At 44.9% G+C, this 72,089-nt stretch overlaps 1 long non-coding RNA gene and 1 pseudogene across 1 annotated transcript; one reads left to right on the top strand and one right to left on the bottom strand.

The window, feature by feature from the left end:
- The first annotated feature begins 27,800 nt into the window (after window positions 1-27,800).
- On the top strand, window positions 27,801-29,321 carry LOC123076257 (uncharacterized; annotated as a pseudogene).
- Window positions 29,322-29,982: 661 nt separating this feature from the next.
- Window positions 29,983-36,619, bottom strand: LOC123078316 (uncharacterized). Its single transcript, XR_006437331.1, has 2 exons — window positions 30,859-36,619; window positions 29,983-30,329 (listed from the first exon to the last, which is right to left on the bottom strand). It is a non-coding gene; the product is annotated as an uncharacterized lncRNA (long non-coding RNA).
- Between the last annotated feature and the right edge of the window lie 35,470 nt (window positions 36,620-72,089).

Here is a 72,089-nt window from a genome sequence, read left to right as displayed (position 1 = left end):
TCTGGATTGGTACGGTATGGTGCACGGTTGGGTAGCGATGCACCGGGAATTAAGTCAATTTGCTGCTCAATCCCTCGAATAGGTGGTAATCCCGGTGGCACGTCTTGTGGGAAGACGTCAGCGAACTCCTGCAAAATGTGAGTGACAGCAGGGGGCAAAGAGGAAGGCACGTCCTCGAATGAAAATAATGCCTCTTTGCACACAAAAGCATAGCAAACAGATTTGCTGAAATCTAGCTCATCAATATCAGATTTTGTGGCAAGTAAACATGCACTTTTCAATTTAATTTCAGAAACAACACTAGATGGTTTATTATTAGGTTTCATTTGTTGCTCAAATTCATTTGCCACAATCTGATTTTCACTCTTATTTTTCTCCTGTTTTGCTTTATTAGCTCTATTAATGTCATCTTTCAAAATGGAATCAAGAGTCATAGGAAGCAAAGTAATATTTTTATCCTTATGAACAAGAGTATACTGATTGTTTCTACCATGGTGTACAGAATTTTTATCAAATTGCCATGGTCTACCTAGTAATAAGGAACATGCTTGCATGGGTACCACATCACAATCAACATAATCAACATATGTAGAGATACTAAAATGCACACGAACAGTACGTGTTACCTTAACCTTGCCGCTGTTGTTGAACCATTGGATGTAGTAAGGATGTGGATGTGGTCTTGTGGTGAGAGATAGCTTCTCCACCATCTCCATGCTAGCCAAGTTGATACAGCTCCCTCCATCTATGATGACGCGAACAGAACGTTCCTTCACAACTCCCTTTGTATGGAACAAATTATGCCTCTGATTTTGCTCTGCTTGTGTGACCTGCACACTCAAAACACGTTGAGCAACTAAACATTCATACCTGTCAGCGTCTTCAGGAGCCATGTATTGCGTCTCATTTTCAGAATCATCTCCACCATGTTCTTCACGGGTAATAAGAGCCAAAGTCTCCTCATCATAGTCACTAGCGGACTCATACCCACCATCCTCAGTAGCAATCATTACACGCTGAGATTTGCATTCTCTCGCAAAATGTCCTCTTCCCTTACAACGACGACAAATAATATCACTTGTGTGCCCTGTCGATGCCATGGAAGAAGAAGAGCTCTACGCAGGCCCGGCAGGTGTGCTCTTGGCAGAGAGTGGTGGTTGTGCCTGCTTTCTTGTATCACGGCTGGAGGTGGCACCTGATGGAGGTGATGGTGAAGTGGAAGTAGAAGATGCACGCGGTGTCCATGATGAAGGTCGACCTGCAGAAAAGTTAGTTCGCGCCAATGGCTGTCGATCCTGCACTTCACGTTCAGCTTTACAAGCAAGATGGAATAAACAAGTGATATTATTATAATCCTTATACTCTAGAATGGTCTGAATCTCTTTATTTAATCCACCCATAAAACGTGCAAGCATAGCTTCATTCTCCTCAACAATACCACATCTAATCATGCCAGTTTGTAATTCCTGATAATATTCTTCTACAGAATTTTTCCCTTGTCTTAAACGCTGCAATTTTTGAAGTAATTCACGTTGATAATATGGTGGAACCCAACGAGTACGCATAGCAGTTTTCAAAGCAGCCCAAGTAGCTGGAACAGGATATAATCTACAATGTTCAGACCACCAAACACATGCAAAGCTAGTGAAAGCACAAACAGCAGCAGGAACACGTCTGTCCTCAGGATATTGTAAACATGTAAATCGTTGTTCAGTTTCTAACTCCCAAGTAAGATATATATCAGGAACATATCTACCCTCAAATGGTGGAATGTTCAATTTCAGTTTAGGGAGATGGTCATGATCTCGTACCTGAGGTGGTGGTGCCGGCCTACCGTTGCGAATATATACCTGAGGTCGACCTGCTGGTGGTGGTGCTGGTGGCTGCACGTAGTTCTGATTTTGATCAACCTCATCCTCATAATCGCCCGCATAATCGTCATCCTCCTCAGCCGCCGCAGGAGCAGGAGCCAAAGAAGCATCAACAGTAGGTGCAGCAGCACCCGAATTTTGACCAGTCTCAATTGGAACGCGCTGTGCCCGTCCCACTTGATTTGGAAGGCGGCGTTGGAGATGTGGTTGTTGTTGTTGTAGAGGTGCGACATGTGCAGCCGGTGGTGGTTGAGGAAGACGCTTGAGTAATTCAGTAGACTTGTTATCCAGCTTTGTCTCGAACGACTTCTCCACGGCATCTATCTTCTCCATAGCCTCTTCAAATCTGTTTAGCACATCTCCCACCTGGCCACTCATCATTTGCTGAAATTTATCATGCAACTCCTTGTTCGTCATGTTCTCCCAATCAGTCTCATCAGCTTGTGAACCTGCCATGGTTAGCAGCAATAAAAACACAAAAGAATATGATCCTGCAGACTACTAGAAGTGGTGGTGATGGTGGTGTGTCACAAAACCTTCAAGCGAATCTCAAATTCTTACCAGTTCTTACCCAGCAGCAGGTGGTGATCGGCAACCGTTGTAGTCAAAAACTCTCAAAGCTTGGATATAGCGATTACCAGGGAGAGTCAAACGCACGATGTAGACTTATGTGGAGCTGGGAAGGCTTATAATATGGTAGCAAAATGGTAAGCAATAATCAATTCAGAGATGCAAAGTTGAATAAACGCTCAACGACGGTACTGTGCTGGTCCTAGGCTAGACCGTGCTAGAGACGCGAGCCTAGAACACTAACAAAATCACGGCGCTGCACGTAAACAAGGGAAAAGCACACTCTGGAAAAAAAAATTCGCTCTTTTTTTTTTGCGCTCTCTTTTTTTTTGGCGCTCCTTTTTTTTTGCGAAAAATCACTATAATGGCGAGTGTCTCAAAACTCTTCCCAGGTCAAACTGACAGGATGGGCACAAAATTTTTTGACTATTTTTTTTTCGGAAATCAGGGCAGCGACGACGAAAATGTGCGACAAAAAATCACTATGATGGGGAGTGTCTCAAAACACTACCCGGGGCCTAAAAATAGGATAGGGAAAAAATATTTTTGGTTGCCGATTTTTTTTTCTTTTTCCGAGACCTACTCAGGCAAGGAAACACGAAACGGAAAATATATGGATCTCTAAAACCAACCGAATATGAAAAGAACTCGAATTGGTGGTGGATATATGGCGGTAGGATATGGCAGCGGTGGTGGTATATGGTAGCGGTAGTGGTATATGGATACGGATCGGTGGTGGTATATGGATACGGATTGGTGGTGGTATATGGATACGGATTGGTGGTGGTATATAGATACGGATTCAGAGCGGTGGCGGATAAGCAATGGTGGTAGATGGCAAGGCGATGATGATGGTGCGGCGGCGGCGTGACAACTTATGACCAGAACTCGAAACTCTAAAAGACTAGACTCTAAGACCAGCAACTTGACACGACGATGCAACCGCAAATTCAACAAAGCAAAAACCCTAAAAAGATTATGCAAAGGCTCAGATTGGTTCGGATATGATGAACTAACCCTACTTTTTTTGTGGCTTTTTCGTGGACTGTAGGTATGAAGAACAGACTCGATCTAAACTACGAAAAACTGTAAAATCTCACCGAGCAACCTGGAAATCTGATACCACTTGATAGAGGCAAAGGTGTCCCGTCTTTCGATGAGATGATGAATATCGCTTTGATGGAAGTCGACTTTGATGATCCGACTACGAACGTGCGAGGACGTCGCGCCTTAGCAATCGCTAAACCAACTCCGAGAGGTTATCGACCACGCCGGAGCACGATCAACCTGACCACGAGGGTCTGTTTCCTGCGAGCTAACGAAGAACAAGCAAGAAACTGAGATTGCAATCTGGATATTGCGAATATAAGATGAAAGCTTTATTGATCAAGGTGGAGTTCTGTGACGCCTTTGTCTGGTCGCTGAACACAAACGAAGTACGCGAAGTTGCAGCTATGGCGAACTTTTAATCTAAACAAAACCCAAAGTCTAAACGACGCCCTAAGGGTTGTATATATGGAGGAAGAGGGGGGAATTTCGTGGCCCTTGAGGAAGGGGTCCGAAACCAACCCTATCTCTTGTTTCCCCACACATACGGACTCTAAAAACAGCCTATACTTATGTATTTCGAAATTACATGGGCCTGGCCCAATAATAAGGTGACGCAGCACCTAGAATAGCCTCTGGACGAAAGTTATGAAGTAGCATCTTGTATATTTCGTCCAAGGCTTCATGCACGCATTATGGTGGCTTCAACGTCCTGAAATCATCACTTGTAACTCCGTTCTTGTTCCCCATGCGCATGCCATCATCTCCATGCTTGTTCTTGCTCCAATGTTCATCCTTCTCCAAGCTAGGCCCTTCATTTGTAAGCAAAACAAATGTATCCAATTTAGGCAGCATCATATTCTCATGAACATTAGAATCATTACCAAGAAACGAAAGTACCTGGTAATTTAATTGGCGTGCGCGAGCTCTAGTAATTGGTCCAGTATGTATAGCAGCAGGGCCTGTGGGTGTAACAATGGTATTGTTGTCCTCATCAGGAAGCGACGCAAAAGTAAGGCTATGGGGTTATCAATGCAATGCAAGGTGGGAGATACAATGGTGTCGTCGATTTTACCGTCCATGTTGAAGTGAGCGGAGGTGTCGTCGAAGTTGTTCCATTCCAAGTTAGCCTAAACACCCAAGGAAACGGAGAAACTACACTCAACTTCTCAAAGACCAAAACGTGTCAAAATTTCGTCGGAGTTGGAAAGGAGTAGTCGGTGGTTGTTGCGGAAAGTGGTGGAGGTATTGGAGTGCGTATGCAGAGGTGGAATGTGTATCGGAGTGTGTATGCGGAGATGGAGGTGGAGAGGTGGTGGTGGCCGAACTGAACTTATTTAGTTTTGTCAGGAAACGTCGGACGTCCGGTGGATGGCGGACGACCCGTGGTCGGACGTCCGGTGCCTGGGTGATTTTCGGGCACGGCATGAACAGCTAGGGTTCGAGGTGGAAGAGGCAAAATTGGTCAAATCCGAGCGATTTTGTGGATGAAAAAGGTAGAGACGAAGGGGGAAAGCTAGATCCACTCGAGGCAAAGCAAATCCATGGATCAAATCCAACAAAATTTCATCACACCAACAAATCACAAAAAAAATTGGGGCTATTTTTGTGGGGATTTTCGAAATTGGGGAAGAACACAACAAAATCAAGCTATAAAAGAAGGTGTAGGGGCTCCAAATCCGTGATCAACGTGGCTCTTGATACCAAGATGATGTAGGGTAGAACCCTAGTGGCCCGATCTTTCACGATTGGAGGGGATCCTACGAAGAACACGAAGAACACGAGGGGACACGAGGGAAAACGAGAGAGAAATCACTTAACCAACAAGAGTAGGTCACACATATGCTAGATTCTCGAAACACAAGGAGATACACAATCCGAATCCAACAAAGGACGATACATAGGTAACCGGTTCTTCTCCATGAGGAGGTCTTGAGGTCTTCCTGTTAGGGGTCTTGAATCCAAGTTGATCTTCTCCGAAGAGGCCACGTCTCTCTTGGAGGAGCAGATCCGGATGGATGAGCGAGGCTCTATCTCACATATGAGCTATCACAACGCTAACCCTAACTAGGAGGAGGAGGACGAGTTCTATTTATAGTCTTAGTGCAAATGGGGGCGAAGTGAAGGGGTACATGGGCCTCAGGCCCGTAACTGTACGCAGACAGGTACCAGACGCCCGCTCGGGACCGGTCGTCCGGTGGCTCGTGGGCGTTCGGACGTCCGGTGGTCGCCAGACTTCCGCCATTTCCGTTCTGTGAAGGTGGCGCCGGACGTCCGGTGGCTTCGGACTTCCGCTAGTTTTGGCTCGGGTGTGGTGGCGCCGGATGTCCGGTCCTGGTCGGTCGTCCGTTTGCTGGGAGGTGTGGCCGGTCGTCCGGTCCTGGCCGGACGTCCGCTCGCTGTAGCTTGCGTTGGCTTGGACTTGGGTAGGTTGGGCTTCAGGTGACAGACGTCCGGTCCCGATCGGTCGTCCGGTGGCTGTAGCTTCCATGGAAGCTCTTCTTCTTGTCCTTCGAACTTGGTGTCCTCGCCGTCTTGTCCGTTGGATGTAGATGTTCCGTGGCTTTCCTCCAAGTACCTGATCACACATAGTGTTTCCGCTTGAGGTAGCAGTCATGTCTCATGTATAGAAAGTGGTAGTTCGGAAAGGAGCGAGTTCACCTTATCTTCGATAGCCTTTGCTCGTGCTCTTGTCATTGGTCCAAGTGGTGTCGTGGGAGATGTAGGTAGGACCATGGGGATGACCTTGGGATGCTCCGCATCACTAAGCGAGCACCCGAGCTCCCAAAAACTTTGACGGAAGGAAACCGTCCTCCATTAACTTAAAGTGGAGGACGTGCCCTTTCGACAAGCTATGGGCACGAGCAAAAGTCCTCCAGCCTCGACAAAAGTACATGAAGTGAGGGGCGGGGAAATCCACATCCACCCGTATGCTGCCATTCCTGCAGCCTCAATGCTCGCGGTTGTTCGAGCTCCATCACCCTTGCAAATGGAGTAGGGAGGCGGAGGCGGTCGTGCGGAGGCTTATTGATGTGGAGCATCCCTCGTTCATCCCCATGGACGTTCCATCACCATCGCAAGCACGAAGAGTACCAATGACAAGAGTCTGCGGACGCGTCATCGAAATCGAGGTAACTCTTTCCTCTTCGAACTTCATTCGGATTCACATGAGAGTTGGGTTCTGGCTCAAATGGATACATTGTGCATTCTTAGGTACCAAGGAGAAGACCGTGAGGAGGCATGGCGGGATCACTAAGTCCACATGGAGCCCCAAGGAGAAGAAGGAACTCCCAAACGTGGAACACCGGAGGCCTCAGACCATCCCGGGTGCCCGGCCTCCTATGCCCCGGGTGCCCGGACCCCCAGCCACAAAGGGCGCGACCCCTCTGTCCACCCCGGGTGCCCGCACCCCGACCACCGAGTGCCCGGCCCCCCTCCCAGGCGCCACCCCGGGTGCCCGGACCACTTTACTCCGGGTGCCCGGACTCCACCGAAAGTGCCTATGTGCATCTTGGGCTAAATGACCCTTGTACCCTCGTTTTCCTCTTAGTTCGTCCCTAGACTATAAGTACTCTTCCCCTAGCTCATTAGAGAGGATATCAAAGTATATGTGAGATATTCAGAGAGCTTTTCTCATCTTCCTCCTCTTGGAGATCATGACCTCCTAATGGAGAAGATCGTCTTGTGGATATCAAGGCCTCCTCTTGGAGAAGGATCCCCATCATAGGATCATCAAGACCTCTTTCCTCATAGGATTGGGATGAACTAGTTACCTCTTGTATCTTCTTGTGTTGGATTTGGACCTTTGTCTCTCTTTGTGTGATTGGATCAAGTCAATTTGAGTGTTCCTCTTGTTTTCCCCCTTTGTGTTTTTCTTGTTCTTGGGGATTTCCCCTCCAATTAGTGAAAGATCTCCATCTAGGGTTCCGCCCTACACTATCTTTGTATCACGAGCCATGGTTTCTCACGAAATTGGAGCCCCCCTTCTTGTTCTCTAGCCTAATTTTGTTGTGTTCTTCCCCAATTTCAAAAATTCCCCACCGAAAATAGCCCCAATTTTTTTTGTGATTTGTTAGTTCGATGATGTTTTGTTGGATTTGATCCATGGATTTGCTTGGTTTCAAGTGGATTTAGCCTTCCCATGCATCTCCACCTTTCCCACCACGAAATCCACCAATTTCTTCCATTTTCCCGCAAATTTCCTCCCAAATCTGTGACCCCCAGGCACCCGGACTTCAAACCCCGAGCACTCGGACCTCAAACCCTGGGCACCCGGACCCCCCGGGCAAGTTCCGCCCGACCCCTCTGACCACCCCGGGTACCCGCACCCCTTACAACCGGGCACCCGGACCCCTGGGCCACTTTTTCTGCCCAACCCCGCTGACCACCCCGGGTGCCCGCACCTCCGACCCCCGGGCACCCGCACCACCCAGAATCAGCCCACCAACAAAAACTGTTTCGGCCATAACTTTCACTCCCGAAGTCTGATTTTGACGTTCTTTAGCTCGTTGAGTAGCTATTGACATCCCCCATCCATCTCGATAGGTTCCAACATCATTTGACTCCATCAAAATTTTGGCATTTTCACATCTTATCCTAGGCCATCCACCATATCACCCGCAAAACCATCATAGCTTTTTGCAACCTAACCCATTTTGCTCCATTTAGCATTTGTGATTTCTTGAGTTGTGACTTGAGTCTCCTAAGGTGTTTCGGCTACTTAGGGATGGTTGCTTCGTCATCAACCACCACCACCACTTCCGCATTGCTAACTCCGGAACCACCAACGCATTCCGCTACCACCATTTTACATTTTCCTTTGAGATTTTGAGTTTGCGGTTTTTCCGTTTCCTAGGGTGTTTCGGCTAACTAGGAATGGTTCGACATGGACAACACCACCACTCAACTTCGACAAGGATTTGACATCGACCACCTTCATCAATTTGACACCCTAACCGTAAGCAAGAACGGTAACCTCTATATCATCTTGGTATCATGGTATCCCATCATTGTATATTCCCCTTGCCATTACATTGTTAACCCTTTAGCCCATTTTGCATCACTTGCCTATCGAGACTAGCCATTGAGTGTTGTCGACAACGTTACTTGTGCACATTAGTGATCATCAATCTACACCTTCCATTGCGTACATACCATATCATATTGGTATCATCTTTGTATCATAGTACCATCCCATGTGTCACAAGATTGTTCCCGCATATACACAGTAGCTATCTTGGTTTGTGCATTTCGCATAAGTAGCCATACAAAAAAGAGAATAAGCTTTTAAGCAAAAAGAGAGTAAAGAAGCTTGTAAGCAAGAGCCATAGCATCGCCACATTGCATACCATACTACCATATTGATCATCTTGGATCATCGTAAGCGAAACACCGGAACATCTTACATATATAGCATACTTGGGATAGAAAGTTGATACATTTTGCATCTTATAGGTTGTGCACAAGTGTCGTATCCGCCTATTGAGCAATCGTGCTAGCGTCTCTCTAGAGTTGTGCAACATGGGCGTTTTCCGTGGATTCCACATTTTGTCCTCATTCCTTGGTTGCACGACCCCATTTATCTATCCGTGTGTGTGTTTCCGTGTACCACCCATTGCTGTTGGTCTACTTGTTTCACTTGCGAATTTGTGAATCTTTTCCAACATTATTGACTCTTGCTAACATTTTGCATCAAATTTTTGTGCCACTATCCTCACCGAGTTCCACCAAAAGCTTTACTTGTGTAGATGTGAGAATTGACAAGATCCGGTACCAATTGTGCTATTTCCTTGTTACATTATTGAGTGATCATTGATCCATCTTCAACATTGGATAAGGTAAATTGGTCTAGTTCTTTCCTTTCTTCCACTCACATTTGCTCGAGTCTTGTGATGGATAGGCAAGACATTTCATCTCCGGTCTTCCATGACAACGACGGCGCGAACAACTACATCACCAAAACGTCCATCTTCGGACTACAATGAGCAATGCAAGGCATTGAGCGGCTCGCCATCGACATTCACCAAAACAAAGCAAGGAAAAGGGACTACTTCGAAACAAAGTTGGACGAACACATGGATCAAGTACGAGACATGGTGGCCAACTAGAACTCTTCTTCCCCTTCGTCATCTTCAAGGCAGCGACGCTCAAGTAGCCAATCTTCGGAACGCCATCGAGCTCAAGCACTACAACACCGTCAAGATGAAGATGCTCGCGATGCGTACACCTACAAGTCCCAAAAAGCTCTACATCAAGCTACGTCCAAACTTCATGAGCACAAGAGAAGACCGCGAGACGAGCACCAACAAGACGGAGCTACAACTACTACCACCACTTCAGCATCTTCGCCAAGTGTTATCCAGGCATCTTCGCCTTTGGACGTACGACATCTTCGCCTACTTCCCATGAGTTCGCCTACATCGACATCTTCAACAACAAGGCGACTACCTACGAGCGATTCCATCATCGGAAGCCCCTCAAGGAAGATGGCCGAGCATGTGAAATTCCCTTCGGTCATGGAGACGAGCTACGAGGTGCCACATCATATGGGCCTCCTACAACAAGATGGCGACAAGACAGTCGAGCAAGGGCCATCCCCTTCGACCACGGCGACAAGCACAAACCTCTTCTACAACATGACAACGGTGCCCAAATGGGACTCATACTCTGAGTCAAGCTACGAGATCGCTCATGAGACTTTCTCTTTGGTCTCGGAGGAGAGTGATGACATATGCTAACATATTGAGAGTGAGAGTGCCTTCACCACTAGCCCCATATATGACGAGTTGCCCCAATTCCCATGTGAGGAGAGCCACCACCACCACTTGAGTGATTTGAGTGACTCCACCATATGTAACACTGAGTGCACCTACCTTGAGGGAGTGAGTGAGCCACCACCACATAGAGAGAGTGAGTGATATGACCATATGTAAAACAACAATGCCTGCTGCTTATACGGCGGCTGACGCTTTGTAGTTGAAGAAGACAAGGATGATACGGCCGCTGTGACAGTTCATGTCGACGGTGTACATGTTGCAAGGGTTTTGCTTAAGTCTTGGCCGAAGTACCAAGGAGTGCTTTCATATTTGCATGCATCGGGCAATCAAACAGGTGGCTTGCATGCCAATGGGTCCAGCCAACAATCAATTAGATGCTACCATGTTTTGTACCACGTACATGTGCATGAGTTTGTTTCAGATTTAAAAGGAATACATCACGTTGGTTATTTCTTTGGGAGACTACGGCCACCGGACCAATTAAGCATTGGTCCCAGCAAGAAATTTCTCACGTTGAACTGATGGTGTTTAAAGGAATCAGGATGGGGGCCACCAGCTAGCAAAACCAAATTAACTAGCGTTCAAGTAGGAGATATAAACTTTATTTTTAGCAGGTCTTTTTGGTGCACGCCGAGATGTAAAAGGCAATTTAGTTTAAACCAAATAAGATTCCAGAATTCTTGGGAAAGCTCGTGTGCGTTAATTCTTGTTAGTTGGGTCAGCTATACTAATAGTACTAGTATAAATAGGCATAGTACAGCCTTGTAAAAGGTCAGGTTATTTTTTTATGAAATAGACACGATGTATTTTTCAGGGTAGACACCCGTATCAAGTTTTGGAGGGATCTTTAGAAAACCTCTGTGTTGCGATTTCTCTTCGTGGAAATTGTTTTGCGCGTGAGTACCTTTGTCGAGATTGGTTTTCTCGTGCTGGGCCGCCAGGTTCAAACCCTCTACTTCGTGTACATCGCGTGCGCGGGCGAGAGGTTGTAAGGGCATATTTATCCCTAAGATGTTTTGGTGATTGATGACAATGCTTTTGCGGACTAATCATGTGCATTGAGTGTTTTCAGAGATTCATCCTTTTGGCATGAGACGATTCCCTCGCCTCGGAGCTTGAAGCGAAGACGGTGTAGTCCTTTCGAATTAGTTTGGTGGACTAGTTTCATAGGGTTCACCGTACTATCAAGAGGGGGTCCGCTTTGGAAAGGCTAGGGCGGAATCATCACGTACACTTCCTTTGCCCCCCTCCGAGCCTTTCCGCTTCATTGATGGGCTCGTTCCCCTTCTCAGTGTGCCCTCTCTGATCCCAGCGGTAGTACCGCGGGCCGGAGCGGTAGTACCGCTTGGGTGCTACCAGCGGTAGTACCGCTCTAGAGTGGTAGTACCGCTCCAGAGCGGTAGTACTGCTGGTAGCCCCCAGCCGTAGTACCGCTGCGGTCTTGTGCTAGTAGCGCCTTGATTCGAGGGGTCTTTTTTCGTGTCGGGTTTTACGGTACTAGCCGCGGAAGTGGGGGCCGTAGTACCGCTCGTATGCGGTAGTACCGCCCTGACCACCACGGTAGTACCGCTCTAGGCCCAGCGGCAGTACCGTGAGGGGGAGCAGTAGTACCACTGGCCAAGCGGTAGTACCGCTCTCTGCGGGGCTGGTGTGGGGGGTAACGGTTGGATTGTTCCCCCCACTATATAAGGAGGTCTTCTTCCCCAAAGTTGACCTACCTCTTCCCCAAAAGCTCCATTATTCCTCCAAGCTCCATTTTCGCCCGATCTCTCTCCCTAGCCAATCAAACTTGTTGATTTGCTCGGGATTGGTTGAGAAGGCCCCGATCTACACTTCCACCAAGAGAAATTTGATTCCCCCCACTAATCCCGAGCGGATCTTGTTACTCTTGGGTGTTTGAGCACCCTAGACGGTTGAGGTCACCGCGGAGCCATAGTCCATTGTGGTGAAGCTTCATGGTGTCGTTGGGAGCCTCCAATTAAGTTGTGGAGATTGCCCCAACCTTGTTTGTAAAGGTTCGGTCGCCGCCTTCAAGGGCACCAATAGTGGAATCACGGCATCTCGCATTGTGTGAGGGCGTGAGGAGAATACGGTGGCCCTAGTGGCTTCTTGGGGAGCGTTGTGCCTCCACACCGCTCTAACGGAGACGTACTTCCCCTCAAAAGGAAGGAACTTCGGTAACACATCCTCGTCCCCACCGGCTCCACTCTTGGTTATCTCTTACCTTTACTTGTGCGTGCTTATATTGTGTTGTATCCCTTCCTTGCGTGTGTGCTAGTTGTTGTTGCATCATATAGGTTGCCCACCTAGTTGCATATCTAGACAACCTACTTTGATGCAAAGTTTAAATTGGTAAAGAAAAGCTAAAAAAATTTAGTTGCCTATTCACCCCCTCTAGTCAACTATATCGATCCTTTCAGAGGTTGCTACTACTGAAGTTGGAGTGTCGTGAAAGGTCGGGCTGCAACAACGGATCAGATCTCGCCACGAGGTTCGGTCCATATCAGGTGGTATCAGAGCATCGGGTTGTTCACGACACTATTGAGAAGATGGCGAGCACATTGTTATTCAGTAAGTTAAGCTATGGATTTCAGTTGGAGGAGGAAGGCCGTTGGACTGGGCTTTTTCACACCCGTGTGGTGGTGAGAGAGAGATCATGTGCCATGACCATCGATCACATGAATTTGATCAAAGCCGCAAGCATCGAGATGGTGGAGAAGTTGGATCTACCGATGGCACCACGGGCACGACCGTACTTGTCTCGTTGGGGTCATGAAGAGCTCACTGTGACGCACCAAACCAAGGTACCATTTTTGTTGGGAAATTTTTTTTGCGAGGTTTTATGCGACGTGATTCTGACACCTATGATTTCATGTCACTTGTTATTGGGCGATCCATGATATAAAGAGCATGATGTTACGTATGACTGCAAAACACATAGATATACTGTCAAGAAGGGTAAGAAGTGCAGCCTCATGCCAATGGGTGAGGATCATTTTATTTCTTGGAGGAAAGAACATCTTGAGAAGATAAAAGAGCAGGAAGAAGAAGAGAAGAAGGTCGAAGTTGCTGAAATTTTTGCGGTTGTTATTCAATCAAGTGAGGAAGAGGTCAACTCAAAATCGGGGACGGTTTTGCTTCAAGGGGGAGAGGATGATATGACCATATGTAAAACAACAATGCCTGCTGCTTATACGGCCGCTGACGCTGTTGTAGTTGAAGACAAGGATGATACGGCCGCTGTGACAGTTCATGTCGACGATGTACATGTTGCAAGGGTTTTGCTTAAGTCTTGGCCGAAGTACCAAGGAGTGCTTTCATATTTGCATGCATCGGGCAATCAAACAGGTGGCTTGCATGCCAATGGGTCCAGCCAAAAATCAATTAGATGCTACCATGTTTTGTACCACGTACATGTGCATGAGTTTGTTTCAGATTTAAAAGGAATACATCACGTTGGTTATTTCTTTGGGAGACTACAGCCACCGGACCAATTAAGCATCGGTCCCAGCAAGCAATTTCTCACGTTCAACTGATGGTGTTTAAAGGAATCAGGATGGGGGCCACCAGCTAGCAAAACCAAATTAACTAGCGTTCAAGTAGGAGATATAAACTTTATTTTTAGCAGGTCTTTTTGGTGCACGCCGAGATGTAAAAGGCAATTTAGTTTAAACCAAATAAGATTCCATAATTCTTGGGAAAGCTCGTGTGCGTTAATCCTTGTTAGTTGGGTGAGCTATACTAATAGTACTAGTATAAATAGGCATAGTACGGCCTTGTAAAAGGTCAGGTTATTTTTTATGAAATAGACACGATGTATTTTTCAGGGTAGACACCTGTATCAAGTTTTGGAGGGATCTTTAGAAAACCTCTGTGTTGCGATTTCTCTTCGTGGAAATAGTTTTACGCGTGAGTACCTTTGTCGAGATTGGTTTTCTCGTGCTGGGCCGCAAGGTTCAAACCCTCTACTTCATGTACATCGCATGCGCGGGCGAGAGGTTGCTACTACTGAAGTTGGAGTGTCGTGAAAGGTCGGGCTGCAACAACGGATCAGATCTCGCCACGAGGTTCGGTCTATATCAGGTGGTATCAGAGCATCGGGTTGTTCACAACACTATTGAGAAGATGGCGAGCGCATCGTTATTCAGTAAGTTAAGCTATGGATTTCAGTTGGAGGAGGAATGATAGAGGCAAAGGTGTCCCGTCTTTCGATGAGATGATGGATATCGCTTTGGTGGAAGTCGACTTTGACGATCCGTCTACGAACGTGCGAGGACGTCGCGCCTTAGCAATCGCTAAACCAACTCCGAGAGGTTATCGACCACGCCGGAGCACGATCAACCTGACCACGAGGGTCTGTTTCCTGCGAGCAAACGAAGAACAAGCAAGAAACTGAGATTGCAATCTGGATATTGCGAATATAAGATGAAAGCTTTATTGATCAAGGTGGAGTTCTGTGACGCCTTTGTCTGGTCGCTGAACACAAACGAAGTACGCGAAGTTGCAGCTATGGCGAACTTTTAATCTAAACAAAACCCAAAGTCTAAACGACGCCCTAAGGGCTGTATATATGGAGGAAGAGGGGGGAATTTCGTGGCCCTTGAGGAAGGGGTCCGAAACCAACCCTATCTCTTGTTTCCCCACACATACGGACTCTAAAAACAGCCTATACTTATGTATTTCGAAATTACATGGGCCTGGCCCAATAATAAGGTGACGCAGCACCTAGAATAGCCTCTGGACGAAAGTTATGAAGTAGCATCTTGTATATTTCGTCCAAGGCTTCATGCACGCATTATGGTGGCTTCAACGTCCTGAAATCATCACTTGTAACTCTGTTCTTGTTCCCCATGCGCATGCCATCATCTCCATGCTTGTTCTTGCTCCAATGTTCATCCTTCTCAAAGCTAGGCCCTTCATTTGTAAGTAAAACAAATGTATCCAATTTAGGCAGCATCATATTCTCATGAACATTAGAATCATTACCAAGAAACGAAAGTACCTGGTAATTTAATTGGCGTGCGCGAGCTCTAGTAATTGGTCCAATATGTATAGCAGCAGGGGCTGTGGGTGTAACAATGGTATTGATGGCCTCATCATCCTCCCCTTCTTGAAATGAAGTCGTCCTCGACGGAAGCTCATCTTCCTCACCCAAATAAGGCTTCAAATCTGCAATGTTAAAAGTGGGACTAACCCCAAAATCTGCAGGCAGCTCAAGTTTATATGCATTATCATTTCTTTTCTCTAACACCTTAAAAGGACCATCAGCACGTGGCATTAGCTTTGATTTGCGCAAATTAGGAAATCTATCCTTACGCAAATGTAACCAAACAAGATCTCCAGGTGCAAACACAACATGTTTTCTACCCTTATCTCCAGCAAGTTTATATTTAGCATTCATACGCTCAATGTTTTCCTTAGTTAACTCATGCATTTTTAAGATCAATTCAGCACGTTGTTTAGCATCAAAATTAACCTTCTCCGAAGATGGAAGAGGCAACAAATCAATAGGTGCACGAGGTAGGAAACCATACACAATTTCAAAAGGGCACATCTTAGTAGTAGAATGCAATGAACAATTATAAGCAAACTCAATATGAGGCAAGCATTCTTCCCACATTTTCTTATTATTCTTCAAAACAGCCCTAAGCATAGTAGACAATGTTCTATTGACTACTTCAGTTTGTCCATCAGTTTGGGGGTGACAAGTAGTACTAAAAAGCAGTTTAGTCCCCAACTTAGCCCATAAACATCTCCAAAAGTGGCTAAGAAATTTAGTATCACGATCTGAAACAATAGTATTTGGCACACCATGCAAGCGAATAATTTCACGAAAGAACAAATCAGCAACATTAATAGCATCATCATTTTTATGACATGGTATAAAGTGAGCCATTTTCGAGAATCTATCCACGACAACAAATATGCTATCCCTCCCCTTCTTTGTTCGAGGTAAACCTAAAAGAAAGTCCATAGATATATCCTCCCAAGGAACACTAGGTACAGGCAAAGGCATATATAAACCATGAGGATTGAGTCGTGACTTAGCTTTTTGACATGTAGGGCAGCGAGCAACAAAACGCTCAACATCCCGTCTCATCTTTGGCCAAAAGAAATGTGTAGCAAGTACGTCCTCCGTCTTCTTCACGCCAAAGTGTCCCATTAATCCTCCTCCATGCGCCTCCTGCAACAACAAAAGACGAAGAGAGCTAGCTGGAATGCATAGCTTGTTAGCACGGAACACAAATCCATCATTAACGACAAACTTGTTCCAGGTTCTTCCTTCTTTACAAATCTGCAATACATCTTTAAAATCAGCATCATGCACATATTGATCTTTGATGGTCTCCAAACCAAATATTTTGAAGTCAAGTTGTGAAAGCATAGTATAGCGACGAGACAATGCATCAGCAATAACATTTTCTTTACCCTTCTTGTGTTTAATGACATAAGGGAAAGTTTCAATGAATTCAACCCATTTAGCATGTCTACGATTCAGTTTAGCTTGACTTTTAATATGTTTCAAAGATTCATGATCAGAATGTATAACAAATTCTTTGGGCCATAAATAATGTTGCCATGTTTCTAAAGTCCGAACAAGAGCATATAGTTCTTTATCATAAGTAGAATAATTCAGACTAGGCCCACTCAATTTTTCAGAAAAGTATGCAACAGGTTTGCCATCTTGTAATAACACACCTCCTAATCCAATGCCACTAGCATCACATTCAAGCTCAAAAGTCTTATCAAAATCAGGAAGTTGGAGTAAAGGAGCATGTGTCAACTTATCTTTCAATACCGTGAAGGCTTCTTCCTGTGCGGTACCCCAAACAAAAGGCACATCCTTCTTTGTAAGCTCGTTGAGAGGTGCAGCAATGGTGCTAAAATCTCTCACAAAACGCCTATAGAAACCAGCGAGTCCAAGAAAACTCCGCACTTGTGTGACCGTTTTGGGCTGCGGCCAACTCTCAATAGCTTCAATCTTGGCTTTATCAACTTCAATTCCCTGGGGAGTAACAACATAGCCAAGAAAAGATACTCGGTCGGTGCAAAAGGTGCACTTCCCAAGGTTACCAAACAAACGTGCATCACGTAGAGCAATAAAAACAACACGTAAATGTTCCAAATGTTCTTCCAAAGATTTGCTATAAATCAGTATATCATCAAAATAGACCACCACAAATCGTCCAATGAAAGCACGTAAAACTTCGTTCATTAGTCTCATGAAAGTACTAGGTGCATTAGTTAACCCAAAAGGCATGACTAACCACTCATATAAACCAAACTTAGTTTTAAATGCAGTTTTCCATTCATCTCCCAATTTCATACGAATTTGATGGTATCCACTACGCAAATCAACTTTGGAGAATATTGTAGAGCCACTCAATTCATCAAGCATATCATCGAGCCTAGGAATAGGATGACGATAACGAATAGTAATATTATTAATGCCTCTACAATCAACACACATACGCGACGTACCATCCTTTTTAGGCACGAGTATAATAGGAACAGCACAAGGACTAAGAGATTCGCGTATATAACCTTTGTCGAGCAGCTCCTGTACTTGACGCATAATCTCCTTCGTCTCCTCTGGATTGGTACGGTATGGTGCACGGTTGGGTAGCGATGCACCGGGAATTAAGTCAATTTGATGCTCAATCCCTCGAATAGGTGGTAATCCCGGTGGCACGTCTTGTGGGAAGACGTCAGCGAACTCCTGCAAAATGTGAGTGACAGCAGGGGCAAAGAGGAAGGCACGTCCTCGAATGAAAATAATGCCTCTTTGCACACAAAAGCATAGCAAACAGATTTGCTGAAATCTAGTTCATCAATATCAGATTTTGTGGCAAGTAAACATGCACTTTTCAATTTAATTTCAGAAACAACACTAGATGGTTTATTATTAGGTTTCATTTGTTGCTCAAATTCCTTTGCCACAATCTGATTTTCACTCTTATTTTTCTCCTGTTTTGCTTTATTAGCTCTATTAATGTCATCTTTCAAAATGGAATCAGGAGTCATAGGAAGCAAAGTAATATTTTTATCCTTATGAACAAGAGTATACTGATTGTTTCTACCATGGTGTACAGAATTTTTATCAAATTGCCATGGTCTACCTAGTAATAAGGAACATGCTTGCATGGGTACCACATCACAATCAACATAATCAGCATATGTAGAGATACTAAAATGCCCACGAACAGTACGTGTTACCTTAACCTTGCCGCTGTTGTTGAACCATTGGATGTAGTAAGGATGTGGATGTGGTCTTGTGGTGAGAGATAGCTTCTCCACCATCTCCATGCTAGCCAAATTGTTACAGCTACCTCCATCTATGATGACGCGAACAGAACGTTCCTTCACAACTCCCTTTGTATGGAACAAATTATGCCTCTGATTTTGCTCTGCTTGTGTGACCTGCACACTCAAAACACGTTGAGCAACTAAACATTCATACCTGTCAGCGTCTTCAGGAGCCATGTATTGCGTCTCATTTTCAGAATCATCTCCACCATGTTCTTCACGTGTAATAAGAGCCAAAGTCTCCTCATCATAGTCACTAGCGGACTCATACCCACCATCCTCAGTAGCAATCATGACACGCTGAGATTTGCATTCTCTCGCAAAATGTCCTCTTCCCTTACAACGACGACAAATAATATCACTTGTGTGCCCTGTCGATGCCATGGAAGAAGAAGAGCTCTGCGCAGGCCCGGCAGGTGTGCTCTTGGCAGAGAGTGGTGGTTGTGCCTGCTTTCTTGTATCACGGCTGGAGGTGGCACCTGATGGAGGGGATGGTGAAGTGGAAGTAGAAGATGCACGCGGTGTCCATGATGAAGGTCGACCTGCAGAAAAGTTAGTTTGCGCCAATGGCTGTCGATCCTGCACTTCACGTTCAGCTTTACAAGCAAGATGGAATAAATGAGTGATATTATTATAATCCTTATACTCTAGAATGGTCTGAATCTCTTTATTTAATCCACCCATAAAACGTGCAAGCATAGCTTCATTCTCCTCAACAATACCACATCTAATCATGCCAGTTTGTAATTCCTGATAATATTCTTCTACAGAATTTTTCCCTTGTCTTAAACGCTGCAATTTTTGAAGTAATTCACATTGATAATATGGTGGAACCCAACGAGTACGCATAGCAGTTTTCAAAGCAGCCCAAGTAGCTGGAACAGGATATAATCTACAATGTTCAGACCACCAAACACATGCAAAACTAGTGAAAGCACAAACAGCAGCAGGAACACGTCTCTCCTCAGGATATTGTAAACATGTAAATCGTTGTTCAGTTTCTAACTCCCAAGTAAGATATATATCAGGAACATATCTACCCTCAAATGGTGGAATATTCAATTTCAGTTTAGGGAGATGGTCATGATCTCGTACCTGAGGTGGTGGTGCCGGCCTACCGTTGCGAATATATACCTGAGGTCGACCTGCTGGTGGTGGTGCTGGTGGCTGCACGTAGTTCTGATTTTGATCAACCTCATCCTCATAATCGCCCGCATAATTGTCATCCTCCTCAGCCGCCGCAGGAGCAGGAGCCAAAGAAGCATCAACAGTAGGTGCAGCAGCACCCGAATTTTGACCAATCTCAATTGGAACGCGCTGTGCCCGTCCCACTTGATTTGGAAGGCGGCGTTGGAGATGTGGTTGTTGTTGTTGTAGAGGTGCGACATGTGCAGCCGGTGGTGGTTGGGGAAGACGCTTGAGTAATTTAGTAAACTTGTTATCCAGCTTTGTCTCGAACGACTTCTCCACGGCATCTATCTTCTCCATAGCCTCTTCAAATCTGTTTAGCACATCTCCCACCTGGCCACTCATCATTTGCTGAAATTTATCATGCAACTCCTTGTTCGTCATGTTCTCCCAATCAGTCTCATCGGCGTGTGAACCTGCCATGGTTAGCAGCAATAGAAACACAAAAGAATATGATCCTGCAGACTACTAGAAGTGGTGGTGATGGTGGTGTGTCACAAAACCTTCAAGCGAATCTCAAATTCTTACCAGTTCTTACCCAGCAGCAGGTGGTGATCGGCAACCGTTGTAGTCTAAAACTCTCAAAGCTTGGATATAGCGATTACCAGGGAGAGTCAAACGCACGATGTAGACTTATGTGGAGCTGGGAAGGCTTATAATATGGTAGCAAAATGGTAAGCAATAATCAATTCAGAGATGCAAAGTTGAATAAACGCTCAACGACGGTACTGTGCTGGTCCTAGGCTAGACCGTGCTAGAGACGCGAGCCGAGAACACTAACAAAATCACGGCGCTGCACGTAAACAAGGGAAAAGCACACTCTGGAAGTTTTTTTTCCGCTCTATTTTTTTTTTGCGAAAAATCACTATAATGGCGAGTGTCTCAAAACTCTTCCCAGGTCAAACTGACAGGACGGGCACAAAATTTTTTGACTATTTTTTTTTCGGAAATCAGGGCAGCGTCGACGAAAAAGTGCGACAAAAAATCACTATGATGGCGAGTGTCTCAAAACACTACCCGGGGCCTAAAAATAGGATAGGGAAAAAATATTTTTGGTTGCCGAAATTATATGGATCTCTAAAACCAACCGAATATGAAAAGAACTCGGATTGGTGGTGGATATATGGCGGTATATGGATACAGATCGGTGGTGGTATATAGATACGGATTCAGAGCGGTGGCGGCGTGACAACTTATGACCAGAACTCGAAACTCTAAAAGACTAGACTCTAAGACCAGCAACTTGACACGACGATGCAACCGCAAATTCAACAAAGCAAAAACCCTAAAAAGATTATGCAAAGGCTCAGATTGGTTCGGATATGATGAACTAACCCTAATTTTTTTTGTGGCTTTTTCGTGGACTGTAGGTATGAAGAACAGACTCGATCTAAACTACGAAAAACTGTAAAATCTCACCGAGCAACCTGGAAATCTGATACCACTTGATAGAGGCAAAGGTGTCCCGTCTTTCGATGAGATGATGGATATCGCTTTGGTGGAAGTCGACTTTGACGATCCGACTACGAACGTGCGAGGACGTCGCGCCTTAGCAATCGCTAAACCAACTCCGAGAGGTTATCGACCACGCCGGAGCACGATCAACCTGACCACGAGGGTCTGTTTCCTGCGAGCAAACGAAGAACAAGCAAGAAACTGAGATTGCAATCTGGATATTGCGAATATAAGATGAAAGCTTTATTGATCAAGGTGGAGTTCTGTGACGCCTTTGTCTCGTCGCTGAACACAAACGAAGTACGCGAAGTTGCAGCTATGGCGAACTTTTAATCTAAACAAAACCCAAAGTCTAAACGACGCCCTAAGGGCTGTATATATGGAGGAAGAGGGGGGAATTTCGTGGCCCTTGAGGAAGGGGTCCGAAACCAACCCTATCTCTTGTTTCCCCACACATACGGACTCTAAAAACAGCCTATACTTATGTATTTCGAAATTACATGGGCCTGGCCCAATAATAAGGTGACGCAGCACCTAGAATAGCCTCTGGACGAAAGTTATGAAGTAGCATCTTGTATATTTCGTCCAAGGCTTCATGCACGCATTATGGTGGCTTCAACGTCCTGAAATCATCACTTGTAACTCCGTTCTTGTTCCCCATGCGCATGCCATCATCTCCGTCCTTGTTCTTGCTCCAATGTTCATCCTTCTCAAAGCTAGGCCCTTCATTTGTAAGCAAAACAAATGTATCCAATTTAGGCAGCATCATATTCTCATGAACATTAGAATCATTACCAAGAAACGAAAGTACCTGGTAATTTAATTGGCGTGCGCGAGCTCTAGTAATTGGTCCAGTATGTATAGCAGTCGGGGCTGTGGGTGTAACAATGGTATTGATGTCCTCATCAAGGAAGGCCGTTGGACTGGGCTTTTTCACACCCGTGTGGTGGTGAGAGGGAGATCATGTGCCATGACCATCGATCACATGAATTTGATCAACGCCGCAAGCATCGAGATGGTGGAGAAGTTGGATCTACCGATGGTACCATGGGCACGATCGTACTTGTTTCGTTGGGGTCATGAATAGCTCACTGTGACGCACCAAACCAAGGTACCGTTTTTGTTGGGAAATTTTTTTGCGAGGTTTTATGCGACGTGATTCCGACACCTATGATTTCATGTCACTTGTTATTGGGCGATCCATGGTATAAAGAGCATGATGTTACGTATGACTGCAAAACACATAGATATATTGTCAAGAAGGGTAAGAAGTGCAGCCTCATGCCAATGGGTGAGGAGCATTTTATTTCTTGGAGGAAAGAACATCTTGAGAAGATAAAAGAGCAGGAAGAAGAAGAGAAGAAGGTTGAAGTTGCTGAAATTTTTGCGGTTGTTATTCAATCAAGTGAGGAAGAGGTCAACTCAAAACCGGGGACGGTTTTGCTTCAAGGGGGAGAGGATGATATGACCATATGTAAAACAACAATGCCTGCTGCTTATACGGCCGCTGACGCTATTGTAGTTGAAGAAGACAAGGATGATACGGCCGCTGTGACAGTTCATGTCGACGGTGTACATGTTGCAAGGGTTTTGCTTAAGTTTTGGCCGAAGTACCAAGGAGTGCTTTCATATTTGCATGCATCGGGCAATCAAACAGGTGGCTTGCATGCCAATGGGTCTAGCCAACAATCAATTAGATGCTACCATGTTTTGTACCACGTACATGTGCATGAGTTTGTTTCAGATTTAAAAGGAATACATCACGTTGGTTATTTCTTTGGGAGACTACGGCCACCGGACCAATTAAGCATTGGTCCCAGCATGAAATTTCTCACGTTCAACCGATGGTGTTTAAAGGAATCAGGATGGGGGCCACCAGCTAGCAAAACCAAATTAACTAGCGTTCAAGTAGGAGATATAAACTTTATTTTTAGCAAGTCTTTTTGGTGCACGCCGAGATGTAAAAGGCAATTTAGTTTAAACCAAATAAGATTCCAGAATTCTTGGGAAAGCTCGTGTGCGTTAATCGTTGTTAGTTGGGTCGGCTATACAAATAGTACTAGTATAAATAGGCATAGTACGGCCTTGTAAAAGGTCAGGTTATTTTTTTTATGAAATAGACACGATGTATTTTTCTGGGTAGACACCCGTATCAAGTTATGGAGGGATCTTTAGAAACCTCTGTGTTGCGATTTCTCTTCGTGGAAATTGTTTTGCGCGTGAGTACCTTTGTTGAGATTGGTTTTCTCGTGCTAGGCTGCAAGGTTCAAACCCTCTACTTCATGTACATCGTGTGCGCGGGCGAGAGGTTGCTACTACTGAAGTTGGAGTGTCGTGAAAGGTCGGGCTGCAACAATGGATCAGATCTCGCCACGAGGTTCGGTCTATATCAGGTGGTATCAGAGCATTGGGTTGTTCACGACACTATTGAGAAGATGGCGAGCGCATCGTTATTCAGTAAGTTAAGCTATGGATTTCAGTTGGAGGAGGAAGGCCGTTGGACTGGGCTTTTTCACACCCGTGTGGTGGTGAGAGAGAGATCATGTGCCATGACCATCGATCACATGAATTTGATCGACGCCGCAAGCATCGAGTTGGTGGAGAAGTTGGATCTACCGATGGCACCACGGGCACGATCGTACTTGTTTCGTTGGGGTCATGAAGAGCTCACTGTGACGCACCAAACCAAGGTACCGTTTTTGTTGGGAAATTTTTTTTGCGAGGTTTTATGCGACGTGATTCCGACACCTATGATTTCATGTCACTTGTTATTGGGCGATCCATGGTATAAAGAGCATGATGTTACGTATGACTGCAAAACACATAGATATACTGTCAAGAAGGGTAAGAAGTGCAGCCTCGTGCCAATGGGTGAGGAGCATTTTATTTCTTGGAGGAAAGAACATCTTGAGAAGATAAAAGTGCAGGAAGAAGAAGTGAAGAAGGTCGAAGTTGCTGAAATTTTTGCGGTTGTTATTCAATCAAGTGAGGAAGAGGTCAACTCAAAACTGGGGACGGTTTTGCTTCAAGGGCGAGAGGATGATATGACCATATGTAAAACAACAATGCCTACTGCTTATACGCCCGCTGACGCTGTTGTAGTTGAAGAAGACAACGATGATACGGCCGATGTGACAGTTCATGTCGACGGTGTACATGTTGCAAGGGTTTTGCTTAAGTCTTGGCCGAAGTACCAAGGAGTGCTTTCATATTTGCATGCATCGGGCAATCAAACAGGTGGCTTGCATGCCAATGGGTCCAGCCAAAAATCAATTAGATGCTACCATGTTTTGTACCACGTACATGTGCATGAGTTTGTTTCAGATTTAAAAGGAATACATCACGTTGGTTATTTCTTTGGGAGACTACGGCCACCGGACCAATTAAGCATTGGTTCCAGCATGAAATTTCTCACGTTGAACCGATGGTGTTTAAAGGAATCACGATGGGGGCCACCAGCTAGCGAAACCAAATTAACTAGCATTCAAGTAGGAGATATAAACTTTATTTTTAGCAGGTCTTTTTGGTGCACGCTGAGATGTAAAAGGCAATTTAGTTTAAACCAAATAAGATTCCAGAATTCTTGGGAAAGCTCGTGTCCGTTAATCCTTGTTAGTTGGGTCGGCTATACAAATAGTACTAGTATAAATAGGCATAGTACGGCCTTGTAAAAGGTCAGGTTATTTTTTTTATGAAATAGAGACGATGTATTTTTCAGGGTAGACACCCGTATCAAGTTTTGGAGGGATCTTTAGAAACCTCTGTGTTGCGATTTCTCTTCGTGGAAATTGTTTTGCGCGTGAGTACCTTTGTTGAGATTGGTTTTCTCGTGCTGGGCCGCAAGGTTCAAACCCTCTACTTCGTGTACATCGCGTGCGCGGGCGAGAGGTTGCTACTACTGAAGTTGGAGTGTCGTGAAAGGTCGGGCTGCAACAAAGGATCGGATCTCGCCATTCGGTCTATATCAGTGAGGTAGTTGATAGGGCATGTGAGGCCATTTCGATTTCGAACAACTTAACCTCCACCTCTATTGTGTATTCTCATTTGGTTCTAGGTCCCATATATGATGACGCGCCGATCCTCAACAATTTTGTCCTTCCTTTGGACATGACGATGGCCATGGTGGACTATGATGCACCCCCACATGGTTCCATCAAGATGAAGATGACCACCATTTGGTCTTTGCCACCTCACCTACACCACATGAGTGGATTGAGAAAGGTAAAATAGGTGAAGGTGATGCTCTAGTCCCACTAGTGGACATTCTTGACATTGATTGCTTGCATGATGTTGATCCACCTATTACCATGCTTCATGCTAGTGCGACTTCCTCATGTCATGACTTACCAATTTATGATGAATATGACGATGAGCATGTTGAGTTGCCTAGTTGTGATGCTCCTCTCCATATGATATCATGTGAAAATAATATTGGTCACATTATGTTTGACAATCCATTAAACTTGTCATATGCCATGAGTGAGATCTCCCATATTGCATCATTCCAATCTCAACATAGTAAGTATGCGTGCCCCATTAAAATAAATCCCATTTGCACTTATGGCATAGATGATGAGATCATGGTTATTGGTATGTGTTTCTCCTGTGATGATATTGATATGCTACCTTTGCAAGATTTGTGCAATTCATCTCATATGCCATGCCATGAAAATTATTGTGTATCGCTTGATTCCATTCCTTGTGTGCATCATATGCATACCATTCATAACAATGCTCTAGATATTACTAGTGATGCATTACGCAATTTGAGTCTCCATTATGCTATACATAATAACAAACCTTTCATGATGGATGACATGTTTCTATATCACGCATCTCATTTATTTGAGCATTGGATATTTCGTGCTAACCAACATATGCACGTACTATCTATCTATACCTATACTAATTATAGACTCCCAAGAAATTACCATATTAATTAGAAAATACGAACCATTAATCTGGTGGGGTCGTGTTATTACGGTGTAGATCAACCATATTTTTTTGAGGTATAGATCAACCATTTTTTGAGTGGTAGATCAACCATATAAATCAATTACAAAGCCCAACTGCATGCTATCACGATTGCACAATATAGCTACTCCACGTATATAGCCCTCAAAATTGATGGGCAAGAGAAAATCTTTCTTTTCCAAGTGAATCCTTGGATTTGGCAGAGACTAAGAAAGTACTAATCGACAAAATTGTGTGAAAATCTTTCTTTCCAAGTGAATACTTGGATTTGGCAGAGACTAAGAAAGTACTAATCGACAAAATTGTGTTTGGTTACAATTCAAATTCTTTTATGTTCCTTCCTCGCCCAGTTTTTAGAGAGATTATTTTTTTCGTTGGTTCAATCAAATTGTTAGGCTATGCACTTCATATTGCTTACAATTTGCATGTCGACCAATATCTAATCTTTCTTTCCAACTGAAGCCTTCGATTTGGCAGAGACTAAGAAAGTAGTGATCTTCAAAATTGTATTTTTCACAGGTCAACTTCTTCCGCTTTCCTTTGAAACAATGGCATACGATATGCTGCATGATATTAGCAATCAGAAGGATTCCTGGAAAGTCAAGGTCAGAATAATTAGGCTATGGGATGCCATTAACCTCAACAGCAATGAACTTATTAGCCTTGACATGATACTACTTGATGAAAAGGTTAGTTTAATGATGTAAGTTTATGATTTTCCAGCATAAATACACTATTGTGAGTTGTAATAGTTACTATAATATTGATGGATCTTCTCGCTACACTACAATGTTTTAGCGCACTATGATACATGGCAAGGTAATGAAACATATGGTTAACAAGTTTAGACCATTGATCCAAGAAGGTTTAGTCTACATGATAGCAAATTTTAAGGTTATGTCTGCAATGAATTTCCGTCCAGTTGAGAGTGAAAAGATTCTAAATTTCTTGCACACGACAAAAATTCAAGAGATAAAAGTTCTAAAAAATATCAGAATAGCAGAGTAGAGCTTCGTGTTTTGCAGTGTTAAAGTTCTTTCAAGACGACCAGAAGATTTACTTATCTGGTATGATTACATTTTTTCAATTATTAAATTCCCTGTTTTCTACGTATTAATACCACTTTACTTAGCAGATGTCATTGGCATAGCAAGTTACGTAGGACCTATTGAAGAAACACAGACAATCCATGGGATTTCAAAGATTCGAGATATTGTGCTTCGAATTGAGTGAGTACACTGAAAGCAATTCGATAAGTACAATTATCATGGGTGCTAATTGGTATTTCTCTTGGAACATACATGGATCAAAAAATTAATATTAGACTATGGGGTAATAAGGGTAGTCAAATTGATGAAGATTCTTTGGGATGTGTTGTCATAGTAACATCAAGTACTGTCAGAAAACTGAAAGGTTTGTATATTTATTAATAATGGGTAAGCACTTCTTGGCGTGTTTTTTATACATAATTTAATATATCAAGTGCATGCAGAGTACTCGCTATCTTCTATAGGTGCAACTAGAGTTTATATCGATTTGGATATGCCTGAAACAAATGAGCTTCAAACAAGGTGAAACAGATTTTCTGCAGTAATATGAAAAAACATGTTCTGATACATACATGGATTCTTATCTCATGCAAAACAGGTATTGCTTGCAAGATGAGATGGTAGAGGAAATAGAACCGGAAGCCCACTTGCAAGGCACAATTCAAGAACAGATGCTCTATAACAGAAGAACCCTAAAGGAAATAACTGAAATTACATATGAATCCGAAAAACATGTATTTATAGTAAGTAATATATTTTTCTCATATATTTTACGTGCTAATTTAACCTGCAATGGACAGGAAAAGTTCTATACTGCTGAAGCAATGATTAAGTCAATTGATACATCAGATGAGTGGTACTACAGAGGATGCCTCAAACGCAACAAAAAAGTACAAAAACAAGGGAACCACTTCTACTATCCAAAATGTGAAAAAGAACCTGAGAAGACATGTCCAAGGTGAATTTGCTACTATCTCATTCTTTAGTTAGTAATCTGTCATGCACTAACCACATGTTCCATTTTATTACTAGGTACAAACTTAAGCTAGAGATATGTGATCTGAGTGCAACAACAACTTGCACCATGTTTGAGGCAGAAGCAAAAAAATTGATTAAGCAATCTGCAAGTTTTTTGGTAGATAGGGACGATTGTGATATGCATGTGCAGACAAAAGAAATCCAGAAAATATGTGGGCAAAGATTGATTTTTTAGTTCAAATTGAATGACTCTAATTTGAAGTATGGTTATCAAGAATACACTGTTCATAGAATCTTTTTCATAGATTCTGAAAAAGATCCATCAGTACATCATTCAAATGTTGAGCAGGTATCATCTATTTCTACTACGATGCTCTGTATTATTTTGTATCTGCGTGCTATATTTAATAATGAATGTTAATGGCAGTTTATTCAAATTGAAATGTTTTTGTAAAAGCCTGTTACTAAGACACCCAATGTTTTGAATGGGCAGATGGAGGATGATAAAGCCATTCTAAGATACACTAAAAAAACTAGGAGGACTAGGAACACACATCATGTTGACATTCTGATGAAGAATTCAAAAATCGGGATAGTCAAGAGAAAGATGAATCCATATCTGTTGTTGACAAGGAATCTGAGAAAAGGGGAATTCAAAAGGATAGACATGTATGTTTTTTGGTGCATTTGCCTGTTCTTTATAGTTCTGCATGTCCCTAATTGCTACAAATGTTTTGGCAGGAGCAGGCGGACAAGCTATCAGTTATGAAAAGAATAAAGCAAGCACTAGAGGATGATGAACCCACTACTATGCTGTCGAGTTTTTTCACCTTGGTGAAGAGCCAAAAACTGAAGGTAGTCAGGAAATAACCAAATCAAAATCTATGGAACTAGGCCCCAAGAGAAAGCGCGCCGTAACTCGGAAATATGCTGGTATTGATAGCAAACAAGTAAACAATCACCATGAAGAAGAATCAGAACATGAAGGTACTCAGCAGCACAATAATTCAAGGCCTAGGACAAGGACTAGTTGTGCCAATAAAGAATTGATGGACAAATACATTCAGAAGTGTGGTGTATCAAGAACTCGAAAGACAAATCATTGATTACTGGAAATCCAATCATTTAGCATGTAGTAGAACATATAGGAGCATCAGATTTGTGCTTCATATGGACATCGTTGTTTAAGATTGCTTTTAATAAATGTAAACGTGTATCTCTGTGTTAGTAAAGTCATTATTATCTCTATTAATCAAGAGTAGCTATTCGGTGTAATCCAGGAAATTAAATTATTTTTTGAGGGGAAGCATAGCTTTATAGATTAACACTGCTTGGGAAAATAATAGTGATTTTCACATGTTGATGCGCTACAGAATAGGCCTCTCAACGACATACAGATTTTCACATTTTGATTGGCTAGAGATGAAGCATATGACGGCCAAAGAATCAATGACACATCGACATCTATTCTTGCCAAGAGCCATAACCAATTGTGCATTTTTTGTTGCACCACTTTGTAATCCGCATTGCCAATCCATAGAGCATTCCATCTTGCCATCTAGCCCTATCATATGTGACCATCCATGTCTCAGATTTTGATTGGAATTAAATATTAGTATTCCACAAAGGAGATATAGTCAAGGAATCATGCGTGTAACATACATCTCTGAAGAAAAACAACGTGTAGACAAGACGTGTAAGAAACAAAGACGTGCATATATTTTAGTATACATGGAAACTGACTTCAAGTAGGAGCCATCTATCCGGTGAGACAAAATAATAACGGCTCAGATATAAGTTTAGGTTTAAAGCATACACATGACAAACTCTAACCTTAACTAAGATGTCAAAAAAAATCTTTTCCTTAACTATGTTTCTATACCAATAAGAATTCTATCGAGCACATCCCGGTAACACATCACCCCCGATCTCATCCTTCATCGCATACAGGCGATAATTATTCCTCTCGCCGGCAGCAAGAAGACAGACAGATTGTGTGGCAGTACTTGCAGGTAATGTTCATTATCTCCTTCCACAAATAATACATGCATGTCTCCTTCCATGATTAATATATGCATCAACTCTCTGATCTCATTACACATGCTTTGTATTAACTGAAATTACAGAGAGAAATCGATGATAAACTTGAAATTCAGATCGCCAATTACAGAGCACATACGTCCTCTCCTTACAAGGTGACAACACATGTATCCTTCTTTCACAATAGAACAATTATTTTAGGCGATTTAGAATCCTTTGTTGGAAAACAATCCATAGCAAAAACAATCTTATCAGTAAACTGATTGTTCCATACAAATACCTTCAGCATCCTTGCGAACAATGTGGTGCGTGACAAGTTTACATTAAATTTATCATAAGCTGCAACTGCCTCCTAGGAGGATTGTAACTATTAACCCCCCTTTTCAGTGCAAAGAAACGCAAGCTCTTTTGTGTTTTCTCGAAGAAAAAAATATCATAAGCAATACTGAATTTCTGAACAAATAAAATCAATTACTTATAAGATGACCTCACTTTCTGATATCTCAGATGAGACATAAATATCCAACGAGTACTTCTAATAAAAGCAATGCGAAACCATGAGGTCTATGTTGTTCTTAGACAAAGTGCATTACACTTTTTTACCTCATTTATTTCAGGATTCACTAGCCGCAGTCAACATGCGTCGAACACGCACCGGCGAAAATCAAAACAACGGAAGGTATTCATTACCAACACGCACTGGAGCAAATCAAAACAACGGAAGGTATTCATTACCACAATACCAAAAAATGATCATATGCTTATTTACATGGATTATTAAAATGATAACAAAATGTAATGCGGCAATATGTGGCGTCATCAAGGAATCCAAATACCTGAGCAAGCAGCCTCCAAACTAGCGACACTAGAATATAATGATAGTCAATCAGACATCATTAGAGCAGCAACGAAGGAAGCTAGGCGGAAAAGGAAAGAGATTGTCCAAATGAAAAAGAGAAACAAACGACTAAGGACAGAAAAGGACAATGACTGTGAAGTATCTAATGTAGCGAAGGATGTCACTCAAGTTTCATATTTGGGAAAACCAAATTGTGTTTGTGAATTTTGCAATGCCATTATGTGGCATGGAGAGAGAAGCACAAACACAGGTAACATCACAGTTCCAAAATTTGGTCTCTGCTGCAAGGAAGGGAAAGTTAAATTACCACCACTGAAACAAGCTCCGCTGTATCTCCGGCAGCTACTACGTTACAATGAAAGAGGACAATCATCAAATTTCCGCCAAAACATCAGGTTGTACAACTCGATGTTCGCATTCACTTCAATGGGAGGAAAGGTTGACTATGAAATTAATAAGCAGGCATCTGGACCATATGTTTTCTGTTTGAATGGCCAGAATTACCATCAGATTGGCACTTTACTTCCTTAAGATGACGTGATGGAACCAAAATTTGCCCAATTGTACATACATGACACAGAAAATGAAGTGCTGAATAGGATTAATGCATCAACTTCAGCGGAGAGTAAGACACAACCAGATGAAAACATTGTCAAAGGACTACTAGAGATGCTTGATGAGCACAATGTTTTAGTCAAATCGTTTCGTATGGCAAGGGACAGATTCCAAAACCGACCTATTAAAGATGTAAGACTAAGATTGATCAACAAAAGGTCGAAAGATGGACGGCAATACAACCTACCATCTGCCACAGAAGTTGTAGCACTAATTATCGGGGAACAAGATGGAGAAAATAATGAATTTGATATAATAGTTGAGACCAAAGACATAATGTTACAGAGGATTTCAGGCAAAGGTAAAAGAAAGTATGTAAAAATGCTGGAATTTTATGCGTATCACATACAACTACGTTTGAACCAAGCAGCAACCTTGCAAATGAGTGGGCGTTTGTTCTTATAGTTCTTAGTTGATGCAACAACGTGCATTGAACAGTGGAGACTAAATTGGTACAGGCCAAACCAAGCTAAGTTGAGGACAGAACTATACAGAGGACTGCATGATGCAATAGAAAATGGAGATACACGAACCGAACAAGTTGGACAAAGAATCATACTGCCCTCATCATATAATGGCAATCCGAGAAATAAGCAGCAAAACTACCAACATGCCATGGCGATTTGTCGTTGGGCTGGCTATCCTGATCTCTTCATTACTTTTACATGCAATCCGAAATGGCCGGAAATACAAGATATGTTGGATCTGATTCCAGGCCAGAAACCCGAAGATCGTCCAGATATTGTTGCCAGAGTATTCATGTTAAAACTGAAGGAACTTATGAATGACATAAAAACGGGAAGTGTTTTGGACAAACAATTGCAAGTAAGTTTACCTAATAAGTACATATTCCTATTTCCTAGATGATTGTCCTAAATCATTTCTTCTCAAATTTGTTTACTTGCATGCAATTGTTTACACTATAGAGTTCCAGAAAAGAGGCCTCCCACATGCACACATACTGGTGTTCTACACCTAGATGATAAAGATCCCAGTCCTTCCCAGATAGACAAAATCATATCAGCCGAAATTCCTGATAAGAATAGTGATCCAGAAGGGTATGAAGCAGTGCAAAATTACATGATACATGGTACATGTGGTCAAGCACACTGCATGGTCGATAAAAGTTGTGCCAAACATTTCCCCAAGAATTTTTGCACTGAGACTACCATAGATGAAGATAACTATCCAGTATATAGAAGACGAGATGATGGCAACACTGCGGAGAAAGAATGGAGTGAATCTAGAGAATAGATTTGTTGTGCCATACACAGTAGAAACCGAATGATCAAGTATCAAGCCCACATAAATGTTGAATGTTGCAACAGATCAAGATCTATAAAGTATTTATTCAAATACATCCACAAAGGAGAAGATTGAACAACCGTCTTACTAGAAGCAGAAGAGCAACAAAGAGAAACAAGAGCTACCAAATTAACAAACAGGGAAGATGAAATCAAGAGGTACCTTGATGCCCGGTACATATCTGGATGTGAAGCCGCATGGCGCATATTTCAGTTTCCTCTTCAGTACAGAGAGCCTGCTGTTGAAAGGTTACAATTTCACCTAGAAAATGAACATGTTGTGGTGTTCCCGGACTCAATGGATTTAGAGAAAATTGTATCTCGGCCTAACATAGAAAAGACAATGTTCATAGAATGGATGACAGTCAACCAGTTGCATGAGGAAGCTCGCAGTTTGACGTATGCACAGTTTCCAACCAAATGGACTTGGCATGCAAAAGAGAAAGAATGGAGGAGAAGGCGTGGCCGAAAAAAACCATAGGCAGAATTTACTATGCACAACCAACAAGCGGTGAAAAATACTACTTGAGAATGCTGCTAAATACCGTGAAAGGATGCAGATCGTATGAAGAAATTCGAACAGTTGATGGGGTTGTACATCCAACATACAAATCCACATGTTATGCTCTTGGGCTACTTAATGATGATAAAGAGTAGGATGACTGCATCAAGGAAGCATCCCATAACCTCTGCTGCTCAAATGCGCCAACTTTTTTGCACAATACTTTTATTTTGCGAGGTGACAGATCCAGCAAAGTTGTGGCAAACAAATTGGGAGTTACTATCTAAAGACATCCAACGTCGGCAAAGAAGAATATTCAATTTTCAGGCCCTGGAACTCAACTCGGTGGAAATAAAGAGCATACTCCTGGCAGAGATAGAACAACTATTGACTAAAGGTGGTAAATCCCTCAAAGGTTTTCAAGGAATGCCACTACCAGATAGTTCGATTCTTCAAGATCTAAATAATAGATTAGTAAATAAGGAACTAAACTACGATAAAGATTCTATAAGAATAGAGCACACGAAGATACTGCAAAAGCTAAATCAGGATCAGAGGATGGCTTTTGATGTTATAATAGAATCAGTCAACAGCAGTCTTGGAAAATTGATTTTTGTTGACGGATATGGTGGAACTGGAAAGACATTTCTATGGAAAGCAGTCACAACAAAATTAAGATCCGAAGGAAAAATAGTTCTAGCAATTGCTTCAAGTGGTATAGCAGCACTTCTTTTATAGGGTGGAAGAACAACTCATTCAAGATTTCACATTCCGCTCAAGATTACTAACGAGTCAACATGCAACATCAAGCAACGAACATTTCTTGCGGAGCTAATGAAGAAAACTTCACTATAATATGGGATGAAGCACCAATGACACACAAGCACTGTTTTGAGTCACTAGATAAGAGTCTGAGAGACATACTTCGATTCAAATATGAGGACGCTGAGCATAGACCATTTGGAGGAATGACAGTAGTCTTGGGAGGTGACTTCAGGCAAATCCTGCCAATTATACCGAAGGGGAAAAGGGAACATATCATTTCTGCATTGTTAAAGAGATCTTACCTATGGAAGAACTTTGAGGAGTATCGACTCACAGAAAATATGCGTCTGAATTCAACAGAAGGTAGTCCAGAAGAGAAAGCAAAGACAGCTGAATTCGCAAACTGGATACTAAACATCGGTGATGGCACAACATCAAAAAAAGATGAAGAGGATTGTGTTAGCATCCTAGAGGACCTTATTTTACATGAAGGAGATTACCCAAAAGCATCTATTGTTAATAGCACCTACCCTGACTTACACAACAAGTACACTGATAGAACATACCTAGAGGAAAGAGCGATCTTGTGCCCAAGAAACGAGACTGTTGACCAGATTAATGCCTACATCATGAGTCAAATTCCCGGAGAAGAGGTAACCTATTTCAGTTCAGATACAACATGCAAGGCAATGTCTACGGTGGAAGATGAAGATATGTTGTACCCAACTGAGTTTCTGAATAGTCTAACATTTTCTGGAATACCAGATCATGAACTGAGGCTAAAAGTAGGATTACCAATAATGCTTATGAGGAACATAAATCAAAGTGCAGGACTTTGCACTGGGATAAGGCTAACAATAACACAGCTAGGAAAGCGTTTCATCGAAGGCCGGGTCATAACAGGTACTAACATTGGTGGCAAAGTTTACATCCCACGAATTATCATGTCACCAAGTGATTCAAAATGGCCTTTCATTCTAAAAAGGAGACAATACCCAATATCAGTGTGCTTTGCTATGACTATAAACAAAAGCCAGGGGCAATCCCTCAAAAAGGTTGGACTATACTTACAAAGGCAAGTGTTCACACATGGACAACTCTATGTTGCAATGTCAAGGGTGACCAGCAGAAATGGATTGAAGATCCTCATATCAGATGAAGATCGTCCGCCCGACAAGGTTGCAAAAAACATTTTTTTACAAGGATATATTATAGATATTTGGTTTCTAACAGCTATAGTTATAAACAATTACAACCATTCTTATCTGACTAAAAAATTATCAGGACATAGCAGCCTTATTTTTTTCAAATTGTTATCTCTGAAATATTTTATCAGGACGAAATTTATTTAATTTTAGGTTTCTTATTATGTTCGTATATAGTCTATAGTCATTATTTTCTTTAGTCTGCTTTTATAATTTGTAGCAAACTCAATGTTTTGATGCATCCACTTAACAAATATTTCGTGATTGCCATCCCAAATATAGTTGAGCTTGCGCCCTTAACTTTTTTTATTGTCTCTCTGAAGATTGAACTATATATTTTTAAGCTCTCTTTGACTGTAAGAGGACGGCCACTCTACTTTATTTTCAAAATAGTGGAAATACATTCATAAGATAATGTATAGACACAAATACCAGATGGAGGCCTCACAACTGACTTGACAAAATCAATATCAGTTATGTATGCATCACGAATGAGCTTCTAATGTTATAGAACCATAGAGGAAGCAAGATCATTTTATCTATTACTATAACCATTCTTCCTTACCTAGCGATTCAGATCCGATTTCACAAAAAAATACAAAATTACAAGAATCTAATTGCTAAATAAAATATTAGAAAAAATAATTTGGTGACCCTGCTATGTATGCCTAAAATTTAATTCATATAGAGAGGAGATGGTAAGGCAAAGGAAAGATATGCACCTGTTCGTACAAACGCAGGGTCAAGGGAAAATGGCGCATAGTAAATGGATAAGACACGCTCGTTTCCTTGATGGATGGATAAGAGCCGCCGCCGATGTTGCTGGATGTGGAAGCTACGCTCAACAACGCGGGCGTCACAGGAGATTGTAGATTCAGCTGGTACGACCTACCACACGGCAAAGGGGAACGGACGGATGGCCGCCGCTCCAGCCGGCGTTGCGATCCGATTAGCTAGGCATGACTGTGCGAGGCTACTGATGCAACCTGTCAACGAGAACAACCGGCGCAACCACTCTCATCGGGCCGATCAGGCGAGAGAACTAGACAGAACGGCAGCGCCGACCGCGGCCGCCGTACCCGCCGACGACCCTAGGAAAAAAACTGTCACTGATAAAAATGCGCACATTAGCGTACAGAGGAATATAAATGGGACCAATATTTTTAGGGGAAAATGGGAGCAATTTAAATTAACTATGTACCGAAATGAGCAAAGAAAATTGGGATAATTATTTATCAAATTTGCCCCAAGAGTTTCGAAGGAGTTCTAAAATCGACCGCTATCGAGCAAAATAGTAAGTTAAGGAATATAATGCTAAGTTCGCTATTCAGGCTTTTACAGATAATTTTGCTCAAGGTTGCACATAATTTTGCTAGACGTACTTATGATTTGAATGTAGCGGTGTATTGGGTTGATGATGCACCAAGTATTGTTCTTACGGACATCTTATATTATGTAACTATTTTATGATATTTTAATAAAGTAGAAATTGGTGCTAGAAGAACAAATGGCGACAATTGTGTGAATATTCTGAGATAGTTAGTTAGTGAAAATGTTCAATCGGTATATGCATAGGTAGGCATAAGCACTCTGTTTAACCACTCCGCATGATTTCCAAACAAGACAAACAAATGTACTATTAAGCGGACAATTCATGCATGAAATGGATTCATGATATCTAATTATTTTGTATATGTAATGAAACAGAAATAATATAAAGGTGTCATAGCACGCTATCTTTTTAGCCAGGATTTATATAGGTGTTTGTCTGACGTATACACAACTTATTCATACAATTTTTTAATTATGATTCCTGGCGTCTCATCGTATAGTTCGGTTTGTATGTCCCATAACTCAAAAAATATTAAGGAATATAATGATAATTCTAATAAAAGTTAAGAACATAAAAATATAGTTGTTTGTCAAAAGAAAAAATTAGCACTCTTTGTATTCAATAGTTCTCTATGCAGACCCAGATGCTTTTACAATCAATCTAAATCCATTACTATGAGTACTGATGTGGATACGTAAACGAATAAACATAAACTGCCTTCTATGAAAGTTTATGTGTTGTCAAGCACAATAAATATGCTAGCCCATGCGAATGCATGCGTTGACGACTAGTGCATCATAATGGATGATGTGTACATATGTAACAGCCCCAAAATTGGGTTATCAATTTTTGTGCTGTTATTCTCTTCTGGCACTCATTTTCAAAATCTTTCTCCTGAGTTTGTTGGATGACTCTAAGACTCCTTGTCATTTCCAACCTTTCAAAACCTTGCTCATGTGGGCAAGACTTCATTTGCATCATTTCAAACCCTCTCAAACCCTAATTCCAAATTTTTGGAATTTGAATGTGGCCTTTCTGATTACAAAGGAGGCATCACCTTCCTTGATCTATTGATCATCCCATCTATTTTCAGAGACCCTCCTATCCTTCTAATCCTTGGATATGCAAAAATATTGCTAAGTCTTATGCAATATTTTTGAATTATGATTTATTCATTTTCTTGCATTTCCGAGGAATAAAATCCAAAGGCATAGCTAGCCATCTCCTAAATTCGTGAGAATTGGTGGAGTTGATATTTATGCCTAATCCTAGCTCTGGCAAATATATTGGCCATAACTAAATAAGGAAAATTGTTTTTTCCTATGTTAAGCCAATATTGTATTTCTGCCATTTTCCAAAGGAACTATTATTTTTATAGCAAAGAAAATTCCCACATAAATTGTGGAGATTGTCCTTGCTATATAATCACTAGTTCCATCCAAACCCATGCTCCAAAGATCATAGTTTGGGCACATGATCCCATGCAAGTTTCTACCCTCTCTGAAATTTTTGCAAAGGAAGTGCTTGAACCTTTCATCCATTTGAGCTTAAAATTGGCAGGGTGATTAACATTGATAAATCACCAATGCATACAAAAAATTAGCTCAATCCATCTATCCAATCTTCCTTGGCAATTTTCTCAAGTTTCTGTTCAGATTGCTTGTCTATGAAGGAAGTACCCTCATAGATGATCAAAATGAGCTGAAACTTTTCCAGCAGTCTCTAATGACCATATCATCATTCTCCACCAAAATTCAGCTCATTCCATTGAACTATGTGAGCACAGGAGCAATTCTTTGATTCTGTCCAAATTTCAGTTTGTGAAGCAAGTATATTTTATCTTGCTCCATTATGGCTGAAAATATTCCTAAGCCTTCTCCTATCCATATAACCTATCTCCAACAAATTTTGGCTCATTTCATCTAGCCAATATTTTCCTAGAATTTTTCCAAGTTTCTGGTCAGATGTGATGCTTGTGAAACAAGTGCCAATTTGGAAAGTACATTTGGTATGATCTTTTTGCAGCATCTACATATGACCAAATCATCAAGATTTGCCAAGTGGCAACCCTATCCAACACTCCTAGTGAGTGCTTCTTCCTCATTTGTTTTCTAGGCCATATTTCCTAGTTGCACTGCAGCTATGTAAAATACTTGCCCAAATCCCTTCCAACTTTCCAGGACTATAGTCTTTGTTTCCCCAAGCATCCCAGACATCAAGTTTAGTCTGTAAGCTCACTGTGTTGATCACCAAGATGTGGCCAAGTTTGCAATAGCAAACTTGTCGAGCTTGGTTCCCTCCGCTCCCTTCACTTCCGCCCGTGCTATCACCTCTTCTTTAATGAGCCTTGGAAGGACTCCACTACTGACAAGGTTTGGCGTGAAGTAGGCGACCAGAGCGTACGTTGTCCGTGGTGACCACGGGCATTGCCAGTCAAATCGGTGGTCTGCGCACTGTTGGTCACAGTAGCCCAGCTCCGGCTGGCTCTGGCTCGTCCAAGCTTGTCAACCACCTCAGCCTCATCGTCGCCGTGCGCCTTGCCCCGTTTCCCCCTTCGTTTTCTTCTCCAGCGAGCCGTTCCAAAGATCGAACAGTGAGTCACGTGGCCATCGTCTTCTTCCTCGCCTCTCTCCTCTTCCTCCTCTCGTCCGCAAGCACTGCTCGACTACGTGACCCTCTGGCGCTCGTCCGCGTCCTCCTCGTCGCCTTCCCGTTGCTTCCCGTGAGCCTTGGTCGTGCATGGCCGTCGCCGGAGCGCCGACACATAGCCGCGCCGCGTGCCACCTCGCCCCATCCCCCTCGAGCTCTTCTCGCGGCTATAAGTAGAGCCCTCGAACCCCTCGCAGTCCTCAACGCCTCCCCTAGCCCTCCCCTCGCCTCCGGAGTTCCTCCCTGGCCACCACCATTGCCATGGCCGCCGCCCGATCCCCCTCGGCCACTTCTTGCCATGGCGTTTCCCCTTGCCCTCCTCCGCTCCCCAGCCTCCCTGGAGCCGTAGACCTCCACCAGCGCCACCCACTCCGGCGGCAGAGCCGCTCCGGCGTGCCTCCCCTTCGAAGCCTTCTGCCGCCGCCAACCTCCCTGGTCCCGGCGCTGCCGTCCACCCCAATCCCCTCCGAGACCACCCACGGGCGCGGCGTGGAGTGGCGGAGCTCCTGCGTGTGCCGCCCAGCCCTCCCGTGCCGCCAGTCGCCGGCTCCGACGACCGCCGCGGCGTCCCGCTCTGCCTCTGTCACGATGGAGAAGGAGGAGAGGAGGAGAGAGAGAACACCCCGCGGGCTCCACCTGGCAGCGACCCAGGGCGTTGACCCGGTCCTGCCAGCGTGGATAAGTTGATGGGCCCCACCCCTCGCGCGACCCCACCTGCCATTGACCGTAGCCGCCCAGTCAGCGTAAGTGGAAGCGTATTCTGGATATGCGTTTTCGATATCTGAAAGCGTATTCGCTTCCTCTTTTACCTGAAATACGCTTTCGTAGTTCTGAAAGCGTATTCGCTTTGCACTTCGGCTCAAAATACGTTTCTCTTTGCAAAAAACGTATTCGGCCTGAAGGCGCGTTCAGTTTTTCCTCCAGGGGCCTGTTTGCTGAAAAAAAATCACCGATAGGTCCCTGAACTTCAACCCTTCATATCTCGACAACCGTACCTTCGATTGAGGTGATTCCAACGCTCACGTTCTCTGTTCGTCGAGCTCTTTCCGTTGGTTTCATTTTCATAATGTTTTCACACAGTGAAAATGGCCACTTTGCACTTGCCCATAAACAGCCCCCTCCGAGAGAGAACTGTTTCCGACAACTCTTTCCGCGATCGTTCCGCACTTCTTCCCGAAGTATTTGTCGACCCTAGGGAAGCCAACGTCTTATCATGAGCCCCAAACTTGCATGTTGACTTTTCTTACACCTCGTGTGTGTGTTTAGTTGCAGTAGTTTCTTGTCTGTTCCGTCTGCTGTTATTTTAGTCATGCTATATGTTTTTGTCATCTGTCTTGCATGCTTATGCTTTCATGAAATAAGTTGACATGTTAGTTTGATGTTGTTACTAATAATATCATGCCTCTGTCTAGTTTAGTTTCATGTTAGTAGTATCGATGTTATGATAATTCTTTTGCACCGATAAGTTTGCTAGTACTTGATATTGCCATGTTTCGCAGGCTATCATTGTTTTTTTTTTGAAATGCTTGATGTTTTGTTACTGCATCAGTATGTTGCATGTTAGTTGTTGCATTCATGTTAATAATGCTCGCATGATTATTGATGATGGAGAAGTTAATAATATGACTTAATAACAAACCTCCTCCGTCATCACTGGGATATCATAGTGCCACCCAAATCGAGCTTTCTCCAGTGCAACCACATTTACCTTATGGGGAGGTCCTAGCTGGGTCTATTGTCATGCCTCTCGTTGGTGCCTCCCGCGAGGGAAGGTTATGGGCACGCGCTACCCTGATCAGGTAGGCGGACATAACCTTCTGTGCTCGTTTTTGTTTTTATGGTACCTTGTCCCCGTTTGGGACCGTTTTGCCACGATAGTGGCCGTTGGTGTCTTTGGTAGACACGGGGCCACCCAGGACTGAACCCCAAGGGGGTGTTGATCGGAGTGGCCGGGAGAGTGTCATGACAGTAGCTCGGTTTTGTCGGAACGCTTTGGTCCACCCGAATGGGAGTGCGAGGCCAGGGTTCCGTAGTGTGGGTAAAGTGCGCTGCCTCTACAGAGTGTATGTTTAATCTATCGATAGCTGCGTCCTCGGCCATGGGCACAAGTTCGTAGTAGGTCACACTATCGTGTCTTGGTCGAAATGGAGGATAAACCTAAAATAACTAAGTTGATGATTGATGTGTAATAAAAGAATGTGGTGACTTGGACTATGGGAAAATCATGAGAAGTCACGATGATGTGGATATGACCCCGAGACGAGGTCTTGGTAAGTCATGCGTGTGCTCCGAGGAGCCGTGGCAGAGTAAGTGATTGTTGCATAAGGTTAATACAACATGTCTTCACGGGAGGTAACTGGTAGTTTATTTTAAGCATACTTTCATGATGCCATGCCATGTTTTGATATGCTATGCTTTGCTGTTGTTTTGTTAGGAGTTTGCCATGCTAGTAGATGCTATGTTGTTATTCATGCTTAGTTTGATTTATGATTCTAGTTAATATCATGACATGCTTAGAAATTGTGTTGAAGTAGACGGTTGCATATGCTTGGTTCTTGCTTTGTCATCTGTTTGTTTGGATGCTATGTATTTGGTTGTCTTGCAAGTACATTCAATGTACTGACCTGGCGTGTCATGCCAGTTTTGTAGGTCGTGCCCGAATTGTTCACTTTTTCCATCGTTCTCGGCCGTAATCTTGCCAGTCCTGTGAGTTGTGGAGCCCAGATAGAGTTGTTATGCTGCCAAACCAAGACTTACGCGCCATTTAAATAAACTTTCGCTGCCATTTAAATAGCCTTAGGGCTATGCCAGATAATTGTATTCATCAATGATGTAATCATATACACATGTATTTGATGAATATTATTGTACCTGGAATGTTGTATCATGGACCTATCGTGCGTCAGGCGTTATCCTGGGCTGACATGCGAAGGCCCCCTGCTCCATGCGGATCAGGGTGCCACAACATATACCACACACACACAATTTTCCCTTTGCCTTTGCTTTGTGTAGATACTTATGAACACTCGTCAACCTCACAATCCCATGAGTTGACGAAACAAGCTCTTGAGATCAACGATGCTTTGGGATCCCATGGATTACACTCCCCACCATTCCACTAGCGCAAGGACTTCTTGCATCTTTTCTACATCACCCTGACATGGTTATGGGTTATATACCACTTCTCACTTTATGCCCATATTTCCATGTTCACTTTGCATGATATGCTCATTTCTATACATTTGCCATGCATTTGTGTCCCATGCTTTCCATTACACATGATGATTGATTCTAATACTTGTATGTGTATTTGCAAGCTGGTGGAGATATCGCTTGTTATTGCCATGTTCCATTTGTGAACCATCCCTATGATGATACATTGATCTTGCTTTGTGTTCGTGCTTGCGATATGTCATGCGCATTGTCTATGCCTATTATTTGCTCACACGACATGATTGCCATGATTTCCTCTAGTATGTTGCATCTTCGCACTACTAGTTTGCATGACATGATTGATATGCTTGCCTATGTTGCATCATCGATGATTCATACTTGCTCGTTTCATGCGGTTGATGGCATCCATTTCCTTGATTGCCACATGATTGACTTGATTGCCTCACACATGATGAACAATTGCTCTTTCTATTGTGTTGAGTGCCACACTATATTCACTACACCCCATGCACATTACGCCTGGATTGTCTTGCACTTTAGACACTTCATTTATTTTGGTGTTGTGAATGCTTCATATGTATACAATGGACCATTTGTTGAGCGCCTTATGCATGCTTGCTATGAGCTTGAGGTAGATGCTTATTCTCTTGACACACATATTTGCATCGCTACCTCACATTTACATGCTTGTTTCCATGATGTCCTTGATTTTGCTCAATTTATGTGCTTACATGGCATGTCACAATCCCTTGTCACTCCATATGTTATGCTTGATGAGGACACTTGTTTGGTGAATAACCTCTTGAATGCTTGGTTTTGCACTAACGCTAACCACATTTGTTTTTCCAAGTGTTTGTTATACTTGCTTCTTTTGAAGGAATCACAAGACGGTGCGACATTGGAGAGTGCCCATTTCGAGCTTCAACATGATAAGTGCTTGGTGGTTGTCCACTTCTACACGGCGACACCCTCTCTTTCCCATGGTGATGAAGATCACGATCCGTGGACGGATCTCTCCGAAGGGGGGGATGACGCGGAGCATCCCTCGTTCATCCCCATGGATGTTCCGTCACCACCGCAAGCACGAAGAGTACCAATGACAAGAGTCCGCGCACGCATCATCGAAACCGAGGTTAACTCTTTCCTCTTCGAACTTCATTTGGATTCACATGAGAGTTGGGTTCTACCCCAAATGGATACATTGTGCATTCTTAGGTACCAAGGAGAAGACCGTGAGGAGGCATGGAGGGATCACCAAGTCCACATGGAGCCCCAAGGAGAAGAAGGAACTCCCAGACGCGGAACACCGGAGGCCTCAGACCACCCCGGGTGCCCGGCCTCCTATGCCCCGGGTGCCCGGACCCCCGGTCCCAAAGGGCGCGGCCCCTCTATCCACCCCGGGTGCCCGCATCCCGACCACCGGGTGCCCGGGCCCCCTCCCAGGCGCCACCCCGGGTGCCCGGTTTTCTACTCCCCGATGAGCCGGGTGCCCGGACCACTTTACTCTGGGTGCCCGGACTCCATCGAAAGTGCATGCGTGCATCTTGGGCTAAATGACCCTTGTACCCCCATTTTCCTGTTATTTCTTCCCTAGACTATAAGTACTCTTCCCCTAACTCATTAGAGAGGATATCAAAGTATATGTGAGATATTGAGAGAGCTTTGCTCATCTTCCTCCTCTTGGAGATCATGACCTCCTAAGGGAGAAGATCCTCTTGTGGATATCAAGGCCTCCTCCTGGAGAAGGATCTCCATCATAGGATCGATCATCAAGACCTCTTTCTCATAGGATGGGATAAATTAGTTACCTCTTGTATCTTCTTGTGTTGGATTTGGACCGTTGTATCTCTCTTTGTGTGATTGGATCAAGTCAATTTGAGTGTTCCTCTTGTTTTCCCCCTTTGTGTTTTTTCTTGTTCTTGGGGATTTTCCCTCCAATTTGTGAAAGATCTCCATCTATGGTTCCACCCTACAACACTTATATAGCCTGATGACGAACTCCAGAGGCTTGTCTCAAACATGGCCCTCCAACGGAGGAGTAGCGTCTGATGGGGGCGCGATCAGGGCACCTCCCCGTCCTCCTCCCCCTCGGGCACCACGACGACCGCGACCTCATCCTCTCCCTCCCCCTCTCACGGCGGATTCCACCCCCATGTTGTTAGGAGGAGGAGGGATACGCTTTCGAGCAGAAGCTCTTGTCGTTGCCACTGGAGCATCACCGTGTCCTCGTCCTCTCGCCATGGCAAGCGAAGAAAGTTCGAGGAAAGGGAGAAGGAGAGTGTGTGAACAAACACACCGCTCCCACCTTCCTTTTATAGAAGGATGAGGTAGGGGGCTGGCTTCTCATTCAGGAAGCAACCGCCCCGCTCCCCCAATACGGCTTCCCTGCGCCTTCAACAGCTCGGGGAATCATAGCAGACCTTCTGCGCCAACCAACGACGCCTGGTTTTCTACCATGGCACCCGTCCCCGTGCCCTCCGCATCCACCACCTACGCTACGCAATACATGCGGTACATGTGGCGGATGCACCCGGGGCGGGAGGCAAGTGGGATGGAAGTTTCTGCCCCGTGATCGTGGGGTGTGGGTGATCCACGGGTCATGATCTGGATTTTCCCATAATGTTCAGCACGACGTGTGGGAAAACCGGAAACTGGCCCGGGCTCAAGTTAATGAAGAAGCAAGGAAGATCTCAAGTGGTTAGGGCCTACCCTGATGACGCCCGGCAGCGCATTCGGGCCAGGCCCGGGGGCTCCTGTAGGTGCAACGAAACCTAGGTCCGTTGCCCAGACTGTGCACAGGCCCAAGAACAAGATTACAGCACCAAGATCAGATCAAAACGTGAGGGATCAGTTCTCTGAAGGATCAAAGTGCAGATCAAGAAGACCAAGACTAGCCAGAGAGACAAGATACCACTACGAGAAGAACCTCCCTTGCCGGGCAGGCGAGCCTGGCAAGGTTGGGGTTACCCCGGAAGAAAACCTCCAAGATCGCCCCGGCAAGCCTGCCGGGGCTCACGGAGGCAAACCACTCCACCACACCACCTCACAGCGACGCACGTCATCGACCGGTGTTGTGTCAAGCTCCTAAGTGACTGCTCCCTGCCACATGGCAGCCACTTCCTACAGAAAATACCTCCAAGCGACATTGTCCTGAGATGTGTCAAGCAAGCAGGCGTGAAACTGGCAAAACAGCCCGGCAGGGCCTGCCAGGTAAGCTGTGATGTGACACTAAGCGGCGCATTTAATGCGCTCTGTCAGCCTGCAGAATTAGATATGATAGCACTGTTTGCTATCTAATCAGTATGAAAAGACTGGTTTGCCACTGTGGTGACCCCTTGATCTATAAAAGGAGGCCCATGGCAACCGTAGAAAGGATTCGGACCCTCGCACATTCGTACGCGCGTAGCCACTCTCACCCCAAGGCAACCTTGCCGGGCAAGAGCGCTGCGTTTTTCCACCATTTCCACCATCAATGCACCAAAGCAGGAGTAGGGTTTTACGCCTCGCGGCGGCCCGAACCTGGGTAAAAACTGCCTGTGTGATCTCTGTCATGTTGTGTTACGCTTCTCCGCTCTTTGTGCAACGTGCCCATCCCCCTCCGTGTGATCTCTGGTGGCCGTGGTTTCCCACGACAATATGTCATGTGCATTATGTGTGCCCACTATTACTTGTCATGACATGATTGCCCTGATTACTTCTAGTATGTTGCATCTTCGCAATACTAGCTTGCATGACTTGATTCATGTGATTACTTGCTTGGTTGCATCACCCATGATCTATTCTTGCTCGTTTCATTGGGTTGATAGCATATATATTCATGCCTCTCACATGATTTATCCTAATCATTGTCTCTTGTCTACATTAGTGGCATCTCTCATATCCCCTTGTATCGAGTGCCAACTTGTTATGCTTATTGATCGTGGAGACTTGGACATATTACTAGTGATGCATGCTTGTTTGATTGAGCTTAATCTCTTTGGTTGTTCTAGCATCTTACGCCTACATACCATGAACTATATACCCTTGTACTTTATTATGATAAGAATGATGAAAACACTTGTTGGGTGTCGTGGGAAACCACGGCCACCTATGGGGCCGTGAGCCCCTTGTGGTTCGACATGGGGGATGAACAGATTGCACAAAGAGCGGAGAGCGTCACGCAGCACGACAGAGATCACACGGGCAATTTTACCCAGGTTCGGACCGTCGCGAGGCATAAAACTCTAGTCCTGCTTTGGTGGATTGTGGTGGAAATGCAACGCTCTAGCCCGACAGGGTTGCGTCGGGGCGAGAGCAGCTACGCGTGTACGATTGTACAAGGGTCCGAATCCCTTCTATGGTTGCCACATGCCTCCTTTTATAGATCAATGGGTCATCACAATGGCAAATCAGTCATTTGTGTACTGATTAGATAGCAAACAGTGCTATCATACCTAACTCTATAGACAGGGAAGAGCGCATTAAATGCGCCGCTTACTGTCACATCATGGCACGCCCGGCAAGCCTTGCCGGGCAGTTCGGCCACCTTCTCTCCTGCCTGCATGGCACGTCTCTGGACGGGTGTCATTTGGAGGTGATTTCCATAGAAAGTGGCTGCCATGTGGCAAAAATAGCCACTTAGTCACTTTGGGGCTTGACACCGCACTAATCAATGACTTGCGTCGCTGTGAGGTGGAGCGGTGGACCCTTGGCGGGGTAGTTTGCTTTCGTAGGGCCCGGGAGGCTTGCCGGGACGTTCTTGAGGCTTGTTTCCGGGGTAACCTTGACCTTGCAAGGCTCGCCCGCCCGGCAAGGGAGGTTTTCCCTTATTGGTGTCTTGCTCCTTTGGCTTGACTTGGTCTTCTTGATCCGCACTCTGATACCTCAAAGAGCTGATCTCTTTGGCTTGGTGTGGTCTTGGATGTTGCAATCTTGCCGGGCCGGTGGTTTGCTGTCCATGCACAAGTCAGGGGGAAACATACACCCCTGTTTGTGTACCCCAACAGAAGCCCCCGGTCCTGATCCATACGTGTCGTTGGGCACGTTGGGTTGGGCCCCAAACAGTGCACGGACACGTGGTGAGAGAGTGCTGCGCGTGCAGCGGTTTGTCATGATAACTAGTCAATCCAACGTCCACTTCGCACAATTACTGTGGGTCGTGGGGTAGTGGGACAGCAACAGTTAATGTGAAATGGTAACTTTCTGAAGAGTCACACCCTCCCCCACGTCCTTTCCTTAAGAGAGGAAAATGCGGAAGGGCACTGCTCATTCATCGCCCGCTGCGCCCCTTCACCATCTTCTTCCGCAAGCCAAGCAACCGTTCTTCCTCCTCGTCCGCGCTCACCACCGATCTCTCTCTAGATTCCTCCCCATTCGCGTTGTAGCTCGAAGAGACGGGGAAGAAGGCCGCTGCTCCCAAAGGGAAGCGGGGGACTGTCGCGCAGGAGACGGCCGCTGGAGGGAGCAAGAAGAGAGCGGCAGAGCTGGACAAGAAACGACGGGGAGACGTAGTCTTCTTCCTGTCGAAGCTGGACGGTGACGTTTTGAAGGCAAGGTACGGATATTTGTGGGGGAGGGAGGTTCAGAAGGGGCATCGTGCACCCAAAGTTCCGGCGGAGGGGAAGGGGACCCACCAGATTCATATCTATTCTTCTATGTGTAATTCATTTGTGGCCTGTGTTCCCCCTTATCGGATTTCTTCGAAGCCATGATGATGATCTATGGATTTCATCTTCTTGATTTCATGCCGAATGCAATGGCGTGCATGGCGATCTTTGCCCATTTATGCGAGAACTTTGTCGGGGTTGCCCCAATGTCGACTAGTTCAGGCACTTTTTTGTCCTGCGGGTGGAGAGCAAGGTCCACTGCTCCGGGAATATAAGTTTGATGCCATGGGTGGCGAGGGAGAATTGGGGCTACCCTCCCTGGCCTACAGCGCGGTAGATGAGAGGAATGGAGGGGAGATTGGTGCTGGATCCAAGATGAGGAAGCCCCAGACTTCTGCCAGGCACGGGAAGAGTGCGTTGTGCGGGACAATGTCTGGAAAGAATTTGGCCTCATCGATGACAGGCTTCGCCCGGCAATAAACAGGATCACCCGCCTAAAGTGATGTAGGGCGGAACCCTAGATGGACGATCTTTCACAAAAGGAGCGGATCCCAACGAAGAACGCGATGAACACGAGGGGAAACACGAGAGAAATCACTCAACCAACAAGAATAGATCACACATGCGCTAGATCGATGAACACAAAGGTAAGATACAAGATCCAAAGTCAACAACGGACGATACAAAGGGTAACCAGTTCTTCTCCGTGAGGAGGTCTTGACGGGGCCGCCCAAGAGGGGGTCTTGAATCCAAGGGGATCTTCTCCGTAGAGGGGCCGCGGTCTCTCTCGTGGAGTAGATCCGTAATGGATGAGCAAAGCCCTATCTCACATATGATCTAATCCTTTGCTACCCCTAACTAGGAGGAGGTGGGGGAGTATATATAGTCTAAGGGACGAAGGGGTACATGGGCCTCGGCCCAGATGCGCTACACGCAGGCAGGGAGGGGCCGGATGTCCGGGCGTCGGGCCGGATGTCTGGGCCTTCGCGAGGTGCCGGATGTCCGGGCTAGCGGGCCGGATGTCCGGGCTGGAGTGGCCGGTCTTGGAGCTCTCTGGATAGGCGGGGTCTGGATGTCCGGGCTGGGGGCCGGATGTCCGGCGGCTCGGGAAGAGCCGGATGTCCGGGCCTCTGGCCGGATGTCCAGGCTGACGGGGTTCAGCTTCGGGTGCGTTCTGTGATGGGCGCCGGATTTCCGGGGGTCAGGCCGGATGTCCGGGCTGGGCCGGATGTCCGGGGCCTGTAGCAGCTATCTCTTCTTCCTTCTCCTTCCTTTGCTTCCGCGCACGCTTGGCCTTGGTCCTTGGGTTCTCCATGGTCTCCTCGGGTGTACCTGAGTATGAACAAGGTCCGCGCTTGAAGTAGCATCCATGTCTTGCATGCGGAAAGGGAAGATTCGGAAAGGAGCGAGTTCACCTTAGGTCCAATGGCGTAGGCTCGAGTGTACATGGGGATGATCGTCGGATGCTCCGCATCATCTTCCCTCCCTTGGGAAAGATCCGACCTCGGATCGAAAACCTCATCACCATGGAAACGGTTGTCGTGGACGGGCTTGTAGTTGGACGAAGTGGAAAACATGGCGCAATCCAAGTTCTCCAAGGTGTGTCCGGAGTGGTACACATGCAAAAAGAGCAAACACAAACAACACTTGGAAATACAATGGTTAGCGCACACAAAGTGTCCATCATGTAAGAATGAGTCCGTGAGGCAAGATTGTTCATGACAAAGCACATGAAGCTTAGCAAGATGATATGGAATGAGATGTAAAGCATTCATGGGAGCAAAAGCATTCATTGTGCACACAAATGTGTTGTGAATGTGATCAATGCAACCGCGGTGGAAAATGATGTCATAGTGAGACGGCTTATCAATAGCATGAATATGGTAATGGATGCTCAATATGAATAAGTTATCATGCAATTGATGGTAGGCAATATGATCATGATGTATGAATATGCCATCAAGAAAGATCACAACAAATTTGCTAAGGAAGTGTACAAGCCCATATATCATGGATGACATCAAAATACAAGATGCAACAAGGCAATCATAATGTGAGTCAATCCATGCATAAGATGCAAATTTGTTATGGGTGGTGTTGTACCATAGCTTGATGTCGTGAATGCAGCAGGGTTGGTTATCTAATTGGCTAGTCAAACATGAGGTGGTTCATAGATCTTTGGGCTTTGATCACCGAGGAATAGAGACTTTACAAATAAAAGCAGGGGATTGGGATTCCATTGAGGATGGATTTCACACGGAATCAAGGGAGGTGCGGGATACGACCCATATCACATTCCTGTGCCATAGCTTGCAAAATCAAATAAATCTATCGAAGCTAGGGTGCCAGGCCGTAGAAGTGTTGGTCCGGTGGTGCATCCGCTAAGTCTGAGCACTTCTCAACTTGAAGGTCCATAGGGTCCATCTCCAATGTTGCTCCTCCATTCACGAGATGTATCATGTAGACAACAAGAAGGAAACAACAATGAAAGAATGACCCATCCAATATGCGTATTTGAGAATGGCTCAAAGGGAAGGAGGTCACCTTTAGGAGTTTCTCAAGGATGATGGAGTTGCACATCTTGTATTCCTTCACATAACCAATATGTCTCGTGATGGTACCTCCTTTTGAATCCATCAAAATGAAAGAACATGACAAACACTCGAAAAAACAAATGAGGTTAGCGTAAATGCAAAACCTATCATTCGAGTGGTAAGATACCCAACAAGTGTTCTCATCATTCTTATCATAAGAAAGGACAAGGTGTGACATGGTATGTAAGCATATGATGCAACTACAACCAAAGACAATAGGCTCAATCAACCAAGCAAGCATCACAAGTGAAGTATCCAAGTCTCCAAGATCATTAAGCATAGAGGCAACTATTGGAGGCAAGCGACAATAAACAAGATATATCATGTGAGAGGCATGAGCATATATGTCATCAACCCAAGAAAGCGAGTAATGGAACATGGGTGATGCAACCAAGCAAGTAATCATAGTGATCAAGTCAAGCAAGCTAGTAGTGCGAAGATGCAACGTACTAGAAGGAATCATGGCAAGCATGTCATGTGTGCAAATAGTGGTCATGAATAATGCACAACACATATCACAAGCATGAAAGCAAGACGTGAGAGATGTATCATCATTGTATTGGCAAGAGGTCATATGGAAATAACAATGGAACATCATGACTCCCCCAACACAAGAATCAACAATAGCATGAGGCACATGATAAACATGGCAATAGCAACAAGGATCTCCACCAAACATGGAAATACACATAGGATTAGCATAATGGTGAATCATGGGTAGATGCAAGCAAGGGTCACAATTGCATGGCAAAATCATAGAAAGAGGCATAGCATGCAAAGTGAACACGGGAAAATGGACATAACGTAACAAGTGATATATAGCCCAAAGCCGTGTGAGATCCAAGTAAAAGGAATGCGCGAAGTCGTTGCGCGAAGGGAATGGTGGGAAGGACAATCCACGGGATCCCAAGTCATCTTTGCTCTCAAGAGCTCGTTTCGTCAACTCATGGGATTGTGAGGTTGACGAGTGTTCATAAGTACCTACACAAAACAAAGACAAAGGGAAAATTGTGTGTGCGTGGTAGATGTACACATCATCCATCATGATGCGCACGTGCATGTGTTGGTTAGCACAAAATAGCCAATGCTCAAATAAATGAGATGCGTGATATAGAAACATGTCATCCATCATGAGAGGTTTGTTATTATGTATAGCATAATGGAGACTCAATTTATGTAATGCATCATGAGAAATATGTAGAGCATTGTTCTTCATGGAATGCATATGGTGCACGCAATTATGGGAATCATGCAAAATATGGAATGCATCAAGATCTCCTAATATGTATGAGGAAACTATGAGGGTCTCCTCATGAGCATTTGTAGAAACATCACATGGAGAATATTGACAACATCCAAAACAAAGCATATTTGGAACAATGTGATCATGGCATGGCATAGTAGATGAATTGCGCAAATCATGTAAAGGAAGCATGGCAATATCATCACATGAAAAACAAAAGCCAATGACCATCATCTCGTCATCTATGCCATAAGTGCAAATGGGATTTATTTTAATGGGGCATGCATAGTTACTATGTTGAGATTGAAATGATGCAATATGGGAGATCTCACTCATAGCATATGACAAGTTCAATGGATTGTCAAACATGAAGTGACCAATAGAATTTTCACAAGATATCCTATGGAGCATAGCATCACAACTAGGCAACTCAACATGCTCATCATCATATTCATCATAAATTGGTAAGTCATGACATGAGGAAGTCGCACTAGCATGAAGCATGGGAATAGGTGGATCAACATCATGCAAGCAATCATTGGTGAAATAGTCCACTAGTGGGACAAGAGAAACATTGTCACCTATGTTACCTTTGGAGCGTAGCTCATGTGTTGTAGGTGAGGTTGCAACTTGATGGTACCATGTGGGGGGTTCATCTTCTTCCACAATGGCCATCGTTTTTCCCATTGGAGGTATGGACTCGTCGAGGATAGGTGTGTCGTCATGTAGGAGACCTAGCACCAAAGAAGAAAACACACTCGGAGTAGAGGGTAAGTCGTTAGAAATCATAGTGGCCTCACATGCCGTGTCAACTACCTCACTCGCTAAGTGTCGTGGCTCACTCGCTCCCGGTATGATGCTCTCACTCATATGGTTGGTGGAGTCACTCAAATGGCTCTCAACCTCACATAGGATGTGTGGCATGCTCTCGAGTGTGGGGCTAGTGGTTGTCACACTCATCCTCTCATGGGAAATGCACTCAATGTCACATATGGTGGATCACTCATGTCACTCACGGTGGGGTGGCTCTCCTCACATGGCAATTGGGGCATCTCTTCATATGTGGGCGTCGGAGAGATGTTGGTGCAAATGTCTCCATGCTCAATCATGTCGTAGTCGTAGCCGTGGATAAAGGCCGAAGATGGCACATCATCACTCTCCTCTAAGACCAAAGATAAGGTCTCATGTGCGCTCTCGTAGCTTGACTCAGAGTATGAGTCCAATATGGGCGTCGTCTTGATGTTGTTGAAGAGGTTCATGCTCGTCGCCGTGGTCGAAGGGGATGGCCCTTGCTCGACCTTCTTGTTGTCGTCTTCTTGTTGGAGGCCCATATGATGTGGCACCTCGTAGCTCGTCTCCATGACCGAAGGGAATTTCCCATGCTCGGCCATCTTCCTTGAGGGGCTTCCGAAGATGGAAGTGCGCCCTCGCTTGTAGGTGGTCGCCTTGTACTTGATGAAGTCGTTGTAGGCGTACTCGTGGGAAGTAGTCGAAGATGCCGTACGTCCAAAGGCGAAGATGCCTTGAGAACACTTGGCGAAGATGCCGAAGTGGTTGGTGTAGCCGTAGCTCCGTCTTGGTGTTGCTCGTCTCGCGGTCTTCTCTTTTGCTCATGAAGCTTGGACTTGGCGTGAAGTAGAGCTTGTTGGGACTTGTGCATTTGCGCTTGTGGAGCATCTTTATGTTGATGGTGTCGTTGTCGCACTTGAGCTCATAGTAGATGTCGTTCGTCGTCGTCGTGCACATGTTGCTTGGAGGTGACTTGCCCTTCATGGCGATGTGGATCACGAACGTGATGGTGGTCGTCATGTAGATGTGGACGTGGATGACTTGCGCTTGCATCATTTTGGCGCTCCGAAGATGATCGACTTGCTCGCCGCCGCCTTGAGGATGATGAAGGGGAAGAAGACTTGTAGTCGGCCACCATGTCGCGTAGTTGATCCTTTAGCTCGCCCAACTTGGTGTCGATGTAGTCCCTTTTCCTTGCTTCGGAGTGTCGTATGTCGATGGTGAGGTTGTCGAGGCGCTCTTGCAAGGTAGATTGTGCACCTTGCATTTCGTGTTGTAGTTCGAAGATGGACATTTTGGTGATGTAGTTGTTCGCGTCGTCGTTGTTGTCGAAGACCGGAGATGAAATGCCTTGCCTATCCATCACAAGACTCGAGCAAATATGAGTAGGAGAAACAGAAGAACTATACCAAATGTACCTTGACCGATGTTGAAGATGGATCAATGATCACTCAATAGTGTAACAAGGAAATAGCACAATTGGTACCAATTCTTGTTGGTTTCTCACACCTACATAAATAAGGCTTATGGTGGAGCTCGGTGAGGATAGTGGCACAAAAATTTGATGCAAAATGTTAGCAAGAGTCAATAATGTTGAAAAAGATTCACAAATTCGCAAGTGAAACAAGTAGACTAATAGCAAAGAATGGCACACGGAAACACACACACGGATAGATAAATGGGGTTGTGCAACCAAGGAATGAGCACAAAATGTGGAATCCACGGAAAACGCTCGTGTTGCACAACTCAAGAGAGACGCTAACACGATTGCTCTATAGGCGGATACGACACTTGTCCACAACCTATGATATGCAAAATGGATAAACTTTCTATCCCAAGTATGCTATATATGTATGGTTCCCGGTGTTTATCTCAAGATGATCCAAGATGATCGGATATGACAATCTTATATGCAATGTGGTATGATGCTATGGCACTTGCTTACAAGCTCTTTGTTCTTTTGCTTAGAAGCTTATTCTTTTTTTTGTGTGTATGGCCACTTTTGCACAATGCACAAACCAAGATAGCAATTGTGTATATGCGGGAACAAACTTGAGGCACACGAGATGATATGATACCAATATGATATGGTATGTATGCAATGTGTGGTGTAGATCACTACTGTGCACAAGTACCGTTGCCGGCAATACTCAAATGGCTAGTCTTGATAGGCAAGTAACGCAAAATGGGCTAGGAGGTTAACAATGCAATTGCAAGGGAATATACAATGGAGGATACCACGATACCAAGATGATATGGAGGTTACCGTCCGTGGCGATGATGAGTGGAGGTGATCTTGATGGAGATACCAAGATGATGGAGACTCGTCCCTAAGTAGCCGAAACACCTTAGGAAACGGAAAAACCGCGAACACAAAATCTCAAATCTCAAATGTCAAATGGTGGTAGCGGGAATGCGGTGGTGGTTTTGCGGAAACTCAAAGGGATTGCAGAAATGCAATGATGGGTTTTGAGACGCAATGCGGAAGTCGAGGGTAAGGTGGTGGATTATACACCTTATGGGAGTTGGAAGCACGGTCCCTAAGTAGCCGAAACACCTTAGGAGACACAACTCACAACACAAACAAAATTGGGTTAAGTTGGGTTGGCGGAAGTGTATTGTGGGTAAGCCTATGCGGAAGTTATGGTGGTGGTTGATGAAGAAGCAACCGTCCCTAAGTAGCTGAAACACCTTAGAATACTTGAATCACAACTCAAAGAACCACTAATGCTATGGGGAACAAAATGTGTTAGGTTGCGGAAGGCTATGGTGGTTTTGCGGAAGTTATGGTGGAAGCCCTAGGCAAAGATGTCAAAGTTGTCAAAATTTGATGGAGTCAAATGATGTTGGTGGTATTTTTATGGGATAGGGGATGTCAATAGCTTCAAAACGAGCTAAAGAACGTCAAAAACGGACTCCGGATGAATTAGTTATGCACAAAACGGTGAAACGGTGAAGCCTGAAATCCCAGGGGCCGGACATCCGGGGCTCGGGCCGGATTTCCGGGACCTGATGTCCAGAACCGCGCGCGAAATTGCGCTCCAGGAGCCGGATGTCCGGGGGGGCTGATGTCCGGGGCTACAGGTCGGATGTCCGGGCTCCAAATCCGAGGATGAACTCGAGGAACTTGATTTTGGGGGCGGAAATTGATGATTTCGGGGGCAAAATTACGGAGATTTCGTGGATGGAAAGTGGGGAAACTTGGGGATATGCTAGGTCCACTCGAAACCAAGCGAATCCATGGATCAAATCCAACAAAACATCATTAAACCAACAAATCACAAAAAAAATCGGGGGGCTATTTTTGTGGGGAATTTTTCGAATTTGGGACAAAATCAACAAAACTAGGCTAGAAAACACAACGGGGAGGCTCCGAAATCGTGATCAACGTGGCTCATGATACCAAGATGATACGGGGCGGAACCCTAGATGGCCGATCTTTCACGAAAGGAGCGGATCCCTATGAAGAACGCGATGAACACGAGTTGAAACACGAGGGAAACACGAGAGAAATCACTCAACCAACAAGAATATATCACACATGTGCTAGATCGATGAACACAAAGGTAAGATACAAGATCCAAAGTCAACAATGGACGATACAAAGGGTTACTGGTTCTTCTCCGTGAGGAGGTCTTGAGGGGGCCGCCCAAGAGGGGGTCTTGAATCCAAGGGGATCTTCTCCGTAGAGGGCCCGCGGTCTCTCTCGTCGAGTAGATCCGTAATGGATGAGCAAAGCTCTATCTCACATATGAGCTAATCCTTTGCTAACCCTAACTAGGAGGAGGTGGGGGAGTGATAGAGGCAAAGGTGTCCCGTCTTTCGATGAGATGATGGATATCGCTTTGGTGGAAGTCGACTTTGACGATCCGACTACGAACGTGCGAGGACGTCGCGCCTTAGCAATCGCTAAACCAACTCCGAGAGGTTATCGACCACGCCGGAGCACGATCAACCTGACCACGAGGGTCTGTTTCCTGCGAGCAAACGAAGAACAAGCAAGAAACTGAGATTGCAATCTGGATATTGCGAATATAAGATGAAAGCTTTATTGATCAAGGTGGAGTTCTGTGACGCCTTTGTCTGGTCGCTGAACACAAACGAAGTACGCGAAGTTGCAGCTATGGCGAACTTTTAATCTAAACAAAACCCAAAGTCTAAACGACGCCCTAAGGGCTGTATATATGGAGGAAGAGGGGGGAATTTCGTGGCCCTTGAGGAACGGGTCCGAAACCAACCCTATCTCTTGTTTCCCCACACATACGGACTCTAAAAACAGCCTATACTTATGTATTTCGAAATTACATGGGCCTGGCCCAATAATAAGGTGACGCAGCACCTAGAATAGCCTCTGGACGAAAGTTATGAAGTAGCATCTTGTATATTTCGTCCAAGGCTTCATGCACGCATTATGGTGGCTTCAACGTCCTGAAATCATCACTTGTAACTCTGTTCTTGTTCCCCATGCGCATGCCATCATCTCCATGCTTGTTCTTGCTCCAATGTTCATCCTTCTCAAAGCCAGGCCCTTCATTTGTAAGCAAAACAAATGTATCCAATTTAGGCAGCATCATATTCTCATGAACATTAGAATCATTACCAAGAAACGAAAGTACCTGGTAATTTAATTGGCGTGCGCGAGCTCTAGTAATTGGTCCAGTCTGTATAGCAGCAGGGGCTGTGGGTGTAACAATGGTATTGATGTCCTCATCATCCTCCCCTTCTTGAAATGAAGTCGTCCTCGACGGAAGCTCATCTTCCTCACCCAAATAAGGCTTCAAATCTGCAATGTTAAAAGTGGGACTAACCCCAAAATCTGCAGGCAGCTCAAGTTTATATGCATTATGATTTATTTTCTCTAACACCTTAAAAGGACCGTCAACACGTGGCATTAGCTTTGATTTGCGCAAATCAGGAAATCTATCCTTACGCAAATGTAACCAAACAAGATCTCCAGGTGCAAACACAACATGTTTTCTACCCTTATCTCCAGCAAGTTTATATTTAGCATTCATACGCTCAATGTTTTCCTTAGTTAACTCATGCATTTTTAAGATCAATTTAGCACATTGTTTAGCATCAAAATTAACCTTCTCCGAAGGTGGAAGAGGCAACAAATCAATAGGTGCACGAGGTAGGAAACCATACACAATTTCAAAAGGGCACATCTTAGTAGTAGAATGCAATGAACGATTATAAGCAAACTCAATATGAGGCAAGCATTCTTCCCACATTTTCTTATTATTCTTCAAAACAGCCCTAAGCATAGTAGACAATGTTCTATTGACTACTTCAGTTTGTCCATCAGTTTGGGGGTGACAAGTAGTACTAAAAAGCAGTTTAGTCCTCAACTTAGCCCATAAACATCTCCAAAAGTGGCTAAGAAATTTAGTATCACGACCGGAAACAATAGTATTTGGCACACCATGCAAGCGAATAATTTCACGAAAGAACAAATCAGCAACATTAACAGCATCATCGCTTTTATGACATGGTATAAAGTGTGCCATTTTCGAGAATCTATCCACGACAACAAATATGCTATCCCTCCCCTTCTTTGTTCGAGGTAAACCTTAAACAAAGTCCATAGATATATCCTCCCAAGGAACACTAGGTACAGGCAAAGGCATATATAAACCATGAGGATTGAGTCGTGACTTAGCTTTTTGACATGTAGTGCAGCGAGCAACAAAACGCTCAACATCCCGTCTCATCTTTGGCCAAAAGAAATGTGTAGCAAGTACGTCCTCCGTCTTCTTCACGCCAAAGTGTCCCATTAATCCTCCTCCATGCGCCTCCTGCAACAACAAAAGACGAAGAGAGCTAGCTGGAATGCATAGCTTGTTAGCACGGAACACAAATCCATCATTAACGACAAACTTGTTCCAGGTTCTTCCTTCTTTACAATTCTGCAAGACATCTTTAAAATCAGCATCATGCACATATTGATCTTTGATGGTCTCCAAACCAAATATTTTGAAGTCAAGTTGTGAAAGCATAGTATAGCGACGAGACAATGCATCAGCAATAACATTTTCTTTACCCTTCTTGTGTTTAATGACATAAGGGAAGTTCCAATGAATTCAACCCATTTAGCATGTCTACGATTCAGTTTAGCTTGACTTTTAATATGTTTCAAAGATTCATGATCAGAATGTATAACAAATTCTTTGGGCCATAAATAATGTTGCCATGTTTCTAAAGTCCGAACAAGAGCATATAGTTCTTTATCATAAGTAGAATAATTCAGACTAGGCCCACTCAATTTTTCAGAAAAGTATGCAACAGGTTTGCCATCTTGTAATAACACACCTCCTAATCCAATGCCACTAGCATCACATTCAAGCTCAAAAGTCTTATTAAAATCAGGAAGTTGGAGTAAAGGAGCATGTGTCAACTTATCTTTCAATACCGTGAAGGCTTCTTCCTGTGCGGTACCCCAAACAAAAGGCACATCCTTCTTTGTAAGCTCGTTGAGAGGTGCAGCAATGGTGCTAAAATCTCTCACAAAACGCCTATAGAAACCAGCGAGTCCAAGAAAACTCCGCACTTGTGTGACCGTTTTGGGCTGCGGCCAACTCTCAATAGCTTCAATCTTGGCTTTATCAACTTCAATTCCCTGTGGAGTAACAACATAGCCAAGAAAAGATACTCGGTCTGATAGAGGCAAAGGTGTCCCGTCTTTCGATGAGATGATGAATATCGCTTTGATGGAAGTCGACTTTGACGATCCGACTACGTACGTGCGAGGACGTCGCGCCTTAGCAATCGCTAAACCAACTCCGAGAGGTTATCGACCACGCCGGAGCACGATCAACCTGACCACGAGGGTCTGTTTCCTGCGAGCAAACGAAGAACAGGCAAGAAACTGAGATTGCAATCTGGATATTGCGAATATAAGATGAAAGCTTTATTGATCAAGGTGGGGTTCTGTGACGCCTTTGTCTGGTCGCTGAACACAAACGAAGTACGCGAAGTTGCAGCTATGGCGAACTTTTAATCTAAACAAAACCCAAAGTCTAAACGACGCCCTAAGGGCTGTATATATGGAGGAAGAGGGGGGGGAACTTCGTGGCCCTTGAGGAAGGGGTCCGAAACCAACCCTATCTCTTGTTTCCCCACACATACGGACTCTAAAAACAGCCTATACTTATGTATTTCGAAATTACATGGGCCTGGCCCAATAATAAGGTGACGCAGCACCTAGAATAGCCTCTGGATGAAAGTTATGAAGTAGCATCTTGTATATTTCGTCCAAGGCTTCATGCACGCATTATGGTGGCTTCAACGTCCTGAAATCATCACTTGTAACTCCGTTCTTGTTCCCCATGCGCATGCCATCATCTCCATGCTTGTTCTTGCTCCAATGTTCATCCTTCTCAAAGCTAGGCCCTTCATTTGTAAGCAAAACAAATGTATCCAATTTAGGCAGCATCATATTCTCATGAACATTAGAATCATTAGCAAGAAACGAAAGTACCTGGTAATTTAATTGGCGTGCGCGAGCTCTAGTAATTGGTCCAGTATGTATAGCAGCAGGGGCTGTGGGTGTAACAATGGTATTGATGTCCTCATCATCCTCCCCTTCTTGAAATGAAGTCGTCCTCGACGGAAGCTCATCTTCCTCACCCAAATAAGGCTTCAAATCTGCAATGTTAAAAGTGGGACTAACCCCAAAATCTGCAGGCAGCTCAAGTTTATATGCATTATCATTTATTTTCTCTAACACCTTAAAAGGACCATCAGCACGTGGCATTAGCTTTGATTTGCGCAAATCAGGAAATCTATCCTTACGCAAATGTAACCAAACAAGATCTCCAGGTGCAAACACAACATGTTTTCTACCCTTATCTCCAGCAAGTTTATATTTAGCATTCATACGCTCAATGTTTTCCTTAGTTAACTCATGCATTTTTAAGATCAATTCAGCACGTTGTTTAGCATCAAAATTAACCTTCTCCGAAGATGGAAGAGGCAACAAATCAATAGGTGCACGAGGTAGGAAACCATACAATTTCAAAAGGGCACATCTTAGTAGTAGAATGCAATGAACGATTATAAGCAAACTCAATATGAGGCAAGCAGTCTTCCCACATTTTCTTATTATTCTTCAAAACAGCCCTAAGCATAGTAGACAATGTTCTATTGACTACTTCAGTTTGTCCATCAGTTTGGGGGTGACAAGTAGTACTAAAAAGCAGTTTAGTCCCCAACTTAGCCCATAAACATCTCCAAAAGTGGCTAAGAAATTTAGTATCACGATCTGAAACAATAGTATTTGGCACACCATGCAAGCGAATAATTTCACGAAAGAACAAATCAGCAACATTAACAGCATCATCGCTTTTATGACATGGTATAAAGTGCGCCATTTTCGAGAATCTATCCACGACAACAAATATGCTATCCCTCCCCTTCTTTGTTCGAGGTAAACCTAAAATAAAGTCCATAGATATATCCTCCCAAGGAACACTAGGTACAGGCAAAGGCATATATAAACCATGAGGATTGAGTCGTGACTTAGCTTTTTGACATGTAGTGCAGCGAGCAACAAAACGCTCAACATCCCGTCTCATCTTTGGCCAAAAGAAATGTGTAGCAAGTACGTCCTCCGTCTTCTTCATGCCAAAGTGTCCCATTAATCCTCCTCCATGCGCCTCCTGCAACAACAAAAGACGAAGAGAGCTAGCTGGAATGCATAGCTTGTTAGCACGGAACACAAATCCATCATTAACGACAAACTTGTTCCAGGTTCTTCCTTCTTTACAATTCTGCAATACATCTTTAAAATCAGCATCATGCACATATTGATCTTTGATGGTCTCCAAACCAAATATTTTGAAGTCAAGTTGTGAAAGCATAGTATAGCGACGAGACAATGCATCAGCAATAACATTTTCTTTACCCTTCTTGTGTTTAATGACATAAGGGAAAGTTTCAATGAATTCAACCCATGTAGCATGTCTACGATTCAGTTTAGCTTGACTTTTAATATGTTTCAAAGATTCATGATCAGAATGTATAACAAATTCTTTGGGCCATAAATAATGTTGCCATGTTTCTAAAGTCCGAACAAGAGCATATAGTTCTTTATCATAAGTAGAATAATTCAGACTAGGCCCACTCAATTTTTCAGAAAAGTATGCAACAGGTTTGCCATCTTGTAATAACACACCTCCTAATCCAATGCCACTAGCATCACATTCAAGCTCAAAAGTCTTATTAAAATCAGGAAGTTGGAGTAAAGGAGCATGTGTCAACTTATCTTTCAATACCGTGAAGGCTTCTTCCTGTGCGGTACCCCAAACAAAAGGCACATCCTTCTTTGTAAGCTCGTTGAGAGGTGCAGCAATGGTGCTAAAATCTCTCACAAAACGCCTATAGAAACCAGCGAGTCCAAGAAAACTCCGCACTTGTGTGACCGTTTTGGGCTGCGGCCAACTCTCAATAGCTTCAATCTTGGCTTTATCAACTTCAATTCCCTGTGGAGTAACAACATAGCCAAGAAAAAATACTCGGTCGGTGCAAAAGGTGCACTTCCCAAGGTTACCAAACAAACGTGCATCACGTAGAGCAATAAAAACAGCACGTAAATGTTCCAAATGTTCTTCCAAAGATTTGCTATAAATCAGTATATCATCAAAATAGACCACCACAAATCGTCCAATGAAAGCACGTAAAACTTCGTTCATTAGTCTCATGAAAGTACTAGGTGCATTAGTTAACCCAAAAGGCATGACTAACCACTCATATAAACCAAACTTAGTTTTAAATGCAGTTTTCCATTCATCTCCCAATTTCATACGAATTTGATGGTATCCACTACGCAAATCAACTTTGGAGAATATTGTAGAGCCACTCAATTCATCAAGCATATCATCGTGCCTAGGAATAGGATGACGATAACGAATAGTAATATTATTAATGCCTCTACAATCAACACACATACGCGACGTACCATCCTTTTTAGGCACGAGTATAATAGGAACAGCACAAGGACTAAGAGATTCGCGTATATAACCTTTGTCGAGCAGCTCCTGTACTTGACGCATAATCTCCTTCGTCTCCTCTGGATTGGTACGGTATGGTGCACGGTTGGGTAGCGATGCACCGGGAATTAAGTCAATTTGATGCTCAATCCCTCGAATAGGTGGTAATCCCGGTGGCACGTCTTGTGGGAAGACGTCAGCGAACTCCTGCAAAATGTGAGTGACAGCAGGGGGCAAAGAGGAAGGCACGTCCTCGAATGAAAATAATGCCTCTTTGCACACAAAAGCATAGCAAACAGATTTGCTGAAATCTAGTTCATCAATATCAGATTTTTTGGCAAGTAAACATGCATTTTTCAATTTAATTTCAGAAACAACACTAGATGGTTTATTATTAGGTTTCATTTGTTGCTCAAATTCCTTTGCCACAATCTGATTTTCACTCTTATTTTTCTCCTGTTTTGCTTTATTAGCTCTATTAATGTCATCTTTCAAAATGGAATCAGGAGTCATAGGAAGCAAAGTAATATTTTTATCCTTATGAACAAGAGTATACTGATTGTTTCTACCATGGTGTACAGAATTTTTATCAAATTGCCATGGTCTACCTAGTAATAAGGAACATGCTTGCATGGGTACCACATCACAATCAACATAATCAGCATATGTAGAGATACTAAAATGCACACGAACAGTACGTGTTACCTTAACCTTGCCGCTGTTGTTGAACCATTGGATGTAGTAAGGATGTGGATGTGGTCTTGTGGTGAGAGATAGCTTCTCCACCATCTCCACCATCTCCATGCTAGCCAAGTTGTTACAGCTCCCTCCATCTATGATGACGCGAACAGAACGTTCCTTCACAACTCCCTTTGTATGGAACAAATTATGCCTCTGATTTTGCTCTGCTTGTGTGACCTGCACACTCAAAACACGTTGAGCAACTAAACATTCATACCTGTCAGCGTCTTCAGGAGCCATGTATTGCGTCTCATTTTCAGAATCATCTCCACCATGTTCTTCACGTGTAATAAGAGCCAAAGTCTCCTCATCATAGTCACTAGCGGACTCATACCCACCATCCTCAGTAGCAATCATGACACGCTGAGATTTGCATTCTCTCGCAAAATGTCCTCTTCCCTTGCAACGACGACAAATAATATCACTTGTGTGCCCTGTCGATGCCATGGAAGAAGAAGAGCTCTGCGCAGGCCCGGCAGGTGTGCTCTTGGCAGAGAGTGGTGGTTGTGCCTGCTTTCTTGTATCACGGCTGGAGGTGGCACCTGATGGAGGTGATGGTGAAGTGGAAGTAGAAGATGCACGCGGTGTCCATGATGAAGGTCGACCTGCAGAAAAGTTAGTTCGCGCCAATGGCTGTCGATCCTGCACTTCACGTTCAGCTTTACAAGCAAGATGGAATAAACGAGTGATATTATTATAATCCTTATACTCTAGAATGGTCTGAATCTCTTTCTTTAATCCACCCATAAAACGTGCAAGCATAGCTTCATTCTCCTCAACAATACCACATCTAATCATGCCAGTTTGTAATTCCTGATAATATTCTTCTACAGAATTTTTCCCTTGTCTTAAACGCTGCAATTTTTGAAGTAATTCACGTTGATAATATGGTGGAACCCAACGAGTACGCATAGCAGTTTTCAAAGCAGCCCAAGTAGCTGGAACAGGATATAATCTACAATGTTCAGACCACCAAACACATGCAAAGCTAGTGAAAGCACAAACAGCAGCAGGAACACGTCTGTCCTCAGGATATTGTAAACATGTAAATCGTTGTTCAGTTTCTAACTCCCAAGTAAGATATATATCAGGAACATATCTACCCTCAAATGGTGGAATATTCAATTTCAGTTTAGGGAGATGGTCATGATCTCGTACCTGAGGTGGTGGTGCCGGCCTACCGTTGCGAATATATACCTGAGGTCGACCTGCTGGTGGTGGTGCTGGTGGCTGCACGTAGTTCTGATTTTGATCAACCTCATCCTCATAATCGCCCACATAATCGTCATCCTCCTCAGCCGCCGCAGGAGCAGGAGCCAAAGAAGCATCAACAGTAGGTGCAGCAGCACCCGAATTTTGACCAATCTCAATTGGAACGCGCTGTGCCCGTCCCACTTGATTTGGAAGGCGGCGTTGGAGATGTGGTTGTTGTTGTTGTAGAGGTGCGACATGTGCAGCCGGTGGTGGTTGGGGAAGACGCTTGAATAATTCAGTAAACTTGTTATCCAGCTTTGTCTCGAACAACTTCTCCACGGCATCTATCTTCTCCATAGCCTCTTCAAATCTGTTTAGCACATCTCCCACCTGGCCACTCATCATTTGTTGAAATTTATCATGCAACTCCTTGTTCGTCATGTTCTCCCAATCAGTCTCATCGGCTTGTGAACCTGCCATGGTTAGCAGCAATAGAAACACAAAAGAATATGATCCTGCAGACTACTAGAAGTGGTGGTGATGGTGGTGTGTCACAAAACCTTCAAGCGAATCTCAAATTCTTACCAGTTCTTACCCAGCAGCAGGTGGTGATCGGCAACCGTTGTAGTCAAAAACTCTCAAAGCTTGGATATAGCGATTACCAGGGAGAGGCAAACGCACGATGTAGACTTATGTGGAGCTGGGAAGGCTTATAATATGGTAGCAAAATGGTAAGCAATAATCAATTCTGAGATGCAAAGTTGAATAAACGCTCAACGACGGTGCTGTGCTGGTCCTAGGCTAGACCGTGCTAGAGACGCGAGCCTAGAACACTAACAAAATCACGGCGCTGCACGTAAACAAGGGAAAAGCACACTTTGGAAAAAAAAATTCGCTCTTTTTTTTTTGCGCTCTCTTTTTTTTTGCGCTCCTCTTTTTTTTTGCAAAAATCACTATAATGGCGAGTGTCTCAAAACTCTTCCCAGGTCAAACTGACAGGATGGGCACAAAATTTTTTGACTATTTTTTCGGAAATCAGGGCAGCGACGACGAAAAAGTGCGACAAAAAATCACTATGATGGCGAGTGTCTCAAAACACTACCCGGGGCCTAAAAATAGGATAGGGAAAAAATATTTTTGGTTGCCGAAATTTTGGCCTAAAAACTGCCCGGGGGTCTCCAGACTCTTTTTTTTCCGAGACCTACTCAGGCAAGGAAACACGAAACGGAAAATATATGGATCTCTAAAACCAACAGAATATGAAAAGAACTCGGATTGGTGGTGGATATATGGTGGTAGGATATGGCAGCGGTGGTGGTATATGGTAGCGGTAGTGGTATATGGATGTGGATCGGTGGTGGTATATGGATACGGATTCAGAGCGGTGGCGGATGAGCAATGGTGGTAGATGGCAAGGCGATGATGATGGTACGGCGGCGGCGTGACAACTTATGACCAGAACTCGAAACTCTAAAAGACTAGACTCTAAGACCAGCAACTTGACACGACGATGCAACCGCAAATTCAACAAAGCAAAAACCCTAAAAAGATTATGCAAAGGCTCAGATTGGTTCGGATACGATGAACTAACCCTAATTTTTTTGTGGCTTTTTCGTGGACTGTAGGTATGAAGAACAGACTCGATCTAATATACGAAAAACTGTAAAATCTCACCGAGCAACCTGGAAATCTGATACCACTTGATAGAGGCAAAGGTGTCCCGTCTTTCGATGAGATGATGGATATCGCTTTGGTGGAAGTCGACTTTGACGATCCGACTACGAACGTGCGAGGACGTCGCGCCTTAGCAATCGCTAAACCAACTCCGAGAGGTTATCGACCACGCCGGAGCACGATCAACCTGACCACGAGGGTCTGTTTCCTGCGAGCAAACGAAGAACAAGCAAGAAACTGAGATTGCAATCTGGATATTGCGAATATAAGATGAAAGCTTTATTGATCAAGGTGGAGTTCTGTGACGCCTTTGTCTGGTCGCTGAACACAAACGAAGTACGCGAAGTTGCAGCTATGGCGAACTTTTAATCTAAACAAAACCCAAAGTCTAAACGACGCCCTAAGGGCTGTATATATGGAGGAAGAGGGGGGAATTTCGTGGCCCTTGAGGAACGGGTCCGAAACCAACCCTATCTCTTGTTTCCCCACACATACGGACTCTAAAAACAGCCTATACTTATGTATTTCGAAATTACATGGGCCTGGCCCAATAATAAGGTGACGCAGCACCTAGAATAGCCTCTGGACGAAAGTTATGAAGTAGCATCTTGTATATTTCGTCCAAGGCTTCATGCACGCATTATGGTGGCTTCAACGTCCTGAAATCATCACTTGTAACTCTGTTCTTGTTCCCCATGCGCATGCCATCATCTCCATGCTTGTTCTTGCTCCAATGTTCATCCTTCTCAAAGCTAGGCCCTTCATTTGTAAGCAAAACAAATGTATCCAATTTAGGCAGCATCATATTCTCATGAACATTAGAATCATTACCAAGAAACGAAAGTACCTGGTAATTTAATTGGCGTGCGCGAGCTCTAGTAATTGGTCCAGTATGTATAGCAGCAGGGGCTGTGGGTGTAACAATGGTATTGATGTCCTCATCAGGGAGTATATATAGTCTAAGGGACGAAGGGGTACATGGGCCTCGGCCCAGATGCACTGCACGCAGGCAGGGAGGGGCCGGATGTCCGGGCGTCGGGCCGGATGTCCGGGCCTTCGCGAGATGCCGGATGTCCGGGCTAGCGGGCCGGATGTCCGGGCTGGAGTGGCCGGTCTCGGAGCTCTCTGGATAGGCGGGGTCCGGATGTCCGGGCTAGGGGCCGGATGTCCGGCGGCTCGGGAAGATCCGGATGTACGGGCCTCTGGCCGGATGTCCGGGCGGACGGGGTTCAACTTCGGGTGCGTTCTGTGATGGGCGCCGGATTTTCGGGGGTCGGGCCGGATGTCCGGGCTGGGGCCGGATGTCCGGGGCCTGTAGCAGCTGTCTCTTCTTCCTTCTCCTTCCTTTTGCTCCCGCGCACGCTTGGCCTTGGTCCTTGGGTTCTCCATGGTCTCCTCGGGCGTACCTGAGTATGAACAAGGTCCGCGCTTGAAGTAGCATCCATGTCTTGCACGCGGAAAGGGAAGATTAGGAAAGGAGCGAGTTCACCTTAGGTCCAATGGCGTAGGCTCGAGTGTACATGGGGATGATCATCGGATGCTCCGCATCATAAAGGCTGCTGGCTGACCATTAGGCATGTGGGGGTCGACTTCCTTCGACGCCGCATTGCGCCACTTCAAAAGAAGGACAGACCTGCCTGGCTGTATGGAGACACTGCAGATAGGATGAGGTTGCTTCCGGGTCTGACCAACAATCTGTCGGTCTATGGCCATGCTTGGTTGTGCGAACAACTGCTCGGTAGTGTAGGGCCGTTCAAATTGCCGGCAAACGTCATCCCACTGAACGTCAACTCTGCCCGGGACCAGGTCTTGAAGTGGATGCCAGATTGCAATGCTCATGGAGTTTTGGGTGACTGGTAGTTACCCACGCTCGACGAAGAGCTCGCGTGGTCCTCCAGCTTGGAGGAGAAGGCTACCAGGGTAGAGACCAACATGTAAAAGCGTACTTCCAAGGTGGAGGAGGCGACACGAGGAAGACAGGGCACTTTGAGCCGCCGCAAAGGCAAAGGCCGGGAAGGCAGCGAAGGAGAAGGGGGAGGTTGAGGACGAAGGCTCCTCCCACGGCAAGGACGGGGCGCAAGCCATAGAGGAAGCTACCGGGGCGATCCTGCCGGGAGCAAGTTTGCTGAGAACGAACCTATCGAGGATGAGCCTTCCGGGATTGAGGCTCTATACACTACGGCGGCAGAGGCCCAAGAGGAAGAGGAGGCTGAGGAGGCAGAGGACCCCAAGGAGGAGTGTCTTGCGGCATGCCCTCAAGCCCCCGAGCCAGTCTTGGACCAGCGCTCTCGCAGGCGGGTTGCCAACCGGGGAGCGGCAGTTCCCGACCCTGCGCCTGCCACCAAGAAGGTGAAGAACATTGCCTCCAAGAGCAACAAGCAGGAGGTGGTGCGCCGATAGTCCTCCCGCCTCGCCGGGGCTAAAACCCCTCCCGCCAAGCGGTCTGCGACTATGGGAGTTGACTCTAGCTCCGAGTCTGGCTCGAGCTCCTCGCAGAACTTGTCCTCGCCGGAGCCCCTTGTGCCTCGACAAATCTCGAAGCTGCCGGGAAGTTCCGCTGCCCCGCCCCAGAGAGAGGCCTGGAACCCTCACCGCCCATCGAGTTTGAGTTGAACTCCATGCTCATCGATGAAGAGTAATAGAGAACAATCCCCTTCTCTTGAAGTAGTTTCTGTATGCCTGCTTGCTCTTGTTAACTGATCTTTTGCTTGTTGTCGTTGTCAAGGAGGAGGAGGAGGAGGAGAGAGAGACCCTCATCCACCGGTCCAAGCAGCTCAAGCGTGTGGAGCCGCCGAAGACTGTGGAGGGCACGGGTCTGGTGGGGAGCCGCACAAACGACCCGCCACCAAGCCCCTAGCCTAGCCCCCGGCACGAAAGCACGAGATTGGCCCCTCTGTGGGGAGTGATGCAGGAGAGCGTCCCAACCCCCTTGGTCGGGAGAGGGGGAGAGATGATCCAGGGCGAGCTCCTCCAGGAAGGGCTTACTCCGCCCACCTATCGAGTAGAGGAGCCCCCGACGAGGGCTTTAACGAAAGATCTTGCCCAGGACGATGTCGTGGTTGTCGCGGGAGGGAACGAAAACCATGGCTCGGCAACTGATGTTGCCGAGGAACCGAGGCCTCCGCCCGGGAGACTCCTCCGGGTAATACATCTGTTCTTCTCTCTCTCTTTTTTGGCTTCTCTGACACTTCTGCTTCTTAATTTTTGCTTGCCGTCTTTTCTTGCAGTCCCTCAGGCTGAAGAGCCTGAACTTCTGGAAGAGGTGGCCAGCATAGGGAGAGATGCCGCGGATGAAGCCGCCAAGATTGCTGTCAGGAGTGTCCATGAGCCCCCGACGGAAAGGGAGCAGATCCTCGATGGTGCGCAAGGGGCAGGGGCGACGGTCGAGGAGAAGGTTCCCCTCCAAAGCATGGACCCCCTCCCCTCATTTGGTACAGTGGCAGGGGCCTCGCAACCACCCTCGAGCCAGTTGGCGCTGGTGCTCGCGCAGCCTGGGCTCGGTGCCCCCGGCTCGTTAGTGGCGACGAGCTCAGAACTTGATGAAGAGCTCCAGCGCATTCCGGCATCGCTGTACCAAGGGGTCGAGGAAGTCGATGATTCTATTGCTGTCGCGATGGATTTGTCTTTTATGGAGTCCATGGCGGCAGGCATTAAGGAGATGCAGGGCCGGCACAGCCTGAAATGGCAGGCGCTCAAGGAGTAGCGCAAGTCCGCCAACAAGGTGGATCAGCAACTGAGGGACAAAGGTAGCGAGCTGCGCGACTGGCACGACAAGCAATTCCAGGTCCTGATGAGGCAGCAGGAGACGATCTCGATGGCGAGGGAGGATGTCATTGCCCGGGAGGCTCACATGGCAGAGTGCAAGGCGCTTCTGGATACCAGAGAGTAGGACATCTCTTCTCGGGAGGAGATGCTTGAGGCCACCCTCCGCGCCAAGGACGACGATCTAGAACCCCTCGTTAGCAGCGCACCAAGGAGCTAGAGAACAAGCACAAGGCCGCCCTGGATGCCCTCATTGCTGATTCTGCTACCCAGCTGAAGAAACTCGCTGATGAACATGCCGCTACATCTTCTGCCAAGGCTGACCTCGACCAACAGGTGACCAAGCTGACGGAAGAACTTGCCAGGAGCGCCAAGGACGTCTCTACCCTCAAGGAGGAGGCGTAGAAAGCAGAGATCCTTCTGAAGGATATACAATCGCAGCTCTCCTCCAAGAGCCAAGGCCTCGAGACTGCTAACGGCACCATCGAAGATCTGAAGGCCAGGATCGGCACCTTGGAGCGCTCGGTAGAATCCAGCAGGGCCCGTGAGCAGCAGCGAACAAAAGACCTGGATACCGCAAGGCGTCTTCGGAAGGATGCAGAAGACAAACTAGCGAACCATTCCGAGCAGGTCGATCTCTGGATCAAGAGCTTGATTACATTGCCGAGCGTCTCACTGCTCAGACTGCAACGATGGGCATGGAAGGGCCAGTCTTTTTGGCCAACAGGCAGGATGATGAGGACATCAATACCATTGTTACACCCACAGCCCCTGCTGCTATACATACTGGACCAATTACTAGAGCTCGCGCACGCCAATTAACTTACCAGGTACTTTCGTTTCTTGGTAATGATTCTAATGTTCATGAGAATATGATGCTGCCTAAATTGGATACATTTGTTTTGCTTACAAATGAAGGGCCTAGCTTTGAGAAGGATGAACATTGGAGCAAGAACAAGCATGCAGATGATGGCATGCGCATGGGGGACAAGAACGGAGTTACAAGTGATGATTTCAGGACATTGAAGCCACCATAATGCGTGCATGAAGCCTTGGACGAAATATACAAGATGCTACTTCATAACTTTTGTCCGGAGGCTATTCTAGGTGCTGCGTCACCTTATTATTGGGCCAGGCCCATGTAATTTCGAAATACTTGAGTATAGGCTATTTTTAGAGTCCGTATGTGTGCGGAAACAAGAGATAGGGTTGGTTTCGGACCCCTTCCCCAAGGGCCACGAAATTCCCCCCTCTTCCTCCATATATACAGCCCTTAGGGCATCGTTTAGACTTTGGGATTTTGTTTAGTTAAATGTTAGCCATTGCAACTTCGTGTACTTCGTTTGTGTCCAACGACCAGACCAAGACCGCTTACGGATCCCCACCATTATCAATACTTCATATATATTCGCAATATTCAGATTGCTTTATCATATTCTTGCTCGTTCTTCGATTGCTTGCAGGAATAGACCTTCGTGGTCAGGCTGATCGTGCTTCCAGCATCGTCGGTAACCTCAGGAGATTGGTTTAGCGATTGCTAAGGCGCAACGTCGTGCACGTTTGTAGTCGGATCGTCAAAGTCGACTCCACCAAATCGATAGTTATCATCTCATCGAAAGATCGGGACACCCTCGCCTCTATCAAGTGGTATCAGATTTCCAGGTTGCTCGGTGAGATTTTACAGCTTTTCGTAGTTTAGATCGAGTCTGTTCTTCATACCTACAGTCCACGAAAAAGGAGATTATGCGTCAAGTACAGGAGCTGCTCGACAAAGGTTATATACGCGAATCTCTTAGTCCTTGTGCTGTTCCTATTATACTAGTGCCTAAAAAGGATGGTACGTCGCGTATGTGTGTT

The sequence above is a fragment of the Triticum aestivum genome, chromosome 3D (assembly GCF_018294505.1).
Source record: "Triticum aestivum cultivar Chinese Spring chromosome 3D, IWGSC CS RefSeq v2.1, whole genome shotgun sequence".
Classification (NCBI taxonomy): Eukaryota; Viridiplantae; Streptophyta; class Magnoliopsida; order Poales; family Poaceae; genus Triticum; species Triticum aestivum.
This window is presented reverse-complemented; position numbering and strand designations above follow the sequence as displayed.